The sequence below is a fragment of the Juglans microcarpa x Juglans regia genome, chromosome 5D, assembly GCF_004785595.1.
Source record: "Juglans microcarpa x Juglans regia isolate MS1-56 chromosome 5D, Jm3101_v1.0, whole genome shotgun sequence".
Taxonomy (NCBI): domain Eukaryota; kingdom Viridiplantae; phylum Streptophyta; class Magnoliopsida; order Fagales; family Juglandaceae; genus Juglans; species Juglans microcarpa x Juglans regia.
The window spans coordinates 30,762,344-30,834,432 of record NC_054602.1 but is presented as its reverse complement, the minus strand read 5'-3'; the positions used below and the strand labels follow the sequence as shown (position 1 = coordinate 30,834,432).

General features: G+C 34.5%; 6 protein-coding genes and 1 long non-coding RNA gene across 8 annotated transcripts in view; 2 read left to right on the top strand and 5 right to left on the bottom strand.

Annotated features, from left to right (window-relative positions):
- LOC121266215 (beta-glucuronosyltransferase GlcAT14C-like) overlaps positions 1–6,048 on the bottom strand; it is an 8,091-nt gene extending 2,043 nt beyond the window's left edge. The window contains exons 1-3 of the mRNA XM_041169986.1: positions 5,239–6,048; positions 4,705–4,780; positions 4,488–4,603 (exon numbers count right to left, since the gene is read on the bottom strand). Of these exons, the coding sequence (XP_041025920.1) occupies positions 4,488–4,603; positions 4,705–4,780; positions 5,239–5,794 (748 nt within the window). The 5' untranslated portion in view covers positions 5,795–6,048. The remainder of the gene's footprint in view (positions 1–4,487; positions 4,604–4,704; positions 4,781–5,238) is intronic.
- Positions 6,049–15,536: 9,488 nt separating this feature from the next.
- Positions 15,537–16,480, bottom strand: LOC121266278 (RING-H2 finger protein ATL33-like). Its single transcript, XM_041170058.1, has one exon. It carries the CDS (start codon positions 16,268–16,270, stop codon positions 15,752–15,754), a length of 519 nt encoding a protein of 172 aa, XP_041025992.1. The 5' UTR covers positions 16,271–16,480; the 3' UTR covers positions 15,537–15,751.
- Positions 16,481–17,066: 586 nt separating this feature from the next.
- LOC121264058 (RING-H2 finger protein ATL51-like) lies at positions 17,067–17,869 on the bottom strand. The gene has a single exon (XM_041167102.1). It carries the CDS (start codon positions 17,722–17,724, stop codon positions 17,236–17,238), a length of 489 nt encoding a protein of 162 aa, XP_041023036.1. The 5' UTR covers positions 17,725–17,869; the 3' UTR covers positions 17,067–17,235.
- Positions 17,870–39,526: 21,657 nt separating this feature from the next.
- Positions 39,527–42,077, top strand: LOC121264865. Of its 2 annotated transcripts, none has more exons than XM_041168188.1 (2): positions 39,527–39,905; positions 40,300–42,077. In XM_041168188.1, the coding sequence occupies exon 2, from the start codon at positions 40,449–40,451 to the stop codon at positions 41,955–41,957; it is 1,509 nt and encodes a 502-aa protein (XP_041024122.1). In that variant the 5' UTR covers positions 39,527–39,905; positions 40,300–40,448; the 3' UTR covers positions 41,958–42,077. The 2 variants fall into 2 exon arrangements, with proteins under 2 accessions (XP_041024122.1, XP_041024123.1); XM_041168189.1 differs by having other exon boundaries at positions 39,649–39,905; positions 40,414–42,077.
- A 3,556-nt stretch (positions 42,078–45,633) lies between these two features.
- LOC121264413 (heat shock cognate 70 kDa protein 2-like) lies at positions 45,634–48,779 on the bottom strand. The gene is made up of 2 exons (XM_041167573.1): positions 48,425–48,779; positions 45,634–47,605 (listed from the first exon to the last, which is right to left on the bottom strand). Exons 1-2 carry the CDS (start codon positions 48,636–48,638, stop codon positions 45,858–45,860), a joined length of 1,962 nt encoding a protein of 653 aa, XP_041023507.1. The 5' UTR covers positions 48,639–48,779; the 3' UTR covers positions 45,634–45,857.
- A 699-nt stretch (positions 48,780–49,478) lies between these two features.
- On the bottom strand, positions 49,479–64,273 carry LOC121264414. Its single transcript, XR_005940494.1, has 3 exons — positions 64,263–64,273; positions 61,062–61,068; positions 49,479–49,687 (listed from the first exon to the last, which is right to left on the bottom strand). It is a non-coding gene; the product is annotated as an uncharacterized LOC121264414 (long non-coding RNA).
- Positions 64,274–68,751: 4,478 nt separating this feature from the next.
- Positions 68,752–71,345, top strand: LOC121266282. Its single transcript, XM_041170064.1, has 5 exons — positions 68,752–69,195; positions 69,693–69,858; positions 69,976–70,187; positions 70,305–70,481; positions 71,038–71,345. Exons 1-5 carry the CDS (start codon positions 69,028–69,030, stop codon positions 71,098–71,100), a joined length of 786 nt encoding a protein of 261 aa, XP_041025998.1. The 5' UTR covers positions 68,752–69,027; the 3' UTR covers positions 71,101–71,345.
- Positions 71,346–72,089: the final 744 nt, after the last annotated feature.

Here is a 72,089-nt window from a genome sequence, read left to right as displayed (position 1 = left end):
TGGAAGTCACCATGTAGAAATGCATTTTTAACATCTAGCTGAAATAAAGGCCAGTCTAAATTAGCAACAAGAGAGATCAACACTCTTGTTTGAGTGTAATCCTTAGCAGCTAAGCAGGCTTTTAGAGGAGATTTTGGAGACTGGGGAGAAAGTCTCCTCGTAATCAATGCCATATATTTAAGTGTAACCCTTAGCAACCAAGCAGGCTTTCAGACATTCCACAGAACCATCAAGATGAAATTTGATTATATATACTCATTTACAGCCAATGGGTTGTTTAGCAAGTGGTAGTGGGACAAGATCCCACGTCCCATTATGGTGAAGAGCATCCATTTCATTTTTCATAACTATTCTCCATCCCGGATCAAATAAAGTATCCTGAACTATCTTAGGTAGGGCTAAGCAAAAATCCAAAAATTCAACTCCAAGCATGTGTGTGTTAGAGTCCAAACACGATTACTATTCTTATTTCCTTTTCATAATAAAACTCCTAGCTACCGGATTTTATTCTATATATTTCAAACACGCACGAAATCTAATCCACTTCCATGCACGTACGTTTCTTCTCCTTTTTCACTAGGATTTTCACTAGTCTATATATAGAGCTAGGCTCATTACGTCCAACCCGAGCCAATTTTTCCAGTGTGAACCACCAGCCTCTCCTCAACGCCGCTGCTAGCCCACACCCGGTAAGCCACGAACACACAGCCTTCCTCCACCACCTTCCCTCTGTTCGTCCACACACTGGCCAGTTGCACCCAAGACCTCCTCCGTGACGACCACCAAAAACCACAGCCATAGCCCCACATTCAGTCCCGCAGCACGACTACCACAATTCACCACCTAACGTTCACCCTCCAACACCCCTAGCTCGCGTCTTCTCCCTCAGCCAACGCGTAATCGAGAACCACCAACTTTCCCACACGCAGCAACCGTAGCTCGTCCCTCCACCACGTCCCCCAGCCGTTGAGAAACCACACCAAAATACACTATTTTACTGCACCAAAACAGAGGATATATCCTCACCCAAACCGAGAGCCACGTTCTGCCACTATTGGGCCGCGACGCCACCGCCAGCAGCAACAGATGACGCCGGAGATCTAGCCTCCACCACCCAGTGATGCCCAGCACCACTGCCCGAAGCCCCATGCACGCTGCGTGGTGCGTAAACCTTCTCCCCGTAATCTCTCTCTCTAAGATTCAATTTCTCTCTCTCTCTCATAACTCTCTCTCACTCTTCGCCTCTCTCTCTCTCTCTCTCTGAGCTTTGCCGCCGCACTCGCCACCCTCTCCTCAGCCCCCGTTTTGTCGTGTGCTTCCTTCCTCGATAAGGATATCGCACGTCTCTCCCGATATTGTTTCGGTACAAAATATAAGTTGTATTCTAGGTATTCCATAGGTTATTTATACAATTACAAAAAATGCCCTTTGTATTGTTTTCCCAAATGCCCATGCCCAATATGTTGTTTTTCCAAAAATACTCATGTCTATTTAGGATTAAAAGATAAGAATATTTTAGTGTTAGGAAGAATCTAGATTTAAGAAATCTAGACTATTATAGTATTTTAGGTTTTAAATAAAATCACATGTTTAATTAGAAATTTATGCAAATTATGTGTTTATTTTATAGGCGACCGATTACGTGCCGAAAATAGTAGACTAGCACTGCAAGGTAAGTAGCATGATCATATCCTTACACGTATGTACGGTAAACTACTTGTCTTTTTATAAAAGATAGTATGCATGTATGCCCTTCGTTGGAAGCCCCTTTTTACGTACCTAAATGCATGATTTTATATGACAATTATTTTATAAAATTATTTATGAAATGCATGATTTTATGTGAGAGATTATTCATAAAATTATTTATGAAATGCATGATTTTATGTAAGAGTTATTTCATAAAATTATTTATGAAAAGTCATGATTTTATTTGAGAGTTATGCATAAAATTGTTTTATGTGAGAGTTAGGCATAAAATTTTCCATGAAAAATCAAGATTTTATGAGAGTTATGCAAAAAATTATTTTATGTGAGAGTTAGGCATAAAATTTTCCATGAAAAGTCATAAATTTATGTGAGGAAACATGTATCATGATATTTATGAAAGAATGCGATTTCATTTGAAATCTATGATATGATATGACAAGTATATATGTGATTTCTTTTGAAATCTATGAAATGACAAGTATGCAAGTATAATTTTGATGAAATATGTAACGACCTATGTTATAATATGAAGACGGTACCTACATTATGGGCATATTGCATTGCCAGGTCATGCATGCTGGTAGTGCATCCAGTATGTCTTCCTTATGTATGGATTCCACAACCCTCGGCCACAGGCGGAATCGGAATCTACTTAAATTTGCTAACCCTAACTCACGGGGGTCAATAGTGAGTAACGGCCTAAGATAAGTGAAAGATAAGTCCATGTTCATGTTCATGTTAATTATATATGTATTTGTAAGTATGCATGTTTTTCAAGAAACCTTATGTTTATCATGTTTACTGTATGATGTGTTGCTTATTGAGTATTTGACTCATTTTAGTTTGTTTTTATGTTTTTAAACTATTTCAGGTGATGACATTTATGAGGATAAGACTGCAGGACAGGATTTGACCCCGGGAGGCGAGGCAGAGGCCTAGACAGATTATGCTATGATTTTTTTTCTATGGTTTATATTTTAAATAAATTATTTTGATAAGCACATAAGACTTCCGTATTTTTTTTTAAATAAGTGCTTCCGCAAACTTTATTTTAGATTTTCAGTATTTATTAAAGGTTGTTATTTATGAAAATCTTTCGCATCTGGCGCTTGTTAAAATGAAAAGCTTTTAAGTTTAAGTTTAGTAGTAGCACACTGATTCTCCAAAAATTCTAAAATGTCTTTTTGGGAAGCGGGGTGTTACACCGACACTTAGACTTCTATCCAAAATATTAATTACATGTGTGTGACTGCTCACTTTATTGATAGTAATTGAAAGTTGCATAAGTGGATCATTTCATTTGTTCGGATTAACGACCACAAGGGGGCAACGATTGGGAGGAAGTTAGAGGAGTGTATGCTTGAGATTGGGGCATTAACAAAATCCTCACAATTACAAGTAGCTATAGGCTCTTCGGGATCACAATTGGGCACTCTTGTGAAGTGGGCCCATACCAAAGACCTATTCTTAGGAACTCTACTACCAGGTGGAGGGCGAGGGTTAGAACAGAAGGCACTAGGAGTGCCTATCAAAGAGTCTATTGGTCCGCTAGACTCTTCAACTATGGGATTGGGAGTATCAATAGGCTGTTCTGGTTCTGGGATGCCAGGACAAGATGCAGTTGTGGATATAGGAGTGTTTGTGCCTTCTATATTCATGATTTAAGAACTAGAACACAACAAACAAACAAAATAGTATGGTTAAGACAATCACTAAAACAGCCCACAGTTACACAGCTCCAAAAGCACAATACAAACTCATTAACTCAACATTTGGCTGTTTTACAATCACTAAAACAGAAATATATCATTAATCATATATTTGAGAAAATATGTATTCATCTTACAACAAAAAAAAAAATCAGACCCAACAACATCACGCAGCCCCTCTCTCCCCGTTATTTTCTATTTAAGATGTTTAAGATGACCAATCTTATGATTATTCAATCTCCAAACAGATATGTTATATGTACAACAACAACCATCTCCTCTAACAATTCTCAAATCCCAATCACTACAACCTAGTTCATTCCTATCATTTCCAAGTAACATTCTAGTTCAGAATCAAATTTGAGGTATTTAGAGTGAAGAACTACAGAGCATATTGTAAATAATGGCTCCCTGTTCTAATGGATGGCCAAAATTAGATGACAACCAACACCACGATACAAATATTAATCAAACACAAGCAGGAGGCCAGTGCAGAAGTTGGTTGTGGGTTGCTAGAGCAATCTTTATACAAGACAATATCACAACACCATAGAGGATAACATTCTTTGAAAACAATCACAAATGACTACGAGATTTTAGTTCTTGAAATGAAAACTCATATTATCAAGTAAGCTTTTGCGGAAGAATCTCCGAAAATATTAGAAATGTATCAGGCTTTAAGGATCTTGACATAATCTTTATATCAATGCTGCACAGGAAATTAGCATCCAGAATGCTAAGAACTTGAATCTGAGAATAACAGGAGGTTGCGTCCATTTTAAATTACATAGTTTCCTATCAACTACAATACTAAACTACAGCAGCAGAACTGAGAACCTGCCTAAGATTTCCACAACCTTAGTAGGCTGCCATCAGAATATCTAATAAGTAATAGGTCTCATCCATTTATATCTGATGGGAACTACTTGGTACCAATCTACGTTAATTCAGCCGTATAGCATATGCAAAGAAAACTATCATTGGATCCTTCATACTAGCATATCAAAATAGAACATTACTTGAATAACCAGATAAGTAATTCAACAATAAGACAGTGTCAAGCATTACCTGTGAATAACTTGAAAGAAGCAGGAATAGACCTTTTCTCCTTAGCCCAGAAAACACCAGATTTCTTGGCATGATACAAACCCGGATCTATTATGATAGGTCTCGCTCTCTGATTTCTGTGAGGATAAAGTAAGTAGCACATATGTATAAGCACAAAAAGATATTATAACCCCGAGATCGACAGAGACAAGATCAAGAGAAAGAATGGTAGGCTCACTCTTTCCATCCAATATCACTTGCATGCTCGAGGAAGTTCAGATCCTTGGGCAAGTATGAGAAAATATGCAAGAGATCTATTATCAAGATGAATAGAAAAACAGATTAAGTTTTACATAGTGGGACAAACACAAATCTGAATAAATTTATCAAAAGCAAAAATATGCCAGTGTGGGACAAACACAATTCACGTCATCTCTCAAAATGTAACCCAACAGCTGAGACACAATGCAATTATATCCCATTCCAACTCCCAGATTTCATATATTGTTACAAGTGTCTGTCACACCATTTAAAACTCATTTTTCTTATTCAATTAATCATAAACAACATTACACGTCCATTAAATGTTCAAACTAAGCAAAAGTAGAAGCGTGGAACAAGACATTACAGGAACCCACAGATTTAGTTTCTATTACAAGCTGTACAAAAGATGGCCCAATCAACAACAAACGCACATCAGATTCAATGAAAATCATTCAGCACTAAAACGATACATAAAACCAGAAACTTGAAAATTTAGCATTGGCATTACCATCTTGCGCGACGAGAGGATAATCCGAGGCACTGAGATTAATAAACCAATCCCAATCCTTGGCTCGCTTCAACAGTAGCGCAATCGCGTGCAGCGTGCAAGCAATCATCGTCGGGCCCTTATACGTGACCAAATTGGCCTTCCCAACCACCATCGCATTCCTGAACTCCCTAATCACATTCTCCGATTTCACAAACTTGGCTAGCTCAAGCCTTTCGGCATCAGAAGCCTCCAGATCAAGATGCAACAGATAATAATTCCTCGGGTGATACACCGCCTGAAGAAGCCGCCTCAGGCGCGGACCATCCCCGCTTGTGCCCGATAACAAGTACGCCAATCTCGGCAACTTCGGAAGCCCTAGCCGGTCATTCCCCGCCCCGAAACTCCGGTCCAGAGCCAAGAAACTCGGCCGTTCATAAGAAAATTCGGCCGACGAAGAAATCTTACTCTGCCCTAGGGTTAGCATAGCAAGTAGTATGACAGAGAGTACGGCAACAGTAAGCAAGGGCATAAACCATTTTCGATCCAGGTAAGACGGAATGTGACTTTTTTTCATTGCTATAATGGGGAATCGGAAGCTCAGAAAAAGTAGATTTCAGTACAGAAAAGCGTAACCGAAGCTCAGAAACTGTTAAGATTTGTGAAGGGTGTCGCCGGTGGGATGAATCGGGGAGAGAGGAGAGAGTTGTTGTGTCGGCAGTGGCGTGAAGAAGTTAGTCTGGTTATGAGTGGGTTTGAATGGGGTTGTCAGTGGGTGGAGAGGGGGAAATCGTACGTACGGGCCTACTCGAATTAAATTTGAATTTTTTGCTCAAAAAAAAATAGAAGAGTAAATACTTTGTCGATTCGGTCGTAACGTGTGGGCTGAAAACCGACCGAGTACCTTTTTTTGGGAGAGAAAACCGGCCGACCGTGTAAGGGAATAAAATTGCTTGAACTAGTTGCCGGCTGGTTTACGGTTGATTTATCAATTTGCAACAGACTTTATCGACGTGAAAAGATAAACATCTAATTGTAAAGAGATTCAACTTTCAAGTGAGAACAAAGTTACAAAAATTGAAAATCATACCTAAGAAAAAAAACATCAACGTGCGGCGGACTCCGTGGACCATTGGGGTTTATTTTAAGACGCAGTGGACTCCATGAGGGGGACAGAATTGGAATGGGATTATAAACACTAGGGTTGCGCCGTTTGTTGGAGGCTAGAACTGGAGGTGGAAGTGGAGGTGGAGGGCTAGAGAGTGGAGGCTGCAAAGTGCGAAGTGCGAGCTGCGAAGTGCGAAGTGAACGAAGTCGAGAAGAAGAAGAAGAGGGAAGCAGCGGTGTTTAAACCCTAGGATGAAACGGCACCATTTGGCTTAGACTAAGCTGTGCCATTTCATTTAGTTATTTTTTTTTAAACTACAGACCCTTAACGACATCGTTTCACTTATTTAAGTGAAACGACGTCGTTTTAGATAGGTATAATTTTAAAAAATATATATACGTATGGGGTCGGTCGGTTCATCGGTTTAACACAGGTCAAACCGCTACCGAACCAACCCACATCGGTTTTGAAGAAATTGTACCGTCGGCTGACCGGTTCCCTGTCGGTTTCGGCCGGTTCCTAGCTCCGGCAGCCGGTCTGAGTCGGTCATGATCGGTTTTTTGATTTCTTGTATAGCCCTAGTAATGTGGTATGGTCTTCCTAAACTCAGTTGAATAGTTCGTACAAAGATGTCGCATTGTAGAATTCGTTGTCGTGTACCCTCCAAACTATTGTTTTTTCTTTTTTATTTTGGCACTGCTACAACAACCATTCTTCCTTCCCGCTTGACATGGAATGCCAAGTTACTTTTTTTTTCTTTTTTTTAAAACATCATTTACTGCTTCCTAAAAATGACCCCCCAAACCCATCCCCAACAGATCTCGCCCCTTGCAAAAACCCCCCGACACCCCTCTCCGAAAGATCTTGTCTAGCACCGGTACTAGTTTGCACGGCACAAGAGACCCATTTCCGGTATTCTTTCTTGTAGCTCTCCTCTATCCGACCTCCAATCCGAGAGGTAGATTGCTTTCCTTCTTCCTCAAACTAAACTACCTCTGTTATTTTTGGATTTTGCATGGTTTGATAGTGTATTTTGTACAGAAAATCCTACAGAGATAGCAGGTGGTGCCGCATTTCTTTGGGCAAATTTTGGTGGTATCTTATAACCTTCAGAGAACAAATGATGCAAGCGCCTATGTGGAGATGTCATTGAGCATCTTTAAAAAACAGAGACCAAAATTAGGACTAAAAAAACAGAGTCACTTTGTCCAGCACTATCTTCTACATGGTTCGAGTCTGTTCACATGGCAATTTTCTAAATATGAATTCATTTGGACAAGCTAAAATGAAGATGTGCCAACAAACCAGGAAAATAAATTAAAAGAGATGTAACTTTACCAAGCATATGTAGGTAGAGGGGAGAGGATTTTCGGGAGGGAGAGATGGCTTGAAGAATGTAGCGTTTTCATTTTCGGGAGGGAGAAGCAGATAGGGTTTTTGAGAAAGGGTTTTCGAGAAGCAGGGAGAGGGGAGGGAGAAGAATGTAGCGTGTTTTCGGGAGGAAGAAGTAGCCATTTTCGAGATGACATTTTTTAATATATTAAATCATGCCATCTGGATGCCACATCAAGCGGGACACTCAAGCGGGAAGGAAGAGCGGTGGGACTAGCATTTTCCTCTATTTTTTTGGCCACCCTCCAAACTATTGTCGTTCAAACATACCACCTATGGTTACGATTCTACGTTTCTTTTTAAAAATTAAAAAGTATTTGAATTTATATAATTACCAAAACTTTTCGTAACATTAGGCATGTTTGATTATAAAGTTGAGAAATTTGTAAGTATTAATGAGATAATTTATGAATAATAGTTAAATAATTAGAATTAAGATTTTATAGAATTTTTAGAAAAGAGAGGGAAAAAATTGAATAAAAAAATTAGTAAATTAAGAGAGGTTTAGAATATAATTTTTGTTTTGAAATTTGAAAAAGTTGAATTATTTTTTGTGTTTTATTTAGAAATTTGAAAAAATTGTAATGATTAGATAAAAAAGTTAAAAATTTAAAAATTTGAAATTGAAAAATATTTGTATTTAAATAATATTTCAATATTGAGATGAAGTGATTTTAAATGTTTGTGAAACCAAACAAGGCCTTAATGAAATTATTCTTTGACATGCCTGTCAATCCATGTTTTTCTATTGAGATTATAAGAGAAAACAAAAATTATTTACCATCTTTTTCGATTGAAAAATTATTTATATCAACCTACTGTTAGTTGTAACCGCAGCACATTTAGTGTGTTGAGGAAAAAATAAATAAACACCATGTAAGGTATGCGGAGAGTGCGACTGATGTATAGCCGCACTCTATTATAAATCATTTCACTATCTTTTTATCTGGTATCAAATTATTATCAAATAATTAAAAACTAATAATTAATAAATAACTTTTCGCTCAATTTGCCTCTCAATCTAATCATGTAATATGAAGCCCTTTTTTCTTTCTGTTTTTTTTTTTTCTTGTGTATATTGATTGCATGCCTAGAAAATGGAGGGAACAAAAAAGCCTATATTTGTGTTTAATTTTATTTATAACTTGATTGAGGAAAATTTATTATACATGATGTTTTTGTATTATTGAACCTAACAGAATAAATAAATGAAAAAAAATATTATGGACAAAAGAAGATGAAACCATAATAACGAATAAGCACCGTTTGGATATAGAAACGATTTCATTTTATCTCATCTCATCATTATAATTTTTTCAAATTTTTACATAAAATATAATAAACAATTCAATTATTTCAAATCTTAAAATAATAATAATATTAAAAAATAATATTCTAATAATATTTTATTTAATTTTTAACTTTTAATTTTTATCTGAAACCATTTTATCTTACCATCCAAACGGGACCAAATAGAAGTAACAATCAACAAAACGATAACATATAGAAAGTGTAAAAGACAAGTAATAAAGTAATAATAAATGACGGAAGTAATAAAAGCAAAACAACAACAGAAGAGAAGTGGTAATATTATTATGAATTGGTAATAAAGATTAGTTAGGTGCGGTTTAAATAGTGAGTTGAGATAAGATAAATTAAGATAAAGTTAAAAATTTAATAAAATATTATTTAAATATTATTATTATTTTAGAATTTAAAAAAGTTAAATTATTTATTATATTTCGTATTAGAATTTGAGAAAGTTGTAATAATGAGATGAGATGAGATGAAATATTTATTGTATCCAAATGGGGCCTCAATGTTTGCAAGAAAAGTAAGAGTTATATTATGATCATTCAAATTTTAGTATTTTACTCTTATAATTTAAGTTGCTTCTCCGAAATAATTTAAAAATCTAGTGGAATCAGTACTATAGTGGATTAAAATCAATAATACCCAAATAAAAATCAATAATACCCAAATAAACATGCATGATAGTGCCTAAAATCTGACGCATAAAAAGGATTCAATCTTTAGCAAGCAAATACTTAAAGTATTTTTTTTTTTAAAAATAGAGAGAATTACAAAAACCATAAAATAAAAAAATAATAGTAAGTATAAGTCTTAAATAGACAAGTTCTGTATAAGTCATTTCTAAAAAAAAAAAAAAAGTCTAGAATAGTATTTTTTTCTTTTTATATATATATTTTAAAGTGGAGTGTGTGGTATTGGGGTTGCTGTATAACAGGACTTTTTGATTAATAATAGTTTAAGACCCCCAAAACCCCAGCTCTGAAGACTCCCTTCAAAATATTTAATTAAGTGCTCTTTAATTTGTTCCTAGAGAGACAAAGAAGAAGATGAGAATATAAAATGAAAATTAAGCAATTTTTAAAAAAGAAGTGCTAAATTCAAAAAGAGTTTTATAAAAATAAAATTATAAATTGATATGATTTAATATGATATGGTATATTTATTTTATAAAATTATACATTATAATCTAATGTAACGTATCAAGCCAAATCAACATATAAATTTATTTTTATGAGATAGGAAAATGATAGGGATCTTGTTGGGGGATCCCGTTCATTTGTCCTGTTCCGAATTTTTTTTTTTATTTCTTAGTTGTTTTTACATAGTGATTAAGAAAATATTGTTTAATAATATTATAAATTTTTTTATTTTTTTAAAAAAATATTTATAAGTGTTAAAAAAATTATGTGAAAAAAATATTTAAAGGTGTTTTTTTACATCATTTTTTAACACTTTTAAATATTTTTTAAAAAAGAAAAAAATTCACAATATTATTAAACAACATTTTTTAATCACTACATAAAAAAACTAAAAAAAAAAAGTAACGGGGTCACTATTTTAAATACCATACCGTACCGGCCAGTACAGTCGAAATATGCCGTACGGGCCGTACCTTGGTATATGTATTACATATATTTCGCACCGGCCTATATTTTAGCCCGTACCAACCGATATTTCAACATTTAATTTTTTTTTTCATTTTTTCAAACTACAGTCTCAATTTTTTACCTTCAATTCAGATTAGACTATTTATAATTTATATACATATGTATTTATATATAATTATTCATATATAAATTATTATTTTGAAATATAATTTATATATATTTATATATATAATTTATTCATATATCGACTATCCGAAAACGGTACATAAAATGATATCGATATCGAAATATTTCATTTTAATACCTTAATCGATACAGCGTCCGATATGATATTCAAAACATTGAACAGGATGCTTGAACGGGATCCGATCCCTAGCGTTGCCCTTATGAGATAATTTTAATTTATTTATGAGCTATGTATTTCTCTTTTTAAGAGAATAGAAGAAAAGATATAATCATGTAAGAAGTATAACATATAGTGTTGGACCCCACGGCACCAACCATGTGGATCCCACGTGTGCACCTCGAGTTAAGACCACATGATGATCACATGTTAAGACAAGCGACATTAGGAAATTTCCTCCTCTAGGCTCTTAGCTATTCACATGTAAAGACTATATTTCGAATATTATTGCATTAAAAAAATAAGTAATTTAAAAACTTCACATACTTGAAGAGGAACACTACTCCCATCAAATTTGTCTATCGAAATTTATTTTATTACTTCATAATTAAGAATTTTATTTTTAATAAATGTATACATTTTATTTTCTTTTTTTAAAATATTTAAAGTAATTTAAAAAATGTTGGAAGAAAAAAATTAAAAAAATTGCGCTGTTCGGTACCTTTTTGGGCGTGTGGGTGTGAGTAGCACCACTCGTACTTTAATCCTGATTTACGTACAGCTAAAGCAAACCCCAAACAACTTTATGATTTTATCTTTATGCAATACCGTGTTGTTATGACAATCATCGAGGATATAACATCAAATTAATGACATGTTTTTAAAAAGGAGCCTAAAGAATGATGTTTTTCCTTTATAGAGGAAGTAGTCCGGTTTGAATTTAGAGATAAATTAAAATAATTTATGAATAATATAATAAAATATTATTTTTTAATATTATTATTATTTTAAAATTTTAAAAAGTTGAATTATTTATTATATTTTATGTGTAGATTTAAAAAAATTATAATAATTAGATAAGATAAATTAAATTGAATTTTAAATCCAAACAAGCGTTAATAGCGGAAAATGTCAACAACAATTCACATCAAGAGAAAAGAGGGGAAAAGTGGGACATGGTGCCGAGTGGAGGCAAGGTGGGTATAATATAATTGAAAGCCAATTTGTTGAAGTTGGGGAAGAATGGAGACCAACTATATATTTACATTCATAATATATATTAGAGTTGTGTCATGTACAATTACTTTTATTTATTTTTTGTATACTCTATTGATGTAATTGATCAAAATAGTTATTTTATATTATAAAAGAGTGACAACCAATCACATTAGTAGAGTGTACAAGGAATACGTAAAAGTGACTACACAAAACTTTTTGTATATATTTTAATATTTTTAATAGGATTTGAGAATTTATCTAACACATTAAACAACTTAATATTTAAATCCATATCTATTTATTATATGTACGTTTTAGTGTATTTTAGTAAGACATGGGGACTTGTATATAGCACATAAGATTTTATGCTACTACTATCCTTGGGATGATCTCGTAGTTCCTACAGGATGGAGACGATGGGGTCGGTCTATATATCTTATATGAAGATTAGAAGTATGACATAATTCAATCATTATATATCAGTATTCATAAAAAATTTTGTTAAACTTCACTCTCTTTGTAAATCAGTATGTAGCATTGCTCTTTATTTATTTTGTAATTTATGCACTGAGCATGTAAAATATTAAAGATCTTCAAGAAGATCAATAATTATAATTTTTATTTAAAAGAAGCAAAAGATATAATCATAGCTCCCTATAATTACTTGTAAAGCTAACTTTTAATTTACACAAAACATGACACTAATATACATATATAGCACTTAAGCAATGCTTTCATGACAAGTGAACCAACCAATATGATCATGAGATTCAACCCATTGTCTTCACAATCTAGCTAGCTAGGATATTACAGAAAACATAATATTCTACAAACCTGTTAATTCTCACAAAAGAAAACATTCGATGGGCCTTTCATATGTTCATAGAATTAATTTCGGACTCGGGTTAGTCGGGACTTTGTTCTTGGACACTCAGTGTTAATTAAAAAAGAAAAGTATTATTTAATTAAAATTGATAAAAAAAAATTGGAAACATAATAAAAGCAAGAAGAAAGTTAATTTCCCTTTGGCCTTTGTAAAGCCTTATTTTTCTCTTCGACAATCAGTTTGTCATGCAGTATTCCCATCATAGTTATTATACAACAACTTCTTTAATTTGGATTATTGGCTTAGACTAGGATTGATGATCTTGAAAAAATTTTTGTCGTGTCAATTGATAATGAAATGAGTGTATTTTGGGTAGGGATGCAATTTGGATCCATGAGTCATATTTGTGTAATTGTGTCAAGATATGGATATTATGTGACTACATGGCTTAACATTAACCTGATCTTTTTAATTAAATTCGTAAAATTCTTTAACACTAACGGATTAATAACTAGTTGAGTCGTGTTACCTATAACTCATTTAATAAACCGGTTATGTTGGATTGACTCGAACACTACATGAATCAATTCATTTTAATTTTTCTAATCAAATTAACAACATATTTTCATAGATGATAAGAAATTAGAATAATGATATAAATTATAGGAATTCTTGACAAAATCAATTTTAAAAATCACTATCAATAACCATCACCCATAGACATATCCATTTCTATGCACTTGTCTAAATATCCAAAAACCATGTTACATTCCAACAAATACATGATTATAAAAGCTAGCTAGCTTCATCACTAAGCATCAATATCACGAATTATTAAAATTTAACAGCAATCATTATGATTATCTTGGGGTTTTCTTTTTTAATAAAAAAAGACAATTTAATTGTATGAGTTATGCTTTAAAAGGTTATAAAGATGATACCTTTATATGAATTTGTTGTAAATGCTATATTAATGGGATCCATGAGCAACTGGCCGGTGATAGTACTACTTTGTTTGGTGAGTGAGAATTTTGGGTGGCAATGATTAATGATGGGTTTTGTGATGCATTTTCTTGGGGTTTAAGGCTTTATCTTGAGTGGTTGTGGTTCATTTTCAGGAACAGGGTGGAGAGTAGGGGATTGCAAGAGGCCGGGGGTAAAAGTAAAACAACGTAACTGAATTCTATGGATAGGAGAAGGGGATCGAAAGGGACGGGAGGAAAATGAAAGACATGAATACTTTTACAAATTTTTTGTTATAATTTTGTTTTAAATAAAATATATTTTTATAAAATAATCATACTTGCTCTCAATTTATTTTTTATTTTTTTTATGTGGCTAGGCCTTTCAGACTCGTTCTTGCAAAGTAAATCCCGATCCCGTATAGCATATTCTCAAAAATTTTCCTACACGAAGCTACTATAAAAATAACTATCTCCATCGTTACTCAAATATATATAGCATAGTTATCATGCACCTCAAAGAACCAAAAGGCAACTTTTTATTTTATAATTTTTTGTTATTTTTATTATTAATGGACACAATTACTTAAAAATTATAATAATCTATGGTCTGACCGTCCGATTAATAACACTGTATATTTAATTGGTGCAACCCTTGGTCTTTGTAGAAGTACCCTAAATTATAACACTATAAAATAAAATTGATCATGATCTCTAGGGAGGAAGTCATCAGTCGAATCATTGAAAAACAGATGCAAATTTCCTGATCAAATCAAACATTTTCCTGAAACCTTAATTTAAAAGAATTTGGTGAGCTGTCTGTCGATCAACTTTTTTCTCTCCGGTTTATAGGGGGTTTTATAAATAATGGTACTGGTCTACCTAAACGAGACTTTAGAAGCAAGAAAATTCTAAAATGAGTGAGACGTCCCACTTGCTCATCTCATCTCCTAGTAATCATACTGTCTTGCCCTTGTGATAAGATTCCCATACTCTCTTCTCTTCACTGTATGTAGGGGCCACCGATTGCAGAGGCTTGATTCTAGGGTTCTCCAGAAAAGAAAATGCTGATTCCAGTTACCCATTGCCCTTTTTACTATTTTCTCTGTTTGTTTAAACTCTACAGTTAGGAAGGAAGGAAGCAGATAAATATAATTTCAACATTAAATACAGTAAAATTTGGATATAAACACAGTGATGGGTGCACTGGACAAGGATCATTTCTCAGTGTTCAATCAAATGTTGCATCTCAAGAAGCTATGCAGAAGTATGAACATTAAGGTCACTTTGCAGATGTACTCCATTTTTTCAAGAGGGTTGGAAAAGTAGGACAAAAAGAATAGGCAAAAGAGCCCAGAAACTGATTTGGCTCTTTCCCAGTAACGTGTCACTTCATTCTACAAACATCCATGATTAAAGGTAAATATGAAATTCCACCCATATGGAGATATTTCTGACACTTGGATGAGATTTTAGAGCTGGGATTTCTCCGAGTTCCATAACTATGGGATTGCACACGCTTCCTTCTCTTCCATTTCTCAGCTTCCTCAGCATTAATGGCAGTTTTTGTTCTTTATCGATCTGAAGTACCCTGTTTTCGACATTAATACAGCTTTAGTGCCTTGTTTTTTTTTTGGATTGCCCACTGATCAAATATATTTGATTCTCTGTCTAGCTATCTTGATGTAAAGGGCTTCAAACTTGTTATTTCTCAAGTGTTAGAACAGAAATTATTCAGGATCGATCAAAACAGAATGTCAGAGATCTGTAACCCTAATTAATTGCCTGCCTTGAATTCCCTCATCTCCTTGGTGCTCGAAGCCTCTCATGATTCCAACACTTACACTACATTTTTTTTTTTCGGTGAAGTGGTGAAAAAGCAAAACAGTTAGCCTTCTCGCCAAACAAAAAAAGCACTCACTTTTCCAAAAGAAGAAGAAAAATAAAGGAGAGGAAGATCAAGAATAATCTCGGTAAATACTGTCAAACCAAGGCAGAGGCATCCGGCAAACCTTGCTGATTATCTTCATCTCTGGCCGAGGCCGTGCCTTTAGGACGCTTAACGGCGATAGAAGCACGACAAACCGGACAATTAGAATGAGAACTGAGCCACAAATCGATGCAAGAAGCATGGAAAGAGTGTTTGCAGACGCTCAACTGCTTCACTTCTTCGCCGTTGGCAAAGACTGACAAACACACCGGACACTCACCTTCAACGTCTTTGACATGGGTTTCCTTCTCAAACTTCACATCCAAAACCACCTCTCTGCTGCTGATGCTCCCCTCGTTGTCGCTGGAGAGTCTCCCGGAGAAGCTCCGGTGGCGTCGTCGAAAAGGGTTGGGAGGGCACTTCACGGCGAAGAAGAAGGTGTAGACCAAGGCGGGGATGGTGACCACGGCGACGAGAGCGAGAACGAATTCAAGCGGGGACAAATCGACGCTGCGGGGCGGTGCAGGGAAGGGAGGCGGTGGTCGGCTGATAATGGTAGGGGCGCTCTCCATGGCGGGGGAGAGTGGTATTGCAGCAGCTTATGCTTTTGATGTTTTTTTTTTTTTTTTTCTTTTTTACCTCTCTGGTTTTTTTTAGGAGCTTGGAGTTAGAGCTGAAAACGTTAGCATCTGAGAACGGTGGGGTTCTCTGGAATTTTTAGGTGCAATAATTGACGGGGAAGGTGGAGGATATAGAAGACAAAGCTCACGTACCATCATGATCGCAACACGCCAATACTCTCTTACCTAGAATTTATATTTCTGTGCAAAAATAAAAAATCGAATAGTCTAATTACACAAAAATAATTTTATAAATTAAAGTGATTTTATTGTATTTATCAAATTATAAAATTATTTTTATTATAAAATAAATTTAATAAATAAAATAAAAATACGTCAATTATAAAATTTTTTTATAAATATAACAGTACTCTTTTATCAGTATGTGGGTTCAAAGACACAAGTATTAATTGGGCTAAGCTGCCCTTATTTTCTTGCAGCAGTTGTGGGTTTGTACGACCCAGAACAGAAAGCCATAATCAGGTTGTGAAAGGCTACCTGGGCTGAGGCTTTGACCTCTAATGTAGATTCAAACAAAGGACCTTTTAACCTGCCAAGGGCATGCCGGCTGATGTTACAAGATCCATATCTCCAAAAAATAGATTATTGTTCGACCCCAACTTCTTGTTTGAATTTGTCAACTTCAAATGAGAAAGAGATATATATGAATAGATAACAAGAATAGTTTTTCTACGAATGAAGACTAACGGATTGCGGAAATAATTAATACCAAAACGTATATATGACGATGATTTTAACATGTTTGCAATTGACCAAACGCTTACCTCTATCTTTCAAATGCACAGTCTACCTATTGCCACGAGCAGTTGGAGCCGTTTAACTATACATTCAATCGTGCTAACAGGATTGGCAGGCTTGAAATGCAAAGCCATCTATCAATCATTTGAAGAAGAAAATCAAGCTCCATAATCCTGCAAGCCATGGACCTCCGGTGGCGGCCTTGCCAGACTATTTGGCAAAGACAGGATTGCATGCCGCGAAGGCATAGTATCAGCACGACAAAGGGGGCAATTAGAGTGGCAGTTAAGCCATGTATCAATACAAGTGACATGAAACAAGTGTAGGCATTCAGGCAATACTCGAATCTCCTCGGCTTCCTTAAACTCACACAAACACACAGCACATGTTTCTTGTTCAGTTTCTTTGCAGTATCTGAAAACTGGAAGGAGTTGTACCATTGAATTGCTTGTGCTGCTAGGCCTATCTTCTTGGTTGGTTTGAGGGGCTAACTGGTGTCTGCTAGGTGGGCTTTGTGCTGCCAGCCTCCGGTTGCAGCAGGCAACAGCAATGTAATGGTATGTTGCAACCACAATTGCCCCTGCAATAACACCAAGAACGCCAATAAAAACTGGGCTAAATTGAAACTTTCGGTGGTCTCCATCCATGAAGGAAGAAAGAACATTATCTTGGTGAAGAAACCTAGGTGACTAGGGGTTCATGCTCGATCTTTTTATAATGTTGTTTCTTTGTACATTTGCCTATATATGTTAACAAAAGAAAAGCACTGTGTCACTTGTTTTCGTGGGTGACACGGACATGGTCGAATTGAGGGAGAAGGAAAATGACCTTTAAGATTTATATTTTGGTATAAGATCTGGTTCTGTTTCATTACATTTGTTGATGAAATGCCCTTAAAATGGTTTTATCGAAAAGGTTTCAAGTCTGCAGGGCCAGCAAGAGCAACTTTTCGTCTTCTTTTACCCTATAAGATACCTTGGCCATATCCCATTTTTGTCAACTGTATGTAAACCCCACCCCCTTATATCTGCCAAACTAAGGTAAGAACACAAATAACACAATAAATAATTTCGCATTGAATTGAATTGAATGTAACATAAATTACATAAACAAGCCGGATGAGCATCTTGCAAATTCTTCATTCTTCAAGGGGTATAGAATCTTTTATGTTTCGGTCGATGGTAGTGGATTGCGGCTCATGGGCACGATGCAAAGCTAACATTAACTTGATCGCCTTTACAGAATGACAGCAAGGCCTACCAAAAGAAGATTGGGTTGGGTAATAGGCTCAATGCCTATCCCATTTCTTGGGAATTACTTAGGTGTACCCACCGATTAACCATCATAAACCAAGAGAAATTTTAAGTCGATCTACACAAATATCATATAGAATAAAGTTTATATACTGATATGGTTTAATGTAATCCATCAAATTGTGATTCTTTATTATTTAATAGATCTGACGTATTATATTATGCTACGCTTGTGTGTAAACATCATTGCATAAGATTTTTTCGGCCCCGTTTGTATTTGAAACTCATGTCAACTCATTTCAATTCATTTCATCTTATATTACAACTTTCTTAAATTTTCATACAAAATATAATAAAAAATTCAAAATTTTCAAATCTAAAATAATAATAATATTAAAAAATAATATTTTAACAATATTTTATTAACTCATATAAAACCATCTCAACTCATCTCTGAATACAAATGGGGCTAATATTTCTCGTAAAACTAATTGCTTATTGAGAATTGATATCCACACAGAAAAACACGAACATGAAACACCAACTTGTGTTGCTAGAGGATGATTTATAAATTCGCTTAAAATGTGGCACATCAAACTATGTGATGATAAAATTCATTACAAAAGCATCGTTACTTTGGTAGGGATCATATTCATATTACGTTAACTGCATGTTGGGGCTTATTTGAAAAAGATCCTCTCAGAGTTCTTTCTTGAATTTAAAAGTTTCAAGTGAGAGAGAAATAAACAGATGAAATGATACAATTCTTATTAAGCATTCAATGGTATTAGAGAAATCTAGACGGTAGTAATAAATGTTATAAGACGGATATCCTGTATGATCTATCTCTCTCACACTTAAAAGCACTAAGAGTAATGATATACTCACAATTTTTTTACAATTCATTTTACAACTAACTAATGTAATTGTGTAATATTCTTAAAAATAATATCAATTTTACATATATAGGTACTACCCTTCATTTGTAAAATAGTTATAAAAATAGTTGTAAAATGATTATAGTTTATTATTTTCCTTCTCTCGTTATAGTACTACTTAAGTTACTTTTAACTATCATGCAATTAATTATCCATGCGCGCATGACTGCTCTTTTACGCATTTTTCATGTATTTTTAGGGGAAAAAAAAAAAAAAAAAGGAAGGCCAGTGGTGGAGGGAGGGGGTGATAGATGCTAGGGGCAAACGTTAAAAAATTAGAAACAGTGCGGATTACATTAATCATTCATACCCATTGTAAGATAGAGGGGCACCCACATGGGCAGACCCCTTCTATGTTGTAACGGCATGTTACATGCTTCGAAGGCCCCTTTAATACGAGGATTGAAGGTTGGCCTTGAGTGGTGCACAAGAAGGGCTATATATAGCCCTTCTATATAGCCCTCCTCAGCAGGTTCCCACATCCATCGTAGATTAGTACAGAATCTCTCTATTTTTATTTTCTCTTGAGTAAGCATTTAGGCTGTGGAGTTAGTTGAGTGTTACTTTAGTTTATTCTACGTAGTACATTTCACCGCTAAGAGGAGATGCTTGAGGCTTATTGGATTATTGGTCAGACTAGATAAACTTGTGGAGCAACTTGAAAAGTTGTGCTTGAGGTATTTTGTTGTGCACTCTAATATTGGTATCAGAGCATTTTTTTAATAGTTGCTTCCAGTCTACCAAAAGCCTATTTTTCTTTTCTTGCATATATTTTAACTGCAAAGAGTGCTATTTATTTTTTTGAGTTTTAAAATTTTGACCACATGATGAAGCAGCATCTTAGGGCAATGTCGACCGTGATCTGTGAACTCAAGACGGCAAGAAACAGCCTGACTGATGAGCAACAAGTCCAAGCAGTGATACTTTGGCTACCCAATTCTTGAGAGACAATGAGTCAGAATCTGATGCACGATGAGAACATCAAGGACTTTGATGATGTCTCGTGTCATTTGAAACTTGAGGCTAAGCGCCTAGAGGCTGCTAAGTCCAAACATTCAGCCTATTTGGCCGAGTATGGTCGAACAATGCATCTAGGCCTAAGCGCAAGAAGTCCAAGATAGAGGTAGCTACTGTAAAAATGAAGAAAGGGTCAGGATCTTCTCAGCGCAACAAGAGAGGCAAGCGTGGGAAGAACAAGTCCAAGATAGAGTGCTTCAATTGCGAAAAGAAATGCCACTTTGCTCGCGACTGCACTGAGCCGAAGAAGGAGCAATCGAGCACATAACGCGAGATTGAGTTCGAATTTGTGGAGTATCTTCAGATTCCAGTTGGGAGTCATGATATTAAGGTGAGAGAATGGAGCTAGCATGGAAGTGCTGAGACTTGGTACCTACAAACTAGACTTGCGAGGAGACTATACTTTATTTTTTCACGATGTGCTATACGCTTCCGAGATTCGACAAAACTTACTTTTTATAGTTACTTTATTAAGACTTGGTTTTCGGATTGTATTTGAAAATAATGGTGTTTCCTTATATTTGGACAATTTTTTTTTTTTTTTGTGCTTTTCTATCAAGCGGTTTTATGACAATGGATTTGGATTATTCAAGTATGAATGATACTATTGCTTTTCTTTTTGCATTTGATAATCTGGATTCATATAAACGGCATGCTAGGCTTGGCCATATAGGGCAAGAGAGAATGACTAGGTTAGTTAGAGAATGTCTTATAGGCAATCTCGTTAAGGTCACGTTGTCCATATGCGAACATTGTCTGATGGGAAAAGCTAAAATAAAACCGTTTGAAAATGCCACAAGGGCCTTTCCATTGCAAGTAGTCCACTCAAACATATGTGGCTCAATGAGTGTGAGGGCAAGACACGGGGTGTCTACTTCATCATATTTATAGATGATTTTTCACTTTATAGTCATGTCTACTTAATCTCCCCTAAGTTTGAAACATTGGAGTGCTTTAGGTGATATCTTAAAATGGTAGAGAATCAGTTAGACAAAAGCTTAAAAGCTCTGAGGACTGACCGCAGACGTGAATATCTATTTAAAAAATTTAAAAGGCTTTATGATGAAAAATGAATCAAGAGATAGTTGACGATGCCAAGTATGCCACAATAAAATGGCGAGGCAAAAATGAGAAATTGGACACTACTTGAGATGGTTAAGTCAATGATGGCGCAAGCAAACCTACTAATTTCATATTGGAGGATGCACTTTTGATTGCTACCTACATTCTTAATCGAGTGCCCTCTAAATTAATACCTTCCACCCCGTATGAATTATGAACCGGTGTGAAACCTAGTTTGAGTAACTTGAGGCCATGGGATTCAGTGGGTTTTATACATAATACTTCTTATAAATATGAGAAGTTAGACCCTAGAAAAAAGAAATGTATTTTTATAAGATATTCAGAACACTCTTGTAATGCATGTTCTTGTGGTGAGAATTTAATAAATAATTTTAGAAAATGAGACAAAAATTATTAAACCTTTTAAAATTTTTTCCTTTCATTCTTAGGATATAAAAGATTTTATGTTTAAAATTAAAACATGCTTTGCAATTAAAAGAGAGTTTACAACGGAAATTCTTAAATTAAATTAAAAGTCATTCTACAACAATTTACTCTTTCATACATTACATAAACATTACCTAAGCTTCTGTCACTCTTCCCTTAGGCCATGTTTGTCCTTACGCTCCATTCTCATTTTGTTACAATCTCATTTCTCTTTTGTTACAATCTCAATGCCCTACATATAGTTAGGGCATGGCCCAAGGGAAGGACATCAACATCATGTAGAAGAAATGAAATCTATTTCTACAGTGATATGTGCCATGGCATGATATTCTACTTCAGAGTTAGATCAAGAACCAATGTTTTGTTTCTTTGCAGACCAGAAAATATAGTTGCTTCCCAAGAAAATATGGTAGTCTGTGGTAGAGCGTCGAGTATGAGGACAACCTACCCAATCTGCATTAAAAAAGACATGAAAATCAATTGTAGAGTGGGAACTAAGATAAATATTAGTATCAATTGTACCATGTACATAACAAAGGATATGTTTCACTATTTTGTAATGAGCCATTGTAGGGGAGAGCATAAATTGAGATACAAAATTAACATCGTAGGTCAAGTTAGGATGAGTAGGAGTGAGTTATTGAAGTGCACCAATAATGCGTTGATAGTGGGCCACATAAGGAAAAGGGACATCACTACTAAGGCCTTTGGTTTTGGGCATCATGGGAGTACTCATGGGTTTACAATCTCGCATTTGAGCCTAATCCAATAATCTCAAGAGCATACTTAGCTTGAGATAAGATAAGACCCTAGGATTATGAGAGGGTTGATTTCCCAAAACATAGTGAATAGGACAAGGTCTTTTATAGCAAACTGCTGAGTAAGAACACCACGAAGTTATTGAGATGTGTGGAGTTTGAACCAGTTACGAGAATATCATCCACATAAAGTAATAAAAAAGGGTTACCCTTAGAAGAGTGGTATATGAATAGGGTATGATTAGCGAAGCTACATACAAAACCATAAGCAATGAGAAAATTATTAAATTTATTGAACCAGGCACGAAGTGCTTGTTTTAATCCATATAAGACTTTGTTTAGCTTGCAAACATGAGAGGAAAAGAAAATGATGGATAAAATGTGGAGGTTGGTCCATAAAAATAGCTTCATAAAGATCACCATAAAGGAAGACAATCTTGACATAATATCCCAATAGTGGACAAGAGCTACAGTAAGGACGATCCGAATGGTGCCGGGCTTGATGACAGGAAGGAACATCTCTGTGTAGTTGATACTGTCAATTTGATGGAGGCTGTTTTCATGCAAATTGTATTGGCATTTACAGCACCTGATTTATAAACTTAAAAAAAAAAAAAAAACAACTTATATCTACATTTTATAACAAGACATATAATTCAGTCTTTTGTTAAAATCAAATGACTCCAAATTAAATCTCAAGCTATATATGTATTAAATATTGGACTACCATCCATTCACATAAGCCTGGTCAATAAACTTCAGACCTTGCCCTAAGACTGGTGCATCAAATGCTCAACAACTCTTTCGGTGCTCAAGAACCAATCAAAGGCAGTGTGAATGATGCAAGATTTGATTCCCACCAACTAATAGAGATGGTTGCTTTTCCATTATTAAAGCTTGTGCTTTTGGATGATCTGTGATACGAGTAGGATCCCAAATGCCACCAATCTCTGTCAACATCTGCACACAGTTAATGTTTCAATTATTGGATTATTTTTTTACCTCTAAACCAAATAATTTTTCTGCCCTCTCTCTTTTCTCTTCCAAAATTCAACTTGATCTTCTCAAGTGTCTTCTTTTTATAATGTCTCATCACTATGACTTTGAAACTCCATCACGTGTCTAATTAAGTGCCAATATAGTAAGGCTTATATTTTAATCTGCATAAGAGAACTACAGTCATCCACAATATTTAAAGGAAACAAATCTCTGCAATTATCTCTGATGCTAAAACCAAATCTACCAACTGCATTTGGCCAAAACAACTCTCCTCCAAGTTTTTCTATATTTTTTAATAAATGCGTATTAAAAAAAAAATGAATACGTACAAGAGCTTTCTCAAACCTCATGATCTATGTATGTCTCTATGATTGTCCTGCACAAGCACCACCATTGATGTTATTTGCAACAATTTATTACCAGTCCCAAGAAAAGGAAAACAAAACTGTTCCAAATTTCTTATTTTAAACAGGAAATGCTTGGTTGATACACGATTTCAGATTTATTTCTTATTTTTTTGTTGCTGATGATCTTCTAATATGATTCATGGGGCATAATATGGTAGGAAAATGGATCACTTTTCACTGTTTGGCCTGGAACACGACATATAATACAAAACTTGGTTCACCCTTTTTTCTGTCCAATTTACCTGCTCTTTTGGAATAGTCTAGTTTTATATACATAGCTTACGTCTATGGATCGTTTGGAGACGAAATCCACTATATCAAATGGGCTTACAGTCTTTCATGACTTCTTATATATATAGCTCTCAATATAATGGACAAATAGGTTTGATGGAGGTTGAAAAAGATACTGTCCTTGTAGAAATTTGGAGAGGGAAGAGCCGATCCATCTTTCTTGATTTGTAAAGATTCACTCATTTATAAAGCCCCCCCCTTTTTTTTTTTTTTTTTTTTTTTTAAATAATTAAGTCATACTTACCTTATATCACTTTTTGTCGATCAATTGTCTTTTATCTTTATCAGTTTATTATCACTTCTTATTTTTTTTCTCCGGCAATGGACTTTCAACAGGTTATACTTTAGTTCATTTCATATCCATCAATATAGAAGTCCCATGAAATCTTTTTATTTATTTATTAGGAATGTACCACCCTTACAAGGAACTTACTAAGGGAGGTTTTTCTGATCATGCTTTTCTCTCTGAAACATTATTCCTGCACTGCAGTAGTCAATATATCAAATAGATCAGTGGCAGGATGCCTTATCAAATTAAATAATTATAGGGCCATCATCATGTGGCTCTGCCTTATAATTACCATTTCCGACTCGTACGTATCTGGATCTAGAAACCACCAGGAAAGTTTCAAACACAGGACAGAAGAACCTGAAAACGCACAGGTTTTATCTGAGGAAAATGTAAACTTTAGGAAAGTAAAAAAGGTGATATCTTGATCTGCACTTTTTCCTATTAAATAAGCCAAACACCCGCTCTTTTTTTTTTTTTTTAATAGGTGGAAGGACTAAACCACTGCATGCAATTTCATCTCCCCTTATCAGTTACTATATAAATTTCAAACATAAAAAGTTCTTGGTCTGTGTAAAGTACACACTGATGAATGACACGTCCCGGTTTTGTTGTTACTTTTAATTATTTCTCTTAATAAATAATGCAATCAGTGCCAAAAAAGCATTCATCCTAAGTAGAGTGCATTGCACTTTGTCAATTCTTGTCTTTTAAGAACGAATTAGATAGTGTGTGTGTGTGGGTGTGTGGAATTATTTAATAATCAGCTAAAAACAAACAAAGAATCTAGAATTATTTAACCTAAAGATCATGTTTTAACTTTTAAATTCATTGGAGCTAGGTTTGAAAGGACTAATATTCCAGTACAGTTTTTGTTTTATTTTCTTCTTCTAGATTGTGTTTAATTCCTTTTTTTACTGAAAATGTTTTTTCTATTTTGTAATATTTGAAAATGTTATCTATCTTGAAGTTGAAGGGATGTTCATAGCGCATGAACACCACTATCAACTTAGGTCTCGTTTAGTTATATAGATAAGATAAGATAAAAATTAAATAAAATATTTTTAAAATATAATTTTTTGCTATAATTTTTAATTTTAAAATTTTAAAAATTAAATTATTTATTATATTTTGAAATAAAATACTTTGTGAAAATAAACCAGATCTTAGAAGTTAGAATTGTTTCGATATTCGACTGTCCCCAACCACACCCTTTTTGTGTGTTTAATTTATTGATTTTTTTTCCGCTGTTTTATTATTGGAAATTAAAGAGAGAGAATGGTCATGACTCATGACTTGTTGGTTATTTTCTTGATTTTTTTTTTTACTTTTTCTTTTTTTTGAGAAAAACATTGGATGGGTTGGTGGGTTTTGAGAATGTCCATTAACTAATATTTTTTTAAGAAAAATTATTTACATCAACCACTGTAACTACAACATATCGCGTTGAGAAAAAAAAAATATCATGTTGAGTGTGCGGCTTATACATATCATTGCTATTCTTTTAAACTCTCTGACAAAAGTGGAGCATGCCATTACAAATACATACATATATATATATATATGAATCTCGAATTTTTTCTAAAGTTTTGGTTCCAACTACTCTCGTACTAACAAGAAATTCTAACAAAAATATGTGATGGAAAACACTACAAGAGAATGGGTTTTTTCAGACAAAAAATTTTGTCTCAAAAACCTAAATTTCATCCCAAATTATTTTTAGAGATGAAAAAATCTCATCTCTATTTTGTATCTAAAAGACCATCTCAAAAAATCACTTTTAGAGACGAAATTGAGCAGAACTAGTCGAAACTATTCGAACGGATTTTTTTTCTAGACAAACTAATTTCGTCTCAAAACATTGTTCGAATGAAATATTTCTCAGCTCGAACCAACACGTCCGTTCGAACAATATGAAATTTTGATTCGAACTAATGACTATATTTGATCATGTTCGAACGGAAGGAATGTTTGAATAGATTTTATGCGTTCAAACTAATAAATTTTTTAAATGACTTATGTTCAAACATAAATTCTGTCTTTCAAACAGACATTTTATTTTTAGAAATTATATCCGTTCGAACAGGATTTTGCATATTAATGTTGTTCGAACCTATATTTTATTATTCGAATGGTCGAACGGACTGTATTTCTCGATTGTCGTTTGAATGTGTTAGTTTTTGTTCAAATGGATTTATAAATGGTAATTTACCATTCAAACGGTATTAATCAAACAGAACAGAATTTAATTAATAATATCATACGAATATTACACAAATTGTAATTCAAATATCAATTATTCAAATATTTTGGAACATCATAATATAAAGGCAATTAAAGAAAAAATAAATTTTAAGATTGTGGTGGTGGTATAGAGTTTTGAGACATAATTGATTGGAACTGTTCAAACATTTTTTGGTTATTCAACTGTAGCCTCTCTTCTAATCTCGCCTCTAAATCCACTGCTTAATCTAATCGGGTCAGTAACTCTTTTTTCTTGGACCTCAATTGTTCTATTTAAAATGTTACTTTTTCCAATTCCTTAGTCTTATCGTCATTCGATCTAACTCGAGAAGAGGATAATGATGTTGATGATGGCTTCATGCAACGTCCTAGGCTCCTCCAATATTCCGAACGTGATCCAAGAACTTGAGAAATAATCTGAGCATAGTTGAAAAATGATTCATCAGATGGATCTGCATCAATTTCTTTAAGAGATATTATCTTGTCATACAAAACAAAAACATTAAAGTTAGTATAAGTAATAAAAATATTAATAGACAATGGAATTAAAGAAATTTAAATTTAAATAATTTGTCTCTGCTTCAGGACTGGTTTAAACACCATCATAATTTTTTGTGCTTTATCATACAATTGGGTCAGATCATAATCAGCAAGACTTTCTTCTTCCTACAAAAAGAAAATCTATATTATAACTTAAATCAGAAAATTATTTATATGTTAATATTTAACGGGGATGAGAATAACTTACTATTTTTTTAGAAAAATGATGAAAAGATCGAAAACCCGCATGATGATATATTGTTAATTTTAATCTATTTGCTTGGTTCACAGGACTCTATTACTAAAAAAAATTACGTCTATATGTTTAATACATCTATCATATACTATTAAAAAAATATAGTAGCGAAATTACCTGATAAGCAGGATCTTCAAACATATCACAAACATTCTCTCATTTGTTTGGTGACATTGCTTGGAATGGATTTTGGCGCGCCTCTGTTGTAGTACCGAACTTCTTATAGTGTGCATGTCATCGACCTTTGTACCTCCAGAATGCATTCGACATTAGTTCCTCAACCGTTAATTGATCCTCTTGTCGGCCAAAATTAAGTTTAAACTCGTCCTTTAAAAAATTATAAATAATTAGTATAAATACAAAGTAACTTTAAATTAACATGTTATAGACTTAGTTGCTTGGGATGTAGTTTATTACCAAGCAACAATTTTTGATGTGGTCTTTCACATCTTAGGGAACTTTAGACCAAGAGAATGTAGCCATCGGTGCATACGTGCAAGTAAGCATACCAACATAAAAAGCAGCCACGCTGCAGAATCTATGGAGCCATCGGTGTGATAATCAGGAATATCAATTTTAATTTTACCTAATTTCCTTACTTTCTCTATGCAGACACCTCTGGTAGTACCTTGACTTTGGCACTGACTTATAACAACTATATACAATAATTAAATAATATATTTTAATTAAATTATTTTATTTTATAGATATAAATTATTTATATTGAGCATAAAATGTGGTATTTAATTTAATAAAATACCATGTTCTAGATCTGGTGATATTGGCCCACTATTGATGGCAGATGAACCACATGGAAAGTCAGTAATGGATAGGGATGACGCACGTATTGCTTTGCGTTTAAGAGGCATATCTGTTTGAAATTGTAACAAATTATTATTTGAACAAACGTTACGGATATTTGTAAAAATAATACTTACAAAAATATCTGTTTGAAATTCATTTACTATTAGTTTTGCTGGACCAGTCATCCTCATCCTCACTAGACACTTCATTTGATTCATCTTCTTCTGACTTTTCACCCTTAATTACTTTGGGTTGAATATCTTCTCTACGCAATGAGATCATGTCATATTGGCTTAAATAAAAAAAAAAAAAATTGATATCTGGTTTGTTTTCTTGATATGCTTATTTATTTACTGGACTATCAACTTTTTCTTGTGGTTCCTCTACCTGTGGAATGTAATCATATACATTTTTTGGTGCAAACTTCTCCACTACTCGCCATGGGTTCTCGTCGTCTGGATCATCTAAATAAAAAACTTAATTCATTTGGCAAGTGAGAATGAAAGGATTATCCTCATACCATTTGCAAGATGTATTGGCAGTCACAAAATATTTATTTTTACGCATTTTCAACCTAAGATTTGAGACATTCTACCAACTACATTTAAATGACCAGACCATATATCCCCCCACGTACTTTAACGCTATGATATATTCAACAATTTCGTAGAAGTCAATGTTATCATCTCTATGGCTTCCTTCAACTACGACCTCACAATTTTGAGTTTTCCTATATCGTTCTCTGTCAGATGTGTGAAATCTATATCTATGCACCAAACATCCTCAGTATTGGATGGCCCATCTGGACGAACCACATGCTAGAGCATATAGTTCTGACGAGATTTCTTCTGAATTCTCATCATATTTCGATACAACTTACATCGATAAATATTATTATAGTTATATTAATGTTAGATAGAAATCTGTGGAATTTGGTGGTATGTAGTTTGTATTATAAGATAGGGTTTTACAGTAATACCGTATGTTCAAATCACGAGGTAAATTCCTCTTCTTGCGTCTATTCTACGTTAGTTACACCATTCTTGCGAAGTAGTTGTATATATTCGCTGTGCATCTTCATGTGAACTATTAATTTGTAACAAGTAATACAATATTATTATACATGAACTTAAATTAGATACTATTTATTTAGAGGATCATCACTAACCTCAAGTAGTGGTCAATCTCTGTGCAATTATTCAAGACATATCATTAAGCTCTTTCAAACTCTCGCTCACATAGGTCATAGCCCCCTTGTGCGCCTATGAGATGTACGGTTTGAGAATAAGGAAAATGCCGATGAGACTCCCATTTGTCCACTTCATAATTTTGATACGGTCTCATAAATCTAGTATCAACCCCACGAAAATATATTGAACTAAAGATATGCCATTCATTATCAATGTATGACTCTGCAATCGAACCTTTCGGACAAGCTTTATTCTCCATAGATCACTTAAGTTTTTCTAAAAATTGTTTAATAGGATACATCCATTTATCCTGAACTGGGCTAGCAACTAAAGTCTCACGAGGTAGATGTATAGCCAAATGAACCATTACATCAAAGAAGGAAGACGGGTACAAACTCTCCAATTTGCACAATATCATTGCAATGCTAGCTTCCATTTTTAAAAATGCATCAACTTTCAACGTTCTACTACACATGTCCTTGAAAAATCCTACTAACTCTGTGAGAGCTGTACGAACATCTTGAGTAAGCTTTCCATGCACACCAACCTGCAATAGACGCTGCAGAAATACATGACAGTTGTGACTTTTAAGACTAGTTATCTTCCAATTATGTTTTCGAACACATCTTGACATGTTTGAAGCATAGCCATAGGGTAATTTGATTGTCATGAAACAATCATAAATTTTTTTCTCTCATCATTTGAAAGTGTATATCATCCAATGAGCATATAGGCTGACAACTTATTATCTTGTAAATGCAACTCCGATCCTATCCCTAACTCTTTTAAATCTTTACCAGATTTAGTTGTCTCTTTTATCTTCTCTTCTATTAACATTAGAGTGCACAATATATTCTCACATATATTTTTTTCAATGTGCATAACATCTAGATTGTGGCGCAATGTCAAGGTAGACCAGTATGACAACTCTAAAAAAATATTTTTTTTTGTCAAATTCAACTCCATTGCTTGTCGTTTTCTCTTTCAAACTCTTGTATCTTTTTTAAATCTATTTTCTGAAATATCCTCCAACTCCACGATAATATCATTCCTAGACAACTCTGGCGGTGATGCCTACGCTCAACCCTTTCATCAAATATCGCTCTATTTGAACGCCATCTATGATCATGTCGTAAATATCGAAGGTGTCCCATGAAACATAATTTCCTACCATTTGTCAACTAGTGAAATTGTGTATCTTTATTATAAACAGGACAAACCATTTTACCTTTTGTGCTCCACCCATTCAAGTTTTCATATGCTCAAAAATCATTTATTATCCATATTACTTCAGTATGTATTTTGAACTCTCGTGACGAGGTTGCATCATATATACGGACACCCTTATCCCACAACTCTTTCAACTCTACAATTAGTGGTTGCAGATATATATCTAATTATTTCCCTAGTAACCTTGGCCCTGGTATCAGTAGAATCATCATAAAATACGGATCCTTCATATACTTCTAAGGTGGTAAGTTATAGGATATTAATATGACAGGCCAAGTACTATGAGAAGTGCTCATGTTGCCAAATGGATTAAAACCATCCGTTACTAAACCAAGACATACATTGCGAGATTCTTCGGCAAACCATGAATACTCCACGTCAAATTTCTTCCATTGTAAGGAATCTGCAAGATGCGAGAGGAAGTTTTCATTTTGGACTCTTTCTGTGTGATGTCAAGACATATCTTTTGCAGTCAACCGGGACGTAAACAATCTTTGAAGTCGAGGAATCAACGAAAAATGTCTTGACACTTTTTTAGGGTACATTACATTTATCGGATGTCCATCTTAACTCATGACACACTAGACATAAATCAAATTCTGCATATTACTGCTAGAAGAGAACACAATCATTTTTACATGTGTGGATGATATTATAATAAAATCCTAACACTCGCTTCTATTGCTTCACTTTATAAGCATTACAGGGTACTATGTTATCCTGAGGGAGAGCCTCTTTAAATAAATTTAGTAACATGTCAATGGCCTTGGCAAAAATAATACAAATATACTTAATATGGAGCAACCTTACTGTGAAAGATAACTTACTATGACGGGTACACCCCTCGTACAACTCTCGTTGTGCATCCTCCCACAGTCTTCTAAACTTTCCATTTCCCTCAAATGATTGTGTAGATGTTCCTTCTCCATCCCTCGTTCCTAATATTCTTGCACCCATATTGCCTAACATCTCAATCATATTCTCTCAATTATCATCACTGTCATCAGAAATATCCATATTAATGTCGTCCATGTTGATGTTGTTACCCTCTTCCATTTGATTGGACTGACTGTTAAATCTAACTCTTTTAAGAAATGTTTCGCTATGTAAGACCCAATGTAAGTATTTAGGATCAATTCTCTTTACAAATAAATGATTCTCCACTACCACCAAATTATAAGAACTAAGATTTTTGCACTTCTTGCACGGACATCTTAAAAATCCTCGATTGTCAACACTTATGCAAGCAAACTCTATAAAAAAAATTTATGCGAACAAATTAAATTCGTTTGAATGAACAGAACATTATGTTCGAATAGAGATTTTCTTAGTTCGAACTATGAAGTTACATTACAATAGTTAGTTCAAACATAATATGTTTCGTTCGAACTAATTATTTCAATTTATTTCAATATAGTATAATTTTTCAATAATATAATTATACAATTATTTTCATTATATTCTTACTTTTCTTGTGGTTAAACAGTAAACTAATGGCATTTAGTGGAAGAAAACATGCGAGAGATCAGACTTGCCAAAGTAGTGGAGAAGCTCATGCTTAGGAGCCGAGGCCTATACTTTTCGAGCGGGAGATCATTTCATGGGAGGGACAGAGCATACAGTCCATCATCACAGACAGGGAATGGACACCGATTTGTCAGCAGCGGAGGACTACATATCCAAAGATGGTCGGTGAGTTTTACCGTGCCATGGGAGAGCATGACGCTAATGCTCTGTGCTACACCTTAGAGGTCCAGGGAGTGAGTATTACTTTCTCTCCCTGCATTATTGCTGAGCTCCTTGATCTTCCGATCATGCCCGATGCATATCCTGCAGCGGCTCCACCATCTGATTTGGACACACCGACCGCATCCTTATCGCTAGTACCGAATGCTAGTGAGGATGAGAATCTACCTGATGATGGTCTCACAGAAGATCAGGTCCGTTTGCTAGTGCGAGACCCTTCGGCTCCTCCATATGATGGGAGCAAGGTGATTTGACAAGCCGACTGTATAACATTTTTCTGAATGCTTATTTTGATTGTTGGGTATGACATCGATCCGAAAAAATACAAGACTGATTTTGAGATCGATCAAGCTAGATTTTTGTTGCTGATAGCACAGGGGGACCCCATTGATCTGGCATTGTATTTCTTCCTCCACATTCGATCGGAGTCACGCTATTTCAGTGGAGATAGTATACCATCTGCACTGTTGATATCTAACCTCTCACTCCGATCGGGGGTTACAGTGTCCGGGACTGAGCAGAGGTCACCACAGATAGGGCCCCTTTAACAAGATTACATTCAGCAAGAGCAAGTGGCACTTGCGGAAGACTGCACCAGATCAACCTAGTGGCACACAAACTGATCCAGCTTCTAGTAGTACTGTCGATGTTGAGAGATAGCCTCCTGGAACTACTTTAGATCATGTATGAGCTCTGTTTGTGGAGTTCGTTGAGCCCATCATAGAGAAATTTAGGGATTTGAATGGACGTATTAAAATGTTAAAAGATGATTTTGATCTACTTAGCAAGTAGATCGCTTTGGTTGTTATTTTACTTTTTTATGTTATATTGAACATTATATATTTGTGATGTAATTAATGTATGGTTTTTATTTTTCGTGTTTGCTATCTTGTTTATTTTTTTCATTTTACTTACTGTTCATGATAATATAAAAAATAAGACTATCATTAAAGTTATATTTATATAAATTTAACATAAAAGAAATCACTATAAAATTTTAAAATTAATTACATTAAATTAATTTATGAATTTATAAATATTTTAACTCACCGTAAATCATAATATATAATATTTTTATATTTTGAAAATGATAACAAATTAATGGAAAAAATATTTATTACTTTAATGGAAAAAATATATACACAAATTAATGATGATAAACAATTTTTATATAATTTCCAACTAAATTAGTTGTTCGAATGAATAAATATGGTGTTCGAACTAGTTTGAACAATATTTTTTTTATTCGAACGGTAAAGCAATCTTGCCACCACATTTTCTTACCAAATCTAGTCCGTTTGAACATGTTCGAATGGTTATGAACTTTTAGTGGGAAAAATAAATTAATTTCCTGTCAAGATTATTATTCGAATAGATTATATACTGTTTGAATAGATAGTAATTCCCAGTTTGAATCTATTTTTTCCGTTCGAACGGTCTTGCTTTTTTGAGACGATTTTATTCGTCCCAAAATATCTCGTTCGAATGGATATTTATCCGTTCGAACGAATTTAGAAACTCAACCATATTTTGAGACTTCGTCTCTAATAACGACTTTTAGGGACGAAATTTCATTTGTTCCTAAAAGTAAAATTTCTTGTAGTGAAAAATGGGTAAATTACTTTCGTACTTTGAATGATACGTTTTATTTAAGAGTAGTGCTATATGTACTTACACTTATACTTATAATTTTACTTAAGACTCATTTTCTTAGTTTTCTTTTAAAATTTAAATTTTGAAATTTAAATTTTATAATTTTCAGTATATCAATAATTGACATATAGAGAAATAAGTTTTTTGTAAATTTTTTTAAGTATATTTATCATTTTCCTTTATTCAAAGTATTACCGAAAATCTGGTGTAGAAAGAAGTAACTCCAATTCTAAAAGCATTCATCTAACCCATTCGTCTTCATCATCAACTCTCATAAACGAAGTAGACGAGCTTGAATGAAATTGTGTTAGATTAGATACAATTTCATGCACATTTATAATATATAATATCGATACCCTTCTATCAAGAAATGCAATAGTTTGTATAAACCACTAATATTGGATACTACCTTTATTGATTAGTGGTCTTTATTGATCACTGATCATAGCCTTATATTGAAGAAATATTCTATAAATTTGACACCATAAATGTGGCTTAAGGTTACCATGTTGTTCCTTATGTCGCTTTTCACGCTTTTCTTCAGTGCCATGATGGGGCCAAGAAGACATTTCTTTATGGACTTAATTGCTTGCTTCAGCTATAAAGAAATTTAATAAAAAAATGTAATTTCGTATGATATATTAGATCTATTAAGTAATGCTCCTTATCATCTAAATTCTCATCTTTATATCATCATCTCATCTGTTATATTAGATGATTGGAAACTATTTATTATATTTCACTTATGAACTTATCATTTAATGCCACATGATGAGATAATGAGAAAAAAGATGATGAATATATATATATATATTTTTAAGTTAAAACATTTCTCTCTCTCTATATATATATATATATAAAATAACAACAACTTAGCTATCTATGTGGGGAAGGTACTATTTTGGGTTATTTATAGATAGCTAAGTTGTTGTTGTTATTATTTTATATATATATATATAGAGGTGAGATATTCCTTAGTTACATGAAGTAGTAGCCCAACAAAAGCATGTCCTCCACAAAGTCAATATGCTTCAAAACATTATAAAAAGCAATCCCACTTTTCATTGGATGGAGAAAGAGAGATGCATGAGAGGTTTGGGCACTAGGTCATTTGTGTGATACCAATTATGATAGCCACACCAAAACATCAAATTTAAAAGAGAGTGGGGTGGTGGACAACATGACTTTCCTCTTTTAGCTTTTTAGAAAGCTACTTAATTAATTCCTTCATCATTAAATCAAACAATTAATACTTTAATCAAATCCTTTTTTTTTTTTTCTTTAAATTCTTATTAGGAAACTGCACTTAGGTTAGAATATTTTACCCATCATAAATTGCAAACCCTTAAACACATGTTAATGTTTTTAACATCGATCTAAGGCAAAAGTAATTTTTGAAATGCAATGGCTTGCATGAAATCTCGATCGTAATATAATGGAACAAAATTTTTAAATATGATTAAAAGCTAAAATAGTCTCTATGATTTGCCTTTTCGACATATTTTAATTTTGTTTTTGTTTTTTTACTTCCTATGCTTTTAACTTTGATCATTTTAATGTTTTGTTAGTCAACCGTTAATAATCATTAAACAATTGTCCCAACGGCTAGCTATAGGTGGTACCTCTAAAATTGAAAAAAAAAAATGTTTTTTTTTTAAATAAATAAGAAACCCTAAATAGGGTTGGCTACCCAAAGCAAAGTTTGGTGCCACCGAGCTAATTTTTCTTTATTAATATGATTAAATACTAAAATGGTCTCTGTGGTTTAACAGAAGTTTTCACTCTTTGTCGTTTCAAAGTTTAATCATATTCATCCTTCCCTTAAAACTAAAAAACAATATAAAACTCTGAAACAACTTAAAACTACAAACAAATTAAATTCAAAAATGCAAAACTAAGAAAAATAAAAACACAAAGATACTATTATTTGTGTTTTTTTTTTTAAAATCATTTTTCTGACACGTAGCAAGCCACGCAAGCATATTTATCAATATACTAATGGAATGCTAAAAGTGATGCATGAAAATGTGCATGAGAAATAATTTGTTGTTTGGTATTCTACATTAGGTTTGATCGATCGTACTCTACCATGTTAGCTTAATTGTGTTATATGAATAAAATTGCCCTTTTTACCTCCTCTTTTCTATTGCCGAAATTTTATCATACACACCTCCCTACTCCCTCTCTTCTCGTAGAGCTAACTATTTTGCAACAACACACACCAAAGATGGCAACCAAAGTAAACAAGCATACGATCAAGTAAACACACGACACACAATTTACGCGGTTTGACAACTTGTCTATGTCTACCGAGATGCAGAAATCTTATTAACCAGAAGATATTACAATCACTCAATCTTAACTCACTTTTTTTAAGACTTAAAACTACAAACAAATTAAATTCAAAAATGCAAAACTAAGAAAAATAAAAACACAAAAATACTATCATTTGTGTTTTTTCTTAAAAAAATCATTTTTTCTGACACAGCATGCCACGCAAACATATTTATCAATATACTAACAGAATGCTAAAAATGATGCATGAAAATGTGCATGAGAAATTTGTTGTTTGGTATGCTACATTAGGTTTGATCGATCGTACTCTACCATGTTAGCTTAATTGTGTTATAAGGTTATGAATAAAATTGCCCTTTTTTCCTCCTCTTTTCTATTAGTGAAATTTTATTATACCCACCTCCCTACTCCCTCTCTTCTTATAGAGATAATTATTGTGCAACAACACATACCAAAGATGGCAACCAAAATAAACAAACACACGACACACAATTTATGTGGTTCAACAACTTGCCTACATCCACCGAGCTGCAAAAATTTTATTAATCAGAGGAGATTACGTACAATCATTTAATCTTAACTTACACTTTTTAGGACTTTTTCTCTCTCACATAATATGCACTCACTTGACTATTGTTCTATCTGAAAATATGTTGAAAATTGTACACAATAAGTTAAATATTACATATTTATAGCAAATGACGCTATAAATCCTAATAGTAAAAAATTGGGTTCTTCGCTCGAGTGGCGCATCGACCGAACACTAGGGTTTGTGCCTCGCTCAAGGCCACTGTTGCATGAGACTCGAGCAAACTCTCAAGTTGAGTTTCGCTCAAGCGCTAGGTCAAGCGACAGTTGAGCGAACTCTCTATTTCTCAATTTTTTGCTCACAAACCAGTTCTACATACAACCCAACACTCATGCATGGAGGCATATTTTTATTTCCACATCTATTACCTTTCCCCTCTCTCTCTCCTCTCTCTTGACTAAAAATGTCATATTGATGAAAAAAAAAAAGTCATATAATAACCAAAATTCAGGATACAGCCCGTTTGTGTGAAGGAATGTCTTCTTTTTGTGGAAAGCAATATGCATCTTATATGAGAAATATTTTAGTCCTAAAATGATTACATAAAATAATTACATAAATTCAGATGATTTGATGCAGTTTATTAGATAATAAATTACTTTTATTGTATAATAAATTTATCCGATTATATAAAATCAAGTCAATTTATGAGAATATTTTTATATGAGTTTTTTGTGAGTATACGTAACACTCCCCATCTTATATTCCGTATACCGAATCAACCATCTAGTTTTTTCCCCACTGACCATTCAAATGTAAAGTTTATATAATTTTTCACTTTTTCGTAAATTATAGCCACATCCATTTTATTTTGAGCAGTGCTGCGGTTATCGAAAAATTAATCTGAATAAGTTTACTGAATAGTATATTTTTTTTTATGTATTTTTTTAATTATCATAAACATTTTAAAAAAATAAAAAATTTATAATATTATTAAAAAATATGTCTTTAACCACTAAATAAAATAAAAATAAAAAAAACCATTCGGATACTATTTGGGATTCGGGACCAAAACATTTCTGTTTTATTTTTCCTTTATGGCCAATCTTGTCAGTGGGCAAAGCATGGCTTCTCCTTTATCCCTAAATATTGGTCGTGTTTTTTGTTTTGGTAATAATCTCAGGGTGTACTTGTCCTCGTTTAGATCTACTTTGATTGTCTTGTAATCAAAATTGACAAGTACCTTAGGACTCTGTAATTGTACCATATATTCATTACTTTTGACCATATATTTCCTTTTGACAATATATTTTCTCTTTACTATAAATTTACTTTTTCAGAATATAGTAATACTACACTTTATTGTAGATTTTATCATTTATAGTCAAACCTAACGATGTGTCACATTTTAAAATGAGTGTTCATTTAAGTAGCTGATGTATGAAATTATTTAAAATAACAACCATATGATCATCAAGTGTATCTAGGATGATAAAAAGATGAAGAACTACATTTATAAAAACTAAAATTAAAAGAAAGAAGGAAGGAAGAACAAAAGATATCTTTAATTTATGAAAAATTATATTCTTAAGTCGGTGTGTAGAATACACTTAAAATCTTACAAATCAAATCTTAGCATTTAAGTAAAGTAAAATGTATACTGCTCTACATACCGATTTAAGAATAAAATAACTCATAATTTGTTTGAGATAACTTTTTTCAATCTATTTAAAAAAGATAAATTATTCTCATCAGCTACTATTCATTCTTCCATATCTCACATCTTATGAAAAATACTCTACATTTTACAAAAAAAAAAAGAATTATAAACGTAAAGTGTGAAAGTAAATAATGACTGATACATAGAATTTCTCTTTAAAAAATTGATATGTGCATCTTAGTCACGTGAGGCGCACATAAATTTTTAATGAAAGACACATGGCAAGTTTTTAACTTAAGACTTTTAAAACTACATGTGCATATCACACGCTCAATAAACACTTGCGATTTTTATAAATAATTTGGAGGAAGTTGAAAACTATATACTTCATACGCGAATATGATATGTGCCAATTTATAGAAAAATTCAAAATGTTCTATTTTTTTTTTTTTTTTTAATTTGATATGCAAGTGTGAAAAATGTACATCATCCATGCCAATTTATAAATAAAATTTTTGGATAAAGTTATACATCATCTTAATAACTTTTAGAAAAAATTAATTTCAAATTGATATGCAGAGTACAATTAATAAAGTGATTACATATTTCAATTAAAAAAACTCTTAAAAGTCAAATTTTAAAAATTAAATTTTATCATTTAAATAATATTTACGATATTTGATAATATAATAACTCTAAATTCTATCCCACAAGACTATTTTCTATTTATTTACTAATCATCAACGACAATAAAATTATCATGATTAAAAAAAATATTTGTTAGAGAATATCACTGTCAACATACTACTACCCTAAGCCGCAGCCCACAGGACCCTGTGTAGTATACTGACCTCAAAGATCACGCGCGCGCGCGCGCACCTACACACGGGCGGAGAAGGGAAACCGTCACCGTATATACAAACGGCGAACTTGTGCGGTGATATCTAGTGCGGGCGTTTACTCACGAATGTCGTCTATATAGTGAGACGAAAAGTCACGGCTTCTTCTCTCTCTTCAGTCCACCCTCTTCCCACACGCTCTCGGTTCTTCTCTGTTTTCTTTTGACGGAAAACAAAATTTAAGGGAAAAAATACAAAACAAAAACAAGGGGAGGGGGGCAAGGAAATGGTCGTTGTAGATGATGATATGGTTGAAATGAGCATAATGGTCGTCTTTGGAGCTTCTTCTTCCGCTCGATTCCCTGGTGCTTATCCCAAAAGGTAATCTTTGAAGATCCCCAATCTTCTTCTTGGGTCTCTGGATTTTTAAATTTTTTTACTCTTTTTGTGTGTGTGTGTGTGTGTGAGTGAAAAAAAAAGAAGGAAAAAACATTGGTTTTTATGGATTTTATGGTTTTTATTCCGTGTTTCCCACCTTTGTTTGGAGGATTTTGGGAGATTCTTGGGCTGGGGTTATATATTGCCTTTCTTTAGCGTTTTCTGAATTTCTTTCCTGGGCTAGGTAAAAATTGAACTGATAAGTTTTATCCCTTTTAAATTGTTAATACTCCAAAAGATTTACCTTTTCCTTTTGTTTTAGTTGGGTTTATTGAGTAATATTGTTGATTATTGATGTGGGTTTGTGGGGAATTTGTTATCTGATTGATAAATCTAGGGTTTTGATGGAGGGGAGATATACTGGGGATTGATTCATTTGATTGAAGGTGTTTATAAGGTTGTTTTCTTGAATTGTTTGTATTGGGAATGGCAAAATATTCAACCCCACCAGCAACAGAAACCATCACCCAGGAGATGAGCTGAGAAATGGGAGATTCTCTCCTCACAGCCCTTTCTATGGAGAATCACCACCCATCCACGCTCTTGTCCATGGACTCCAGCACCTCCCCACACGACGATTTGGATTTGGAGATGAATCGACAAATCATTCTTCCCCGTCCACCGGATATCAATTTACCCTTGTCGGCCGAGCGTAGCCCACCTCCGCAGCCATGGAATCCGGACCCCTGTGATATTTTAGATGTTGGGCTTGGTTCACAAGTTTACGAGACCGAGAGTTTCCTTACTATCCCTAAGGCTGGAAGGAAATGCGCCAAGCGGGTTGATAGTATTTGGGGTGCCTGGGTTTTCTTCAGCTTTTACTTTAAACCCTCATTGAATGAGAAATCAAAGGCCAAGATTGTGCGGGACAGCAATGGAGTATCCGGGTTTGACAAATCTGATCTCAAGCTCGATGTTTTCATGGTTCAGCATGACATGGAGAATATGTACATGTGGGTTTTCAAGGAGAGACCGGAGAATGCATTAGGTAAGATGCAACTTAGGAGTTACATGAATGGGCATTCTCGTCAAGGAGAGCGTCCATTTCCATTTAGTGTTGATAAGGGTTTTGTACGATCTCACAGGATGCAACGAAAGCATTATAGGGGTCTGTCGAACCCCCAGTGTGTGCATGGGATCGAAGTTGTTCCATCACCCAATCTTTTGGGTCTTGATGAGGAAGAGCGGAAGAGGTGGATGGATCTCACGGGCAGGGACTTGAACTTCTCAATTCCACTAGAAGCAAGTGCTTTTAGTTCATGGAGAAACCTTCCGAACACAGATTTTGAGCTTGAGAGGCTGGCTCCTCCGATAAAGGGTGCCACAAATCCCCACTCAAAGAAATTGCTCAATGGTTCTGGCCTGAATTTGTCAACTCAGCCATCTCACCATAGCAATGGTGATGCAATGGACCTATCACCTGTCAGCGGCAAGAGGAGAAGAGATTTTTTCCCTCATGGGAATGATGATGATTGCTACTCGGCTGTTAATCCCCCCTTGGATCGGATACCAGATATGGAAGCTCACCCTAATGAGCCACAATGGTTGAGTGACTTTAGTGGCGTAATGAAGAATGTGTATGGACCTGTTACTGCTGCAAAAACAATATATGAGGATAAAGAAGGATATCTGATCATTATCAGCTTGCCCTTTGTGGATCTTCAGAAGGTGAAAGTCTCTTGGAGAAATACTCTCACTCATGGTATCATAAAGGTATCTTGTGTGAGCATATCTTGCATGCCATTCATCAAGAGACATGATAGGACTTTCAAGCTTAGAGATCCATATTCTGAACACTGCCCTCCAGGGGAATTTGTTAGAGAAATCCCACTTTCAACCCGAATTCCCGAAGACGCTAATATAGAAGCTTATTATGATGGCCCAGGATCAGTGCTCGAGATTATGGTGCCAAAACTTCGTGTGGGGCCAGAAGAACATGAGGTTCGTGTTTGCCTTCGCCCTCATCTAGGAGGCAATGATCTTATGTTGACTTGAGATATGCGTTCATTGAGAACTGTAATGGTTATTGCCATGGATGGTGATTCATTGTTTTACTTTGTACCATACAGTGTATTCTATGATATCAAATGTGCACCTCACATTTGTCTGTTGCAATTTTGGCTCACTAATTGTTATGGTATTTGTGTCCATGAATCTGATTAGCTCTTGCCTGTAATGATTCTTGATTTTTGAACTTATAATGGATTCTAATTATTCGGAAATTATTATATCCGCTTCTAAATTACCTTCTTGCTTGGTTTGGAGGGAGATATATATATATATATTGTAAATCTTTCCATCACTTTGATCATGCGCTTAAGACTGCTCATGAAGGTTCAATATTGAGGTGCTTAAGACTGCTCTGATGTGATTATGCGGGATAAGTATGGTTTCCAACTGAAAAGATTATACAGCGAGTTTTGTCCATCAGTTATCTTCTGATCACAGGTGTTCTTGCTGAATAATAATTAGGTGCTTTCATAGTACCAACATGAGGTATTTCCATCTTATTATAAAATGTCATATTGATTAAAATTGGTGCTTACGTACGTAAAGCAATTTAATAGTAATAAGATGCGAGTACTACGTCATTTGTACTATACTTTTTCGATTTTGCCTACTGTTTAATCATCGGTCGGTATGAATTGCTTGGATATTTTCAGCCATGAAGTTCAGTAGTGGGGCCTAAGAATAAACGTATGTATACTCTTGTGCTGCTTGGATATGTCGACCAACCCAGAGAGATGCAGCGCCACGGTTTTTTTGCATTCAGATGTTTTGGTCCATTGAGTGGTGTAGAATTCGTGTAACATCATCTTCATTCCCAGCAACAGTATGCTTCTGAATATGCCAGGATGGTCCTGATCGTTTATAGAATCTATCTTTACAGAAAAGGAAAAAAAAGAAAGAAAAGTAAAACGTGGAATCGTGTAATCTATCACTAGGATTAAGAAAAGTGGGTCTACTTGAGAGGGGCAAGCGAATCACATCGTTTTATAATTCTCTGCAGTTGGAAAAGAGATACACCAGACCTCTCTCTCTTCAAGTTTTAGACAAGTGTTTGGAGAGAGAATGGTAAAAGACATATAATTCCTTAGTAGTAATTGGCAATGTGCTCTTATAAGATTAATCCTTGTAATCATAGGTATTGCCGCTGAGAGCAATGACAAATAAGTATTTGAGAATGACAATTAAATCAGATTTTTCGAGTCTTTGTCATTTGACTAGAAAGATATAAACACAAGTTTGTGGACCATGTTGTAGGTCATAAGACTTACATATACTTGTGTTGTGACCGTAGGTGATAAAACTTACAAATCCACAATGGCGACTGTGGTATTAGGTCGTAGAAATCTACTACCAAGCTGTGGTTATACCATCATAGACTGCAGCTTGGCTGTGGGTGGAGAAGAAGAAGGTGGTTGAGAATAGGAGAAAAAGAAGAAAGAGGAGAAACAAAAAGAAAGAAGATAAAGTATAGCAGGTGAATTGTGAGGGGCACCAATGTGAGAGCAGAGGCGGAACTACCTTAGGGCTTGGGGGGCTTTGGCCCCTCTAAATTTTTTAAAATTTGATGAAAATTCAGTTTTAGAAAGTGTTTTTTAGAGTAGATTATATAAAAGTTAGTATCTAACCCCCCCAAAATTATTTTTTCTTAACTTAGCTCCCAAACTATATTTTCTAGTTCCGCCCCTGCGTGAGAGGAAGGGGAAGAAGAGAAGAAAAAAGAAGAGAATGGAGAGAGAAGAAAAGGCAACAGGTTGGAAGAGAATGAGAGGAGTGAGAAAAAATGTAATATATATATATAGGTTTTCTTATATAGATTATACGGATGGACGGACGAAATCTTAGACAGGTGAATTCTGCCATATGTGTTTCCTAGTTAGGAGCCGCCCGCACCCGAGATAGGCAGGCCGGGTTGCTGGAGCCTGCCACCCAGCCTTAAAGCACAACAAAGATCTCAAGTGAGATTGCATAAAAACATGTGTATTTTTATTTATGTCATTCTAGGAACGGGGTCTCGACTAAAGTTTTATATTTGTCCCTTTAATTAAAGCAATATTACTTGTTAGAAAATGCTAAACATCTTCTACTAATACGGACGCTTGAGTCAGCTTTTAAAGTCTTTTTGCGTGTGTGGAGAGAGGACTAGATGATAAAAAGAATGTATAATATGGTCAGGTGAATGAAAGTCAAGGATGACGTCTGCGTGTTTGATATTTCTATAGTTGCACTGCAATCTCTATTTGTTGTATTGACAAATAAAGAAGTTGAAAATAATGTAATGTTCTCATTCCAGATTGACCCAAAAAGCTGATTCATCCTCCAACCTAAGAGGCTATTGATCGAGGCCTGCTTCGTCGTGAGCTTTCGCCATTTCAATACACACACATATTGATTTCTTTTTGTCGATTGTGGAGAGATGGTATGGGTTTTTGGGTAGAGCTCGAAGCAGAACTATGTACAAAATAATAGACTCGGAAGGCGATGTAGTCCCCAATAAAATGACTTTTGAGGGGAGAGATTGGGATCGAAGGAATCTAGGGAATTGGGATATAACCGATAGTTTGGTTCGATTTTGAATAAAATTTATAATCGAATCGGTATGTATCGATTTTTTATTTTTTAAAATTGATTACGTTCATATTATCTTTCTAAATCGGTACATTTAGTTTTATCGATTTCCGATCCGTCTGATTTTTCGATTTTTTTAAAATGTAAAAAATATATAATAAAATGTTACTTCTTATGATAAAATATTATTAATAATTTAATATATATATTATGTTTAAAGCATATGATCAATTAAATTTTCATCTTTAACATTAAACTTTTATTTTATAAATTATAATAACATTATCTTATATATAATTATATTAATAACATATGATCAAACAAATTATAAATATTCATATTTAATATTAACATTTTATGTTATAATTTATAAATTATAATATAAAATTATTTCATATATGATATATAATTATATATTATATTATATATAAAACTTATATATATAAATATTTTGTATAATATATAAAATTAATTTTTATATATATTTTTTTTCCGGTTCGATTCGATCCGGTTTTGAAAACTATAGAATTAAAACTGGATCGATTTTGACTGGTTTTCATAATATAAAAATTAATTTTTTTAAAATCGTAATATAAAAATTAATTTTTTTAAAACCAAACCAACCGATCTGATCCAATTCGGTCCGGATTGGATTAAATTTACATCTCTACTAGAGAACAAATTAAAACAAGTGCAAGGATTACAATTTACAGGAAGGCAGTCAAGAGGGAGTTTTTCATACTGGTTAAAATTTAAATGCATCATATCTTATCTGTTTGTTTTTCACATTTTCTCTTCCATTTCTGACCTTTCATCTTTATAGACTCTTTTATGGCATTAAACAAATTTTTTTTTTCTGTACTTTGGCAATTAAGTCAACGTGAAGTTTGAATTTAAACAGAAAAGACAAAACTACAGGTGTTAAGCATGAAGAGCAAATTCTGTCAGAGTATATATTCTTACATGCCAAACATTCAATAAATCACGTGCTCCACCAGATGATGAACACTAAAATATATAAAGGTAACCGCAATAAAGAAAGCTCCAAACTCAAGGTTAAATAAAAAGAAAATAAAAATAGGGGGAAGATAATCAATTTACGAGGAAGAATCGTCTAAAGGAAATATCATATCCCAACTAGTATACAAATTTAGCTTGGCAAAAAGGTTGCCTGGCAACAATGCCACGACTAAATCGCGTGGGTAAAATAAAATCTAAGGAGCAGCGGCATAGGACATTAAATTTTGGCTTTGAACAAAAAATACTGATAAATGTTCAAAGCCCCGAAATCCGGTAGATGCATAAAAGAAAAACCATAAATTAGTCAACTTCCTCGATCTTGGGGCCAGCACCACTTCCTCCAGCGTGACCGTGACCGTGACCGTGATCCTCATCATCAACTCCACCGCCCATGTCAGCACCAGCACCTTGGTACATTTTTGCAATGATTGGGTTGCAGATGCTCTCCAACTCCTTCATCTTGTCCTCAAACTCATCTGCCTCCGCCAATTGGTTGTTGTCCAGCCATTGGATGGCCTGCTCGATGGCGTCGTCAATCTTCTTCTTATCATCTGAACCAAGCTTGGCACCAATCTTCTCATCCTTTACCGTGTTCCTCATGTTGTATGCGTAATTCTCCAGTGCATTCTTGGCCTCCACCTTCTTTTTGTGCTCTTCATCTTCAGATTTGTACTTCTCTGCCTCTTGAACCATCTTTTCGATCTCCTCCTTTGAGAGTCTACCCTTGTCATTTGTGATGGTGATCTTGTTCTTTTGACCCGTGGTCTTGTCCTCCGCAGATACATTCAAAATACCGTTGGCATCAATATCGAAGCATACTGTGATCTGAGGAACACCCCTTGGAGCAGGAGGGATTCCTGAAAGCTCAAACTTACCGAGCAAGTTGTTGTCCCTGGTCCTTGTTCTCTCACCCTCGTAGACCTGGATCAACACACCAGGCTGGTTGTCGGAATAGGTAGAGAACACCTGTTCCTTCTTTGTGGGGATGGTAGTGTTCCTGGGAATCAACACGGTCATGACACCACCGGCAGTTTCCAGACCCAAGGAGAGAGGGGTGACATCCAAGAGCAGGAGATCCTGGACCTTCTCATTACCCTCGCCACTCAAAATAGCAGCCTGGACTGCAGCACCATAAGCAACGGCCTCATCAGGATTGATGCTCTTGCATAGCTCCTTCCCATTGAAGAAGTCCTGCAAAAGCTGCTGGACCTTGGGAATTCTTGTCGAGCCACCGACGAGGACAACATCATGGACGGTGCTCTTGTCCATCTTGGCATCCCTCAGACACTTCTCAACAGGCTCCATGCACTTCCTGAAGAGATCCATGTTGAGCTCTTCAAATCGGGCACGAGTAATGGTGGAGTAGAAATCAATGCCTTCATACAAAGAATCAATTTCAATGGTAGTCTGGGCAGTGGAAGAGAGAGTTCTCTTTGCCCTCTCACATGCTGTCCTCAACCTCCTAAGAGCTCTTGGATTGCCACTGATGTCCTTCTTGTTCTTTCTCTTGAACTCCTGAACAAAGTGGTTCACCATTCTATTATCAAAATCCTCGCCACCAAGATGGGTGTCACCAGCTGTAGCCTTCACCTCAAAGATACCCTCTTCAATAGTGAGAAGGGAGACGTCAAAGGTACCACCACCAAGATCAAAAATCAAGACATTTTTCTCGCCAACACTGGTTGCCTTCTTGTCAAGACCGTAAGCAATGGCAGCTGCGGTGGGCTCATTGATGATCCGCATAACATTGAGACCTGCAATAACACCAGCGTCCTTCGTAGCCTGACGCTGAGAATCATTGAAGTATGCGGGTACAGTGACCACAGCGTTCTTTATTGTCGAACCCAGGTAAGCCTCTGCAATCTCGCGCATCTTCATAAGAACCATGGAAGAGATTTCTTCAGCAGCAAATTGCTTCTCCTCACCCTTGTAGTTGACCACAATCATCGGCTTGTCTGCGGGGCCGGGAATGACCTTGAATGGCCACAATTTCATGTCACCCTGAACTGAGGCATCACTAAATCTCCGGCCAATTAACCTCTTTGCATCTGCAGAGATAGGTAATTACGAATATTAGACATTTCAGTTTCAATGAATCATAGCTTATTCTTCTACATATATAGAAAATGTGCGCTACCACTACCAACGCATACAACTTCCATCACGCCGTTAGAAAACTGCAAGAGCAAATTAAGTTTCTCCTGGAATTTTATATCGAGCGGTGTACGATTCAACGTTCAACAAGCAGCTCACTATTTGCAAATCAGGTGTCCTTATCGATTTCTCTAACTATTACTAAAGTTCGTTCAAATCATCTTCAATGCAATTAAATAACAATAAAATAAGATAAACAATTCAATTTAAATTAAAGTATCATGCAATGGCTTAAATCAATTTCGATGAATAACAATCATTCATTCTGGAACCTACTTATTCGCTTATTCCCGCCACTCCGAGACAATACAATTATCCATTTAAAAAGGTAACAAATGCTCGATTATGAATAATTACCTCTTCAAAACGAGATAATAAAAAAAGTACCCTTCACTATTATGCAGATAGATTGCAGTGCTAATCTATATAACAAATCCATGCGAATACAAACTCAGCAATGAAGATCTGAACGATTATAAAGAAACACTAATTAGCCTAAAACAAATATCAACTTACCGACCGCAAACAAAGAATTTTCTCTAATATGTCAAAAGCATAAACCCAAGGTCAAAATGCCAAAAATAACAAAGGAATCAAACAGAAAGAAAGCTAGATCTACATGCGTTCTGGCAAGTAGACATATAGCAGCAAACATAACAATTAAGATCTAATAACAGCGAAAGAAAAAAATGTCAGAGGAGCTCAGATCTCACCAAAGACGGTGTTGATAGGGTTCATGGCGACCTGGTTCTTGGCCGCATCACCGATCAAACGCTCCGTATCCGTAAAGCCAACGTAGGACGGCGTTGTTCTGTTACCCTGGTCATTGGCGATGATCTCGACGCGGTCGTGTTGCCAAACTCCCACGCACGAGTACGTGGTCCCGAGATCGATCCCGATCGCTGGGCCTTCTCCTTTGCCGGCCATTATGATGGTTCTGTCGACGGAATGAAAAGAATAGAATCGAAAGAGAGGAAAGAAAAATCTGACAGCAAGCTAAAGAAAAAAGGAATGAAAGAGCTAGCAAGGGTATCAACGAGTGGAAGAAAAACGTAGCTGAGCGCAATTTATATAGTGTTAGGATTAAGGGTTCGAGAATGTTCTATCAGTATTTTTAAGTTTTGGAGCCGTCAGATTTCAAATGGAAACTGACGTGTTCAGATTGTTTTGATGTTTGCTTTCACCGTCCATGTCGACTCGTCTCCGGTCCTCCCCATAAATTGTATTTTTAAAAATAAAATCTATGTAATATAAAAAAATACTAAATCTATTAAAAATAAATTTATAATATTTTTTTTTTATAAAAAGGTAATGGATTTTGAACCTATATTTTTTTATTTGGAAAATCTAATCATATGTCATAAGGCTATTAAATTCTTGGTAAAAATAAATTCATAAATTAATATAACTTAATATAGTATATTAAATTTTAAAGTAGATTTAGGGTTGTTTGGATCCTTAACTACTCTTAACTGATCTCAACTCATCATTACAAACTTTTTAAATTCTAATATAAAATATAATAAACAATTCAATTTTTTAAAATTTTAAAATAATAATAATATTAAAAAATAATATTATAACAATATTTTTTCATCTCAACTCAACTCAGTTCAACATCCAAACGCAGCCTTAGGCTTTGTTTGGTTATTGAATTGAACTGAGTTCAGTTGAGATTAATCTAATTTTAAACTGAGTCTAACATCCAAACACCCAACTCTCAAATTACTAAACTTATCACAACTCAAAACCTTCTTACACATGGGACCCATAACTTTTTTCAACTTAAAATATCTTTATACGTGAGACCCATAACCTTTTTTAATTTCTGATAAAAAGTACTGAACTCATCTTAACATCTAAACATATTTTAAACTCAGTTTATATGGGTCTCACATAATTCTCTTTACTATTTAACTCACTACTATTCATAAAGAACTCAACTCAACTGAGTTCAGTTCAACATTCAAACACAACTTTAGTATATGGTTTCAGTTTGTGAATTTATTTTTATAAGATTTCTTTATAATTATAACACTTCTTTTATTAAAATTTCATATACATTAATTTTAGGGTTGTTATCTTTAAATTTTATCTTAGAAGCTGAGTTTGGACTCATTAACCAAAAAAAATCACTTCAAATAAGAGAGACACAAGAATTCTCTATAATAGTATCGCCCTATATTATTTAAACGCTCAATAAATATTGTAGTGCTCATTTCACATTTTTATCTCTTGTCAGATTAAAGTTTTCAAATCTAGACAGTGATTAAAAAGACTTCCAAGTTATTCAACAATGAGATTAAAGGTAGGTTGACCGGACTTTTTTTTTTATATATATAAATGCTATTCATTATTCTTACATTACATATCGGTCGTGATTTTTTATTTAAATACGAATATTTACATATAAATATGAGTATTTAAATAGATGAATAAAATAAATAAATTATATATTAATGTGTGGTGCGAATAATAATAAGTAGAATTTTCTTTTTTATTTATTAAAAGAGAAAAGGGGAAGTGTTCATGGGTTTCATGATAGGATTGGGGTATACACATTGCTTGGAATACGGGAAATGGGACTGATTCTCCCTCCACTCAATCGTCAAGTGATTCTAGTTGATGATAGTGATCACATGATATGACGAGGTAATTGAAGTAGATCACATATATCTTATAAAAAGATTACATATGACTTTGATGAATAAATAAACTATTCTTATAAATATCACAAAATAAATTTTTTCTAATATAACATGTGAATTCATCTATAATTTGTATGTACATTAGGATCATATTTATGAAGATTCAATAAGATTTGCAATTAGGATCGTAAATCCAATTATATTTGTGAATACTTTATTATTATTGCAATGTAAGAAATTCAAAGTTATGCAAATTAATACAAGTTGAATAAGTACATAGATTTTGATTTCTTTAAATAACGAATCTAAGCTTAATTAATTCGTTTATTAAAAAATCCTCATTTGTGTTAACATATCTTAATCAAGTTCGAATTCTTAAAATACAGGGCTATTTATTATAACTTTTTTGTTAAAAGAAATGATATTTACACTTATAAAATGTGCAAACATCGCACATTCTTTTTTAAGAAGTAAATAAATATAAAATTTTTATGAAAAAATTAATTTTTAATAATAAACCTCACTTTTTTTCAAAAAAAAAATGATATAACTACCGAAGATTTTTACCGATTATATGTATTGAAATGAGTATTTTTTAGCATTTGAGTTTTTATTTTATTTTTATTTTTTAGTATTGTATTTTTTATTTTTTGTATTTAAAAAAAATACACAAAAAATACTATAAGAAAACAAAAAATGAAAAAAAAATGCTTCAACACTGTCAGTACAAAAGGTCGTAGTATTTATCGGTGCATGTAGCATTATTCTTTTAAAAAAGAATACACGACGCTTATACAATTTATTATTATATTTAGAGCATTACTCTTTTACTAATTAGAATTTCATTAAAATAAATTAGAGTTGTAAGAGGAGGAATTAGGGAATTCTAATATAAACTTGAATAATTTGCTATTTATTATTTTTTATAGTGTTATATCTATATATCTATATTATTTTTTTCCCTTCTCGAAGTGTCCAGGTTTTATACAGTTGGAAATTAATGTGTTCAGGTCCGTAAGCCGTAAGTTTGGGGGCCCAACGACAACCCGTCAACAAAGGAAATGAAGATTCCTAAAGGAGGACGCGGAAGACTTTTTCTTTATTTTCTTAGCTGGCCACCTATAATGAGGGTGCATGTGCCTCTGGGCTCGGCCCAGCTTTAAACTATTCATGGACCATTCAGTGAGCGTGCTTCTTTAGGCTCAATCATTGAGGCCGAAAACAATTTTATTTTTATTTAAAAATATTGTATACAAAGAATATTCTTCATTTTTAGTAGATAAATAATAAACACAATTTAAAACGACAAGGGAAACTAGAGATAATCACAATAACTACATAAAAAGCATGCCCTTGTAGTCGCTTCAAATTCACTCGAGGAAGCTCCACTAGTGGCAAGTCTTCTTTTTGTTCTTTATTTCCGTTTTTTATTTGGTAAAGTTGGAAATTAAATAGTTTTGAAACTGAGTAATACTATACATCACACTTTTATCCTACTTTCATCTTACTATATAAAATGTGGCACATTTATTACCATTAGATGGTTGGTTATAAATGTGTCATATCTTATATAATGAGATAGTAATGTGGTGTATAAAATTTTCTTTTGAAATCCTAATGGTCTCTCATATTTGCTTTCGACTTGTGAATATGTCTTTTGCATATAAAAACTCATTTCCTTTACAAAATGAGGTGAGGGAGTTCCTCACACTCATCTTTCTCTCGCTACAATCTCTCCATTTAAAAGTTGAAGGCAATAAATGAGAAATTATCTTCCTTGTGCCTCCACCATGTCATGAAGGAATTCCCTCCCTCTCACTGTCACACTTCAGTTCATCTCAACAGTTGTGGATCGAAGTAATGATGGGCTCAGTATGGTTTGTAACAACCTGTGGCCTTATTAGTAGTTACTTAAGTAATCGTGGGTCGGGCATTGGCTCATCGTCTTTATGTTCTTTAAATATGGTAAGCCATTAAATCCAATTTAACTAATGGCGCATGACCATTAGTTAGCTACAAGTTGTCAGTATATGTAGTGTGTTTTCCCTTTTAGAAGGACATGTTAAATCTTAATCAAAAAGTTACTTTTCCTTTCCTACCTCATTCTTTCTTCTTCATCTTCCCTGGAGGTTGCTCCCCTTGAAGGAGTCTGATTCTAGAAAATTAACATAAGTATTTGAGGTGTGTTATAAATTGGTATCTAAGAGACACCAGTCTCCGTGTTATCAAAATTTATGAAAGAAATTTTTGCATCATTACTCAAAATTAAGGAGATGGTGGAACAACCTCAGCAATGCTATCAAGTTCTCCGGCAACATTTGAATGATTTTCGGGACAGCCACATTGAAACACACCAAGTATTCCGACAGTATGTAAACAAAATTGCGAGCAACTTTCAAGAAAGTTGCAACCAGTTGGAGGATCGAATCTGTGAAATACAGAAAGAAAAATATGCAGTTACTGTGGAAGAAAAAGAGAAAGGTCCAGAAGATTCGAGTTATCGTCAGGAAGAAGGACCTCAAAACAATCTGTTTGTTGGCTCACACTACTTGCAAAATCTCCTTCTCCACCATCAAAATCCCTACACTTACTTCTAACACTCGAGATGGGAGTTTGACCCCGGCGGGGGTGTCAACTTTCTGCCCTCACCACGAAAACCCATTCTCAAAATACAGTTTTTTCCTCCATTTTCAGCAATCATCAAAAACTCATTTTCATTTTCTACTTTGCCCCTCATTTTCCTTTCGACACCCATGTCCCTTGTCATTTTCCTCCACTCCTTCAACCTAACTTTCGCTTGGCACTCCCTCTTCAAATTCAGTTGCATATCAAACTTACAAACCTATCAACTCAGTCATATATCAGAGACCCCAACATCCCCAAAAATCACAAGCCCTAGTTTCTCAATCCAAAAAATCTCAATCTCCCACAATCTACGACAAGGACACCCAGTGAAAGTCTCTCACTAATGTCCTCCATGATCGGCTAGCCACCACAACCTCGCATGCTCCTTTATCTCTTTCGGTGGGGTCTTCATCTCGAAAAAGCCATTTACAAGAATCGCCAGAGTCTCTATCTCTTATAACAAATTGATGGCAGTGTTCCAAATACCCTAGCCATTGCAAAGTGTGAGGTTGTCAAACCTATGTTTGCAGCTACAAAGCACATATCTCAGATCTACAAGGCTACGGTCGGTGTAGAGGAGCTCTTAATCAAGTAACTTCTTAATTAAGATTCAACATGTCTTTCTAACAGGGAAAACCCACTACATATACTGACAACTTGTAGCTAACTAATGGCCACGCGCCATTAGTTATATTGGATTGAATGGCTTACCGTATTCTCTCTCTCTCTCTCTCTCTCTCTCTCTCCATAGCACTTCGGTCAGTGAAATGGTATTGAACTCCTTTCCTCCCAATGCCCTTTGGAGCACAAATTGTATTGCTCACAAAGATCCAAACATAGATGAGAATTCCTTCATGAGCATAGAAATTAGTGTACCCTTACCTACTCCAAAAAGACCACTAATAACAACTAATTTGTCACCATTGTCCCTCACGCCATTACTCCAAGGAACAACTTCATTCTCCAATATTTTTCTTAGTTTCCTAACAAATTGGGTATTCACCTCAAGAAACTATAAGCAATCATTTGGGGTAGAACCTGACACAATACGATTCACCAATTCGCCTCTTGTTTGATCAAAAATATGAATCCCAAGTGATAATGATGGTTCATCATTAACTCCCCCAATCAAATGTGCTTTGTTACCGATAACAGTGTTGTTTCACAACCTTGAGATTTTAAATCAAACCCATTTAAATCAAATATGCAGATCACCAAGAGGGCTAGCTGGCACTTCACCTATGGAGAACTCTATGCCTCCAATTCTAGAATTCTCTTGCCATTAAAAAAAAAAAACCCCCATTCAATGTAATCATGAGTACAAGTAACCCCCCATACACCTCAAAAATCCCAGCTGCTTTTTCATACAATGAACCATGCCAACAACAGTTTATAAGCATATTATAGGTGTACAAACTAGGGTTAAACCTCAGCACTCTTCATGCTAGCTAGAATATCCAAAATCTTATTCTAAGGCATACCCATTTTTCCATACACATTTAGAAAGACATTACAAATTATCAAAGTAGGCTCGCATCCCTTTTCTCCCATTTTCTTACAAAACTTTACAGCCTTATTTGGCAAAGAACACATCCTAGCACAGGTAATCAGAGTCAAGAATGTGACCCTATCAGATTTTACCTTCTCCCAAGCACTTCATCAAACAACTTCTCTTCTCTAGCCAAATCCCTATACTTTCCAAGTTTTTCATCAAGAATCACTTCCCTATTTGGTTTTAGAATCACATCATCTTGTTTCAAAATTTGTTCTTCTAAAGCCCCAAAAACTTCAGCATATATGTTTAAAAGCAAGACATATTAACCATAATTAATTGGGTCTACTTCACACAATTTTCTATGAGCAACCTTGCCCAGCTCAACGTTTTTGTGGATTCTACAAAGCCTCAAAACTTCAACAACTTCCTCATTTGGATTACGTGAATTCAACAACACCTTCGCAAGAGAAGTGTACCTTCCGTCATAGGGATGCCCCAACTCCAATGAGTGCACCACTTTTCTGCTCGTCATTATAGCCATATGTGCAGTAAGTTCCACCCATTATTGTCACCAAATCAATAATAAACATGTTAAGAAGATCAACTGCTGGCAGAAAAATATTGACACTGCAACGTAGTAACAGGTCACTAGCCTTGGAATGCCTTCTCGTCTTGCAATATCAACAGCATCACACACCACACACACAACACCAACAAGCAAATCAGATAAACATATTGTGTTCGAGGAGGGGTCGAATGCATTTCTCAAAGAAATTCTTTGCGCCACCGTCCCACTAATTTGATAAGTCTGCACTTCCACCATGACTGTCGCAGACTAGAACATCATAAGTATCGCCACCACAATCCCATCTTGCTTCCCTACACCAGAGTATTCTCCACAAGTTTCCCTCAGCATAATCTTGCCGTTCTCTTTCACCATTCTATGACTGCTAAGACAATAGTATGCATGAAGAAAAACAGCTAGATTCCAATTAGTTAAAGTAAAAGGCATCTGACCATTAAATTAGCTCCAGGCATAGCATGATTCTAGCCCCTTTGTCTTGGATGGAGTAGTAGAGTCATCAATGAAGTTAGAGAAGATGAAGGAATGTTATGATCTTGAGGGTAAAATGCTTAACCAAATAATATCTAACAATCCTAGGGCTTTTGAATCAATGATTGGGTCTTTAAAAATTACATTTTAATCCAGCCTATAGGTCGTCCCCTCCATGACTTGACCTCGTAACGTAGAACCTTACATTTCTCAAGGTTCTCTGTGCCATCGTCCCACTAATTTGAGAAGTTTGCACTTCCACCATGATTGCCGCAAACCAGAACATCATAAGTATCGCCACCACAGTCCCATCTTGCTTCCCTACACCAGAGTACTCTCCACAAGTTTCCCTCGGCACAATCTTGCCGTTCTCTTTCACCCTTCCATGATCACCAAGACAATTGTATGCATGGGGAAAATTAGCTGGATTCCAATTAGTTAAAGTAAAAAGCATCTGACCATAAATTAGCTCTAGGCATAACATGATTCTAGCCCCCTCTGTCTTGGATGGAGTAGTAGAGTCATCAGTGAAGTCAGAGAAGATGAAGGAATGTTATGATCGGGTTAAAAACTTAATCAAATTAGTATCTAACAGTCCTAGGACTTTTGGATCAAAGGTTGAGTCTTTAGAAATTACATTTTAATTCAGCCTATAGGTCACCCCCCTCCGTGACTTGAACTCGTGATGTAGAACCTTGCTCTGATACCAATTGTTAAAGACTCAACCATTTATCCAAAAGCCCTATGACTGTTGGATACTAATTTGATTAATTCTTTAACCTTCAGAATCATAACACTCACTTGCATCTCCGCATTTATAAGGTGGAGTTGTGGGGTGGGAAGATGTCCACCACCTCTGCACGTTTGGAGATCCCTCTCCAGTAGTCATTACATGAGTTATATGATTATTTATGATGAAGTTCCTTTTTTTTTTTTTATAATGATTGTTTGCATGTGGAAAGCAAGTATATCAACTTTTTTTCATTAAGGTAGGATTCTGGAACTTAAATTGTCCTGCATTACATGACTTGAATCTATTAAATTAAGAAATTGATTCTTGAAAATAAATGGTTGAAAAAAAAATACATGCCTTCTAAGATTCCCTTACATAAAAACTTTTTTGTTTCAAATTGCGTTTGTAGGGGAATACATAAATCACAATATTTGGAATTGAGTCAAAATCATAAGCTCTTTATATATATATATATATATTTATATATATATATATATATAATTGTGATCTTCATAATGATCATCATATATGTGTACGATATAGATGAACTTGTCATTAGAACTTCAAATTAATAAGACTACTTGGCAAGTTGCTTGAGGCTGATTCTATCCGACTCAATTTTGACTCGATTCGTTTATTAGATTAGTTATTTGTAAATATATCATGATTGATTGCTAAATAAAAAAGCTCATTTGAAGTTTGTAGAACTGGAAAATGTCTATTTAGCAAAACTATTCGAACAGTTTTCAAGCTGTTCGAATTGGCTACCTTTTAGTTCGAATGAATTATTTTCTATTCTAATAGTACTCAGTATAATATTTTACAACTTTCCATTTTATTTATATTCATTGTCTATTTTTTTATGAATAGTGAATTAATGGCATATGTTGGAAGGAAATGTGGGAGGGAGGGCCAACCTAGCGGTGAAACTAGTGAGCCAATGAGGCCGATATTGGTTGAGTGGGAGATCATTATAGAAGACTTCCACGATTTTGTTTAAGATCGGAGCCTATTATCTATTATAGCTTATAAAGAATGGAGCCCAATTTGTCAGCAGAAGGGGTGGCCTATCCTGACATGGTCAGTGAGTTTTATCGGACCATGGGTCAGATGAAGGCTAATGAGGAGTCCTTTTCGTTTGTTATTCGGGGAGTGAGTATTACTATCTTAGTAGACATTATTGTTGACTTTCTTAGGATCCCCTGTGAGCTTGGTGCATACCCTGCACAACAACCGGTAGATGGTGAAGATGTCATCGAGGATGAGGCTCCAACAGACGATGGTCCCACTCACGATGAGATTTGTTAGTTGATGAATGACGTTTCGAATCCTCCATATGATGGCAGCAAAGTGATAAAATAGGTTGATTATATCTCATTTTCTCAAGTGCTGAATTTGATTGTCTCCCATAATATTGATCTGAAGAAACACAAGACTGACTTCGGCATCGAACGGGCTCGATTTATGTTACGAATAGCACGAGAAGAGCCGATTGATCTACCTTCATACTTCCTCATCTGCATCCGATCTGAGTCACAGTATTCTAGTGGAGGTAGTCTACTATATGCATTGATGATCTCTAACCTCCTAGTCAAATCGGGGGTTGATGTGCTAATGACAAAGCGGAAGCAACCACAGATCGGGCTCCTTTACAAGATCGCCTTTAGCAAGAGTGAGGGCCACTTGTGGAAGACTCGCGTCAATGTTCCAACGGCACAAGATAGTATCACAAAGCGTGATCTAGCTTCTACTGATACTGATGTTGATAGATAGGGTGCAGGGGCTACTACCACAGAGATGCGATTTCTGCTTGCAGAGCATCAAACACTTTTGATCCAGGACATGGAGAGAATCGTGGAGAGGATCACTGCGCCCATCATGGTTCGACTGCAAGAGATTAAGGGACGCATTACTATCATCCAGGAGAACTTGGATAATCTTACACAGTAATTTTATTTTTTATTTGACCCTTTGTTTTTTTATCGAAAGTTGTCAATTTAATTATTTTATCGTTTTTATTTATTATATATAGCTAGCTTGTTTCTTATAAAAAATAATATTCCTTATTTTACTTATCAGTTCATGATAATATAAAAAATGACATTCCATAGAAGATAATGTTTTTTTAATTGTAAATTCTTATTTACCATAACAAAAGTCATTAATTAATTTTTAAATTAATTATATAAAATTTCTAGGACGACATATATGATATATTTTAATTTATAATAAATAATAATAAATCCGTATAGGTAGATTTTTTATCTTTTGAAAATGATAATTCATAGACTTAAATAATATTTATTTTTAAAATATTTGAATGTCTTTCAATAAATTTTTATAATTAAACTTATTTCGATTGTCTATGCTATCGTTCAAACGCCTCTTATGACAATTCAAACGGTTTATAACTCCGTTCAAACATAAAAGTATCGTTTGAACGCTATAGCAACCATCCCCGTCAGATTTATTTATAATTTCCCACCAAAAGCTTCATTCGAATGATTAAATATAGTGTTTGAATGGTTTCGAACTTTCCCCGGGTGAAATTGTGTATATGTTCCCACCACGACTATTATTCGAATAGTTATGTCAACATTCGAACGTGAATTAAAATATTCTTCGAACGTGTATGGGAATGGTTGAACAGTATTGCAATCATTCCCGCCATATTTATTTATAACTTTCCACCAAAAAATTAGTTTAAATGATTAAATATCTTGTTCGAATGGGTTTTTTTATACACTATATTTTGTCCTAGAAAGTCTAGTTCGAACAGATATTTGTATGTTGGAACGAAGCTAAAACTGCTTCCATGTTTTGAAACGCAATTTAATTTTCATCCCAAATAAGTACTTTTAGAGACGAAATATTTTAGGGATAAATTAAATTTTGTCTCTAAAAATCAAATTTCTTGTAGTGTCTAGGGGCCGGAGGGGAGACGAACTCGCTCACCCTTGCCTCTAGCTTTGGCCCATTGCATTGGAGATACCTTAAAAGCTGAAACTTGCTGCAGGTGAAGTTTTAGCAAGAGTGTTTAGGAGCTTTAAGAGCTGTTTAAGGCTATATTTGGCTACTTAATTTTATCTCAAAATTTTTCATAATTTCCTTCTCAAACATCTTTCAAATACAAAATACTTTTCAACTTTTTATCTAATCATTACAAAATTTTCAAACGTACAAACAAAATATAAAAAATAATATTACAACTTTTTTAAATTTTAAAACAAAATTAATATTAAAACAAAATTAACTTTATAATACTTATTCAACTTTCATTTCTCAAAATTCAATAAAACTTCTTAATTTAAACCATTTTATTACGTATTATTTACAAATTATTTTACTATTATTCATATAATCGTCATCTCTTCATCACCCAAGCATGCCCTAAATTCCTCGTTTCTTCTCGTGGTGTGGTCAAGTACTACTGCACAAATAGGTATGTTGGCACATTATGTTGCCAGATATGGAAGTTGTGCTGGCACCATAACCCAATATAAATATAGTATTTTATCTTCTTATCCAATTTGGGTGGTGTAAATAGTCAGCAAAGTTGCTTTGATTGGATTTAAGTCATAAGCCAATTTCTTGAGCTTTGTGTTTTTTGTTATTAATTTTTTAAATTTATATCAAACTCGATTTGAACACCTAGATTACAATTTCAAGTAGGAACTCTTGAAAATATACGTACATACTAGCTTGTTCTTTGGAAGACATGAGTGGTGCAGGTTTTCTTCGGTCGTTAAGTTTGCCCGATACCCATTTTTTTTTTTGGGGGGGGGGGGTGGTATAAAGGGAACTTAACTTATATTTCAAGACAAATTGATATTTATAACTAGTTATTTGTGATGAAAATGATTAATTACAACAAAAATGAGTAAATTCTCATCGTAAATGAGTCCATTAACTAAAGATCTCAACTGAGATGTTTGTATTAAAAGTTAATGAATTGGAGAAGTACTTGAAGAAGATCTCCACTCCCCTATATTAGAAAAGCGGTTCTTTGAAGAAGGGATGCGGAGTGAAGTGATGGCACGTGAGATCTATGCATATTCAAGCTGGTAACCTATTTATCTAAAGCTCCAAATGATAGAATAGTAATTGATGGATGAAAATGTGGATCTTGTTGCAAGGATTAATTTGCCAAATTGACTCATATGTGGTGTTATCTTACGAAATAAAACATAAAGAGAATGATGATTGCAAGCAAGAAAGACATTAGGACACTGAGCAACATAGCTACAACACACAAAGAAATGTATGCAACATCAAAAGCAGATATGAAGTACTTTGCAATGACCAAGAAATAGATGCAGTAGCCAAAGTTAAAATAAAGCACACTGCAATAGAAGAGAAGTGAAAAGCAACGGCAAAAAGAAGAAGGTATTGTCATAGAAAAGCAAGGGATCATATATGAATTACATGCCTGAACACAAAACAATGTCAAGAAATCAACATGTAAAGCACTGCCTAAACCATGTTCATGTCCATAAAGGTGCAGTCGATTACTTTTAACTAAATAAGAGATTAAAAGTTTGTTTTTAGAACTTTTCTTTTCTGCTTTTTGTAATATATATATAGCAGTAGCTCTTGTATCAAGAACATATCAATGAGAATGAGATTTTTCTCTACACTGCTTATTCATTTCGAGTTTCTATTCATGTTTTAACATGTTAAGGTAGCAAATGCAGAAATCTTAGATGAGATGAGATGATTTGTGAACAGTAGTGAGATTATTAGTTGAAATTAGATAAGATGATGTGAGATGAAACACTTCTGTATCCAAACGAACCCTAAATCTTCCATCTTCTATATATATAAAGATAAGAGGAAAGCTTGAAAATAAATATACATAGTACAATAAAAATGGCTAGAGATCAGGGGACTCCTCCCCACCCAAGCATGCATCAGGGGCTTTTAGGCAGTGACAAAAAAGTTTAGAAAGTCAACCGATCAAGCTTCACTCTTGTTTGTTTAATCACCAAAGAAAATGTCAATACATATTAATTCATATAATTAGATTACAGCTTCCCACCAGTTTAGTTTTTTTAGACAAATTATGATTTAACATATATATTATCAGACTGCATGGGAGAAGCATTGATTTAATAGAAACCCATCAGAACTTCACATAGCTTTAGGGTCGGTCCAAGGATAAGGCTAATTAGGCCATTTACTAAGGAAAATGCTAAATGTGGTCACTAAAAATTTACATATTCTTGTGGCATTTTAAAGTTTTTTTTCTTATTTATTTTTTCAATGAAAGTTATATACAGATGAAAAAACCAATATGTAAGTTTTTTGTGAATACAGTTAGGATTGCCATTACATTAAATAAGAGTTTTTACTTAATGTAATGTGTGCAAGACCTACTTTTAAATGAAGCCTTATTTTAAATAACTTTTCATGTTTGCAAGTCCCCTATACTAAATATTATACTTAATAAACAAAACCATACTTAATATAATAAATCATTTAAATCTTTAAATAATATCTCTTAGATTTTGCTAAATAGAGGCTTAAGACAAAATTTAAAATGGTGTTTCATTTTAAATTATTATATTTAATATAACATCTAAAAATTTTATTTAAACCTTTAAATAAACCCTCATTTCATTTAAAAAACTTAATATAATCATCTATATTTCATTATATTATAAGTAAAAACACACATTTTAAATTATACCTTAGGTCTCAATTTATATTGGGTTTCCCCGTCCTTACACACATTTTAAATTATACCTTAGGTCTCCACTCCACTATCGAGCGAACTCGCTAGGTCAAGCGACAGTCGAGCGAACTTTCTCTTTCTCGATTTCCTGCTCACTAACCAATCTCCCACTTGGAGACTGGTTCTTCACATGCCAGTCACTGTTTCCAGCCAAAACCTATCACCTCTGCAGTTCACAGCTCCCGTCTTCAAGTCAGAAAATGCACTAAAGTCGAGCCCGACTTCAATCTCTCACATACATCGCCCTAAGTTAGCACATCCATTGGACAACTCACAACTTCCACTGCATTAGGAGTATCTAGTCTCGAACCGATCCTAACAACCTTTGCCAACTTCCCCAGGCTTACACGAGGAACAGCAAAACTGACTCCATTTTCCTTTCTCATCTGTTTCACGCGATCAAGCCTACCTTTTTGCACTCTTGTATTTCCCTGCACATCACTAGACCCTGATGTTAAATACAAACAGTTAGATCTCTTACCATGCGCCAAGACCAGAGCTCCCTTAGCAATCTTCCACGCTCCTCGAGAGAAGCTACTGCATAACCGTTGTCATCAAGTTGTCCCACAGAGATCAGGCTTTTCTTTAGATTTAAAACGTGTCTGACTTGTTGTAAAGTCCACATGCCTCTGTTTGGAAGTGTGATGGGCACATCACCCACTCCCACTACATCCAGTGTCTCTCCATCCACTGCATACATCTTCCCAAAATCACCAGCAACATAATTCCACACGATCTCTCAATGTGAGGTGCTATGGAATGAAGCCCCTAAATCCAACACCCGATCATCAATCGGACTGTGCATTGCAAGAATTAAGGCATCTTGTATTTATTCAACCATTACATTCACAGCATCATTCTCAACACTTTCTTGATTGCTGCAGTATCTCTTGATATAGCCTGGCTTGCCACAACTCCAGTATGTGATATGCTACCCAGATCTTGTCTTACTCTTGCCTCTACACTTGGAACTTGACTTGTCATATCTTCTGGCCCGATTATCAACGTTCAATGCTGAACCCAAACCTGAGAACTCACCATAATCTCTTCTACGCACCTCTCCAGTAAGGATCATGTCATGTATGCCATCATAGTTCAATTTTATCTTGCCGGCTGAACTACTTATCACCATCCTCATGGCCTCCCAACTATTTGGCAATGATGCCAATAGAATCAACACTCTAATCTCGTCATCAAATTCAATCTCTACAGAAGATAATTGATTTGTGATCGAATTGAATTCATTCAAGTGTTGGGTAACAGACATACCTTCTGACATCTTGAGATTGAACAATATTTTCATCAGATGCACCTTGTTATTTATCGATGGCTTTTCATACATACCTAACAAAGTCACCATGAGATCCACCGTGGTTCTCTACTTAATAACATTGCGCACCGCTATTCTAGATAAGGTCAGTCGAACAACCTCTAGAACCAGTCGATCTAATAGATTCCAGTCAGCATCGTCCATGGTCTCCGGCTGATTTCCCAACAGTGGAAGATGAAGCCTCTTCTTATATAAATAGTTTTCGATCTGCATCCTCCAATACAGAAAGTCAGTGCCGTCAAACTTCTTGATCCTGGGTGCTTTTAATTTTTCTCCAGCTATCATTCGTAAGGGTGAAACGGGTTTAGTTCGGTTCGGTTTTGGATTTTTTTAGAACCGAACTGGTATATACTGCTTTTGAGATTTGAAGAACCGATACTGCACCAGTTACACCCCTAAATTGGTATTTTCGATTTTACCATTTTCAGTCTGATTTTTCTGGTATATTATATAGTATATTATAGTATATAATAATATAGTGATAATATATTGTAATATATTATAATTATTATTATAATTATATTATAGATTATATTGATATATTATAGTATATTATAATATATAGTGAGATAGTATTAGTATAACTATTAATACAAATAGTTATAGTCATAATATATAGTTATTTATATAGAATTTTAAAATTTAATATTATATTAATTAGTAATTTATCATATAATACAAAATTATTTTATATATAATTATATATAATATAAAAAATCATATAAAAATATTTTATACAATATAAGAAATTAATATATATATATATATATGAACCGATCCAGTGTTAGAAAAAGAAAAATTGAAACCAGATCAATTTTAACCAGTTTTGAGAAAAATGAAACCAGTACCAGTCTGATTTACCCTTTTTTTCACCTCTAATCGTTCTCATTCAGATCCAACTCTGACTCTTAATACCAATTGTTCTGCAAAACTTACACATCAACGATGGCAAAACAAATAAAAGCAAACAACAATCAAAATCACATGACACATAATTTATGTGGTTCGACAAAATGTCTGTGTCTGTAGAGTGGCAATACGGCCGAAGGCCTTTACCGAGGAGCTATGTCGTATTGCTTTGGTAAAAAAATGGGTATAGAATCACCTATTTGATGTCCTCTTAGATGCTCTCCTCGGGGAGGAAAATATAAGGGCCTTTTTACCTCCCCTTAGTCACACCGTTTTTTACGATAGCACCATTCCTATGCTGCTCAAAGCCATCCCGGCTCGGAAGCGTTCCTTGAATCTTCCTCCCACAGGAAGATGCCAATGTCTACAACCGCTTAGTGTCCCTTCCTAGATTTCCTTTGGGGCAATCCTCGGCACTAATTGAGGTACGACACCCTCTCTATTTGTGCCAGCCCCACGGCCAGCCCCATCTATCCATCCCTCGAATCCACCAATTAGGCAAGGGGGAAGAGTCCCTGCGGTGCTCGCCGCACCGACGGGCTCTTGCAGGTTTTCCAGGGGGGACTACATGCTTTCAATGCACTTCTATAGGGCCCTCTTGGAACTGGCTCCTTGTCGATCAACTCTGGTAGAACCTCCTCCTGAGTTCAACGTGGAGATGATCTCTTCCTCTCCATCCAAAGTGCAATCCGCCATCAAAGGTTAAGTCTTTGAGGGTGTTGCTGAGGATTGCACAGAAAGCTCCAACCTAGGCGTAGAGAGGACGTCTTCCCCAGAGTCCCCTTGCGCCCAGCCATCTTCTAGCTCACGGTGGCCTTGACAGAGGAACCTGTTGGGAGAGCTTTTGGAGGGAAAGGAATGGAGCCAAAGTTAGCTATGGTTCCTGACCTCGCTGCTGAGAAGACGATTGCTACTCTCACTCTCGTGCATGTCGTAAGGTCACCTGCTGTTGAAATTGAGATGAGATGGTCATGGAGACGAGAACTAAGGGAGAGAACCCGCGGAGCCCCAATTAGAAAGGGAAACCTCAAAGTCCTGGCGAGGGACTTTCTTCTGCCACCGAGGGCACCTTCTCTCACAGCCCTCCATCAACCCTGCAGAGAGGGATGCATGAATAGTTGAAGATGTGGAGGCAGTTACCCCACCATCCCTCAAAGAGATCCCAGTGGAGGCCATTCCTCAATCAGAAGTGGAAGGAGCTCGAGCAGAGTCCCTTGAATGGGTGACCAAGTTTTTGATGGACTTCTTCTCTGAGGTCTCTTGCATTGGTTTATTCTTTTTTGCCATCTTATCCATTAGGAATCCTATACTAACTATTCCCACATTTATTTTTATTGGCGATAGGGCGCATCCTAGCTGGCCGCTTTTATTATGGATGCCAAAGAAGGAGTTGATGGGGAGAACCAGGCCCTCCGCTCACTAGCACTACAGGCCCTGCAATGCGCCTTGGCAGAGAGGGAGGAGAAGGAGCGTCTGGAGGTGGACCTAATGAAAGCGCAGCTTGCTCACGAAAGTCAGAAGCATGCCGAATTGACTCGCAATGATGTCTTGACTAAGTCGATAGTGAGGATCTCGGTCAATGGGTCAGCTGATAAACTAACTGCGAAGGTGGTAGCTGAACCAAGCAACAAGAGTAATATATTCATCGAAAGTATAAAATTCTCTTAGAATAGAATTACCTGAACCAGAATCTCCTGAAGAGTTATCCCTTGAAGAGGAAAATGCACATGAAAATAATTAGATCTTGATATATTATGTGTACAAAAGAACTATTCAATAAAAATAAAATTATTGTCGACAACATATTTTCATTTAAAGTAACTCTTGATATCACCAAAAATGATGATGGAAATTAATCAAAAACTGTCGAAGAATGTCAACATAAAAACGATTGACCAAAATGAAAAAAAGAAAATCATGCATAATTGATGTCACTAGTAAAGCGTGAAGTATTTGAACATGTAATCCAAACACCTGAAGATATGATGGTAGCTTGATATAAGTAGCTATTTATACTTAAACGTAACAAGAAAAATGAAATTATGATATACAAAGCAAGACTAATTGCACAAGATTTCTCGTAGAAGCCTGGTATTGATTATAAAAAAAACATATTCCTATGGATGCAATTACATTCAAATTTTTTATTAATTTGGAAGTTACAGAAAGTTTGAATATATGTTTAATAGATGTTGTTACAACATATTTATATGGATAATTGAATAATGATATACTAGGCTTATGTGAGAAACCTCAAAGATATACCATCTTGGTATTGAATAATTATATATATATATATATATGAAAATTCTTGGAAGATATAGATTGCCTAAAGCATTTAATTCAAAATTTTGAAGTATTTTTTCCATCATGCTACAAAGATTTTTATATAGGTTAAAGCAATAGGACAAATAAAATCTAATAAAAAAAGAATTTGAAAATAATCCAATTTGCCCCTATATTTTCACTAAAAAGTCAAATTCTAAATTTGCTATTGTTATGGTATATGTACATTATTTAAATCTTGTTGGGACTCCAGAAGAGCTCATGAAAATCATAAATTATTTAAAAAAATGAGTTTGAAATCAATGACTTGGAAAAAACAAAATTTTTTATTGGTTGGCAAATTGAGCACTTTTCAAATGGAATTATTGTCCATCAGTCAACATATACAGAAAAAGTTCTAAATACTTTTACATGGACAAACCTCATCCTTTAAGTACTTCAATGGTTGTCCAGTCACTTGATGTGAAAAATAACCTTTCTCGCCCTTAAGAAGATGATGAATAAATTTTGAATCTTGAAGTACCGTATCTAAGTGTAATTGGAGCATTAATGTATCTTGCAAATTGTACTTGACCTGATATTTCATTTTCAGTTAAGTTATTAACAACATACAGTTCTGCACCAACTCAAAAGTATTGGAATTGGGGCAAACATATCTACGCTACCTTCGTGGAATATATGACATGAGATTATATTATCCAAAATGATTGAATTCTCAATTAATTAGTTATGCAGACTCAAGTTACCTTTCTGATCTACATAAAGAAATCATAAACATGATACCTATTCACTTGTGGTGGTATTGTTATTTCATGAAAATTTGTCAAACAAACATTAGTTGTCACTTCTTCCAACCACTCAGAGATTATTGAAATTTATGAAGCAAGCTGTAAATGCATTTGGTTAAAATCAGTAATTTAACACATTCGAGAAAGTGTGGCTTATCCACAATAAAAAAATAAGCCAACAACATTATATGAAAATAATGCAGATTGTATTACACAAATCAGGAAAAGCTATATAAAAAGTGATAGAGCCAAACATATTTTATTAAAATTCTTTTATACACATAAGTTCTAGAAGAATGGTGATATTGATGTCAAGAAAATACGATCATGTGATAATTTGGTGAATATATTCACTAAGACATTATTAACTACAACATTTAAGAAGTTAGTATACAACATTGGAATGCGTCAATTCAAAAATCTTTCATCATAAAATATTGAAACTCTAAATACTTTTGAGGGGGAGAAAATACTTATACGGATTGTATTCTGTTTCTTTCGTTAAGGTTTTTTTTCATTGGGTTTTCCTTTACAAGGTTTTAACGAGTCAATCCTAAAGCATTCTAAGATAAACAAGAATGTTGTAATCTTTTTCATCTTTATTAATTTTTTCCTTCATTTTTTCTTTGGAAATGTTTTAACGAGACATGTTCATTGTGTATAGTCATTAAAGGGCAAAAAGAGTGTTATAAATGCATACATGAACTTAGTGGTTGAACATTTAGATTACACCTCTTAGAAATCTAGGTCATTCATGCATATTCTTAGAATTTCTAAATTCATAAATATATCTTATTAATTCATATATTATAATTTCATATTATTTATTAGCCTATACTTTTAGAAAATTATCTTATACAACATAAAAAATTCAAAATGAATAACCCAAAAAAATTAAATCTTATACTGTAATCTTTCAAGTTTTTCACTATTTTCATTTTTCAACAAGTATGTTTTTATATTTCATTATATTTTTTTTTTAAAGTGTAGTTTTTATGATAAGTAATGATATCTATACAACATATTTTACAATATACTTTATAATATCTATTATAAAATGAGAATATTTTTATAAAATGATATTATTTTTATAAAATATTTTATAAAATTATTTTTTATTTTAATATTTAATTACGTAATGTATTGTAAAACATGAGGTGTGTTTATTTTGTGGCTACGAAGGAATTGAATTTCACAGGGATTTTGGAATCCTAGGCACAGATTTTGTGGGCAAAATGACATGATAGTAGTCTATCGGGGGACCACACACATGGACTTCATTTTCAAACATAAATCCGACAACCACCGAATCAAAACTTAAAACAAAGCAACACAGACGGCTTTTATTTTCGCAGTTAGTACTTTGTCTTTGCACCTACCGGTAACTGTAAAGTGTAAACTCCAAAGGACGTTTGTTTAAAAGCCGTCTCAGATTCCGAAATCCCATCAACACCAAACCCCACCATTCCTCCTCTGCTCACGTCCTTCCTCTCCTATAAGTAAAGTATATCCCAAATTATAGAGCAAAGAACTAATATTTATTTATAAAAAAAAAAATCCAAAAAGTAAAAACAAATCATAATAATAATAGAAATGTGAAAGTCAAATACAAAACAGATATTTTCCTGTTTTTGAGTTTCAGATCATGCTTTCCGGTTTTTGGGTCTGTAAATTTCCAGGTTTTAATCCGAAGACGACTAGGGTTTAAGTGGCGATGTCTGTAGGAGTTTGCGGGAAGCGTGTTGGATTCGAAGAGATTTTCGGATCTTCGTCTCCGACGTCGTGCTCCGCTGCTAAGAGACCTAGGTGGTCGAGTTTCGGATCCGGGTCCGAAGACACGGTCTCTCTTCTGCTTCAAATGTTCCCTGACTTGGACCCTGAGGTATTTTTTCTGTGATTTTTAGATATTTTGTTATTTCTTTCCCTAGAATCAAACACCCTGCAGCTAGAATTTTTATTGCACATTAGAAAGAGTTGTTCTTGTTTAAATCAGTAATATTATGCTTTGGTGTTGCGTATGAATTGCATTTCGTCAAATTTATAATTCCTTAAAAAATATGCTAACATAGCGGTTTTTCTTCACTTTGTAATAAAAATGGAATTTTATTATCAGTGGTTTTCTGGACTCGAGATGTTTGGGGTGTGCTAAACCATATTTAGTTAGCACTAATGTTGTTACCTATACTGGTATAATTATATACATTTCTTGCATTCTTGATATCCAGAAATATGCAATTAACGCGTGCTTTATTGGGAAAAAAAAAAAAAAGGAAGATGTTGGCCAGAGATAGGAGAATATGTCAGAGTTATCACTTTTCTAGTAAAATTTCTTGAAGTTTAGATTTAATGGTCTGAATATTTTCTTTTTCTTTGTATTAGTTGGTGGAAACAGTTTGTAGAAATCACAATCATAAGGTTGAAGATGCTATTGAGAGTCTACGTGCACTTTCTTTTACTGATGTTAGTGCAAGAAATCAATCACAAAGCTTCGATTCCACAACTTTTGTTAATTGTGGTAACGTTCCTGGTCAAAGCACAGCTACCTGTAAGTTGTTTATCATATTTTCCTTAATTAGTTTTCTTAGCCATTGGATTAATTTCCTTAAATGTATCTGCGGTAGGCTTAGACCACGTTTCCTTCTTTTGGATGTGTATTAACCAGGCAGTCATATATCAGATCAGCAAGTTGAAGATGTAAAGGAAATGAGATCAACCATTAGTTATGGAAATTCGATAGACAGTTCCAAATGGGTGGATTTGTTCGTGCACGAGATGATGAATGCAACAGATTTTGATGATGCCAGGGGCCGTGCAGCAAGAATTCTGGAGGCTTTTGAACAAAGTATAACTGCTCCCTCGAAGGCATCAGAGGAGGTAATAAAAGGCGTACTTCTCTAAATCTTCTCTGTATGAGGGGGATACCAAATTGTAATGCTCCCTGCTGTTTCAATTATGTATAATTACCTCTGTACTCTTATCTTCATGGAGCAGCTGGAGCATGCTTCTTTAAAGGAACATCTGCAGAGCTTGTTAAATGACAATCAGATTTTAAAGAGAGCGGTTGCAATCCAGCACGACCGCAATTTGGAGCATGAAGAGAGGACAAAGGGAATAGAACAGCAAAAACATTTGTTAAGCCAGTATCAAGAACAACTTCGAAGTCTCGAGGTGACCTTTTACCTTCTTGTCATTTCTGCAACATTTGAATGATTTAATATCGTATTTAGCATTGGTCAAATAGTATTGAGCTTGAATATTTTCTTGAGTCTGGATAGGAATCAACCTACATTTTGCTTTAGGTTCCCACTTGACATGTTTAATTTCAGGGAAGGCGTGCTTCTCCTCTCTTCCTGTCTATAGTATGTATGCCCTAGGCTTTGTCATGATGGTACTTCTGCTCTTCCGAGAGTAATATGGATTGTCTGAAGAATATTATAGCCAAGAAGTTTCAGAACTAGATCAATTGTCCATATTGTTGCCCAGTGTTGTTTTATTGATAGGCAACATTGAAATTTGGGACAAGTAGTGGGTTTGATTGTGTGTCATCATATGTTTTGGCTTCAAACTCAATAATTCATCATGCTGATAGATTAGAACAACAAAATCATACGGATAAATTGTCCTTGAGCTTCCCTGAGTAAGTAGGAACTCTTATATGGGGATCCATGACATTTTTACACTAGGTGACCATAAGAGGTGACAGTAATTTCTTCTTTTGATACAGCTTACCAACTACAGCTTGAAGCTTGATCTACAGAGGGCACAAGGGCAATTTCACCCATACTGAGGTTGTGTGTGTTTCATCACTTGATTTGCTGTTTCCCATTATATCTATTTAGTTTTTTTTTCTATTTTAATATCACAGAGTATTGAGCATCATTAAGACCCATACAGTATTGTAGTGCGTTCAGCCATTACCTAAATCCAAGCCAAGCACACTTTGGCAGTTTGTGTGGAAGTTTCAGTATAGCTAATTAATGGTTTAGTGTGATACAAGTATTTTATTTCTAATGTGAAAAGCGTTCTTTCCAATTTCCCTTGGAACTTTTAGTCCATAGCCCATCTTAGTTGTTGCTTGTTTGATGAAAACTGAAGAAATTTAAGGTTGGAAACAAGCTGGGTTTGTGTAAACCATGAAAATAGGAAAGAGTTATTCTGCACCGCAGCCCTACACCACACACCTGTTGTGTAGAATTTTTCCTACTTATCATTGCACCCTTCAACTATGGGTATTGACGCATTGCACCCTTCAACTATCAAAAAATTATAATAACACTTTCATTGAAATAGGTGAAAATTGATTGTGGTGACACAATCTCAACTGCCACAAACAGTGCATATTGCAATTTTTTGATAGTTTAAAGGTGTGATGTGTTAATGTTAAGAGTTTGGAGTATAAAACGTTTTTTAGTTTAATGGTGGAAAGCGTACTTGCCTCAACATATTTATCACGCAAGTAGCTTGTTCATTCAAGCCAGGTCTTTTTCAGGCCCGAAACAAATCCGGGCCAATACCTGCATAGAAAAATCGGGATACACTTGGTCCTTTTTTTTCGATTTGAATGTTTTGATGTTTCTTTTTTTCTTTTTTCTTTTTTGTTCTTTTCTAGCAACTAAATGGATAGAACTCAAAAGAAAAATGCATATTGTATCTAATGAATCATCCATTTTATGTTTTTTTTTTTTTTTTTTTTATACTCTTCTCCATGTGGCTTTTTATTGGTGTTAAGGAACATGTAGGCTTTGATTTAAAAAATTAAATAAATAGAGTTTGAAT

Excerpts from the sequence above, each read along its gene's own strand:
- LOC121264865 (XM_041168188.1), top strand. The coding sequence starts at position 40,449 with ATGGGAGATTCTCTCCTCACAGCCCTTTCTATGGAGAATCACCACCCA.
- LOC121264413 (XM_041167573.1), bottom strand. The coding sequence starts at position 48,638 with ATGGCCGGCAAAGGAGAAGGCCCAGCGATCGGGATCGATCTCGGGACC. Across the intron at positions 47,606-48,424 it reads CCCTATCAACACCGTCTTTG|ATGCAAAGAGGTTAATTGGC; the intron begins GTGAGATCTGAG and ends CTATCTCTGCAG.
- LOC121266282 (XM_041170064.1), top strand. The coding sequence starts at position 69,028 with ATGTCTGTAGGAGTTTGCGGGAAGCGTGTTGGATTCGAAGAGATTTTC. Across the intron at positions 69,859-69,975 it reads TGGTCAAAGCACAGCTACCT|GCAGTCATATATCAGATCAG; the intron begins GTAAGTTGTTTA and ends TGTATTAACCAG. Across the intron at positions 70,482-71,037 it reads AACAACTTCGAAGTCTCGAG|CTTACCAACTACAGCTTGAA; the intron begins GTGACCTTTTAC and ends CTTTTGATACAG.
- LOC121264058 (XM_041167102.1), bottom strand. The coding sequence starts at position 17,724 with ATGGATGGAGACCACCGAAAGTTTCAATTTAGCCCAGTTTTTATTGGC.
- LOC121266278 (XM_041170058.1), bottom strand. The coding sequence starts at position 16,270 with ATGGAGAGCGCCCCTACCATTATCAGCCGACCACCGCCTCCCTTCCCT.